The 71,222-nt window shown below is 38.7% G+C and overlaps 6 protein-coding genes across 7 annotated transcripts; 3 read left to right on the top strand and 3 right to left on the bottom strand.

The window, feature by feature from the left end:
* Positions 1–5,571: 5,571 nt before the first annotated feature.
* On the bottom strand, positions 5,572–10,442 carry LOC104414767 (serine/threonine-protein kinase STY13). Its single transcript, XM_010025932.3, has 6 exons — positions 9,185–10,442; positions 7,894–8,015; positions 7,442–7,650; positions 7,189–7,363; positions 6,661–6,795; positions 5,572–6,162 (listed from the first exon to the last, which is right to left on the bottom strand). Exons 1-6 carry the CDS (start codon positions 9,492–9,494, stop codon positions 5,956–5,958), a joined length of 1,158 nt encoding a protein of 385 aa, XP_010024234.1. The 5' UTR covers positions 9,495–10,442; the 3' UTR covers positions 5,572–5,955.
* A 3,927-nt stretch (positions 10,443–14,369) lies between these two features.
* Positions 14,370–15,239, top strand: LOC120287289 (uncharacterized protein At4g02000-like). Its single transcript, XM_039300037.1, has one exon. It carries the CDS (start codon positions 14,370–14,372, stop codon positions 15,237–15,239), a length of 870 nt encoding a protein of 289 aa, XP_039155971.1.
* Positions 15,240–25,734: 10,495 nt separating this feature from the next.
* On the top strand, positions 25,735–30,841 carry LOC104414766 (protein tesmin/TSO1-like CXC 3). Its single transcript, XM_010025931.3, has 10 exons — positions 25,735–25,963; positions 26,853–27,013; positions 27,111–27,816; positions 28,150–28,625; positions 28,727–28,798; positions 29,309–29,489; positions 29,560–29,655; positions 29,775–29,841; positions 29,962–30,100; positions 30,182–30,841. Exons 1-10 carry the CDS (start codon positions 25,910–25,912, stop codon positions 30,549–30,551), a joined length of 2,322 nt encoding a protein of 773 aa, XP_010024233.2. The 5' UTR covers positions 25,735–25,909; the 3' UTR covers positions 30,552–30,841.
* Positions 30,842–43,464: 12,623 nt separating this feature from the next.
* LOC104414765 (protein NETWORKED 1A) lies at positions 43,465–51,690 on the top strand. Of its 2 annotated transcripts, XM_039300543.1 has the most exons (6): positions 43,465–43,928; positions 44,135–44,171; positions 44,470–44,584; positions 44,697–44,955; positions 45,695–49,953; positions 50,220–51,690. In XM_039300543.1, exons 4-6 carry the CDS (start codon positions 44,853–44,855, stop codon positions 51,258–51,260), a joined length of 5,403 nt encoding a protein of 1,800 aa, XP_039156477.1. In that variant the 5' UTR covers positions 43,465–43,928; positions 44,135–44,171; positions 44,470–44,584; positions 44,697–44,852; the 3' UTR covers positions 51,261–51,690. The 2 variants fall into 2 exon arrangements, with proteins under 2 accessions (XP_039156477.1, XP_010024232.2); XM_010025930.3 differs by lacking the exon at positions 44,470–44,584.
* A 1,366-nt stretch (positions 51,691–53,056) lies between these two features.
* LOC104414764 (40S ribosomal protein S3a) lies at positions 53,057–56,040 on the bottom strand. The gene is made up of 7 exons (XM_010025928.3): positions 55,936–56,040; positions 55,776–55,823; positions 55,553–55,658; positions 54,487–54,624; positions 54,212–54,397; positions 53,693–53,893; positions 53,057–53,411 (listed from the first exon to the last, which is right to left on the bottom strand). Exons 1-7 carry the CDS (start codon positions 55,944–55,946, stop codon positions 53,316–53,318), a joined length of 786 nt encoding a protein of 261 aa, XP_010024230.2. The 5' UTR covers positions 55,947–56,040; the 3' UTR covers positions 53,057–53,315.
* Positions 56,041–66,278: 10,238 nt separating this feature from the next.
* LOC104414763 (leucine-rich repeat extensin-like protein 6) lies at positions 66,279–67,748 on the bottom strand. Its single transcript, XM_010025927.3, has one exon. It carries the CDS (start codon positions 67,654–67,656, stop codon positions 66,469–66,471), a length of 1,188 nt encoding a protein of 395 aa, XP_010024229.1. The 5' UTR covers positions 67,657–67,748; the 3' UTR covers positions 66,279–66,468.
* Between the last annotated feature and the right edge of the window lie 3,474 nt (positions 67,749–71,222).

Below are 71,222 nucleotides of genomic sequence, written 5' to 3'. Positions count from 1 at the left end.
ACACGAAAGTGAGAAGAAAAGCAAGATATTGATCAAAAGTTAGGTGATAAAAAATAATTATTTAGTGAATTATCTATTGTCCTTACATCAGGTGAATATTTATTGGATAGCTATTATAAAATAAAATAAAAAAGCAGCAGCATTATGCCTTGTCTTCTATTAAAAGATGTATCCCCTCCCCCTTCCTTGCATTATTAGCCGCTCTTGTCCATTCAATGTGGGCCTTGCGGAAGTGGAGAAAAGCACTAGGGAGAGAATAATCTCCTTTTAAAATTTTGTAAATCGTGTAATAGTAAATAATTAGAATGCGATGAATTATTGCGATGAACTATATGGGAGCTTAGAAAAACTATTACTAATGTAGTCGATATAATCAGAATTATGATTATTACAGATATTGTTTTTGTTAACAAAATATATGAGTTTGTTGTGATTAATGTCATAAAGAAAATTAATGCAAACAGAAAAAAAGGGTTAATATCATTTAAAAAAAACTCAAAACCGGTACATTCGTGATAAATGTATTACAAATTGATATTTTAAACATAAAAAATCATAAACTGATGCATCTTTGACAAAGTTATCTCAAACTAATTTTTTTGACCACAAAAACCTTAAATTAATACATCTTTGATAAATTTTCCTCAAACAATTTTTAACCACCAAAAATCCCAAACTAATACATTTTTGACCAATTTATTATTTTTTAGTTTTTAATAAATTGGATTAATACAACAAAAAAACACAAATTAGTACAAATGTAACAAACATAGGGTTAAACTCTAAATGTTAATTGACATGTGTCATCCAACTTAATTATTTGACAATAAAATTAAAGGGAAGCTTATGGTTGGTAAATTTGTCATATATGTACTAGTTTGAGGTTTTGAAGATGTTAATCCAACCAAAGCAAGTCACACAAGAATGAATCCATCAGTTTAGGATTTATTGAGCCCATAAACTCATAAAGAATGTAAAGATCTCATCCAGCAAGAACTTATTGAGCCCATAAACTCACAGTGGGCATGTGAAGCTTTGGATCAAGGATAGAACAGTCTACATTAGTGTCTATGAGTGCCATGAGGGGAATGGGTTTAGAGGGTTGGGATGGAATGAGCTGGATAGGAACATATGGCTTGAACGAAAGAGATTTTTCTTTAGTGACCTAGATGGATGAGAATTGGTCTTGGCTTGCTAGAGGGGATGATAGTTCATCAAAAAAGAACATGCCTTAATAGGCATAATCATCTCCTTCATCTTCACTGTTTTTTGAGAAAGTTTCTATGGCACAAATCGTTTTGTCGAAAGGTTTATCTTCAAGAGAGAAGTTTGACTCAAGATCATCTTCTGCTAGAGAGATACCAATTTTTTTTTCTTTGTTTTTTGTATGGCATCTACAAGATTCATACTTCTTTTGTGGGCTTATAAACATTTTTTGCCTTAATAGGCAACTACAAGAACTCCACACCTCAATCATCTTTCATAGGTCGTGAATGTTTCTTAGGCCAAGTGGAGATCTTCACCAAACTCTGGCAAAGTTTGGTGTCTCTACAAATTCTTGGAAGTGTGTTTAAAACTTAAGCCTGTTGGGCATAATCCTAAGATCCAAGATCTGAGTTAGGATATCCAAGCCAAAGATAATGTCTCAATTTATGAATGAGGATTCAATAATACGAGTAGTAATGGTGCACTTAGGAAAGAACTGGATTTTATGGGTTTACTCCTTATTTGGGTTGCATAAGTAAAATACCAGGTATGAGGTTCCCAATATTCTTTAGGAAGAAGTTTTGGATCAAGGATAGGGGAATATGTATTAGTTTAAGGTAAATTTGTCACAAGTGTATTAGTTTGGGATTTTTCGTGATATTAACTCTAGAAAAAAAAAACAATTACGTTGCATGATAGCTTTCATGAGTAAGAGCACTATGTAAATTAGCATGCATGTACAACATAAGATTTTTTTTTCTACATGCGTGAAAAATTGATATAAAGAAACATAACAGGAATTTTTATTAAGAGCTTTCAATTGATTGCACATAGGACAGGGGTTTGTAGTTGAGACGCCACTACTTTACTCGATGAGTGAAGACAACACGATGGGAATTTAAGTACTAAGGTCCGCATTATATAAATAAATTATTTCTACCAAATAAATATAAAAAAAAATCAATATTTGGATTCCTAAACTTTAGTGTGTCATCCTAGTACACAAGAAAGGGAAAGGAAAAGCAAAATATTGGTCAAACTCAAAAGTTAGGCAACAAAAATAATTATCTCTTGGATTATTATCACTAAAGAAAAAGCACATCAATCTATTGTCCTTATATCGGGTGATTATTTTGTGGATAGCCAATATTTAAAAAAAAAAAAAAGGCAACAGCATTATACTTTTGTATTTTATTCAAAGATGCATGCCCCCTTGCATTATTAGCCGCTCTTGTCCATTATGTGGAACTTGTGGAAGGGGAGAAAAGGACTAGGAAGAGAATAATTTCCTTTTAAAATTCTGTAAATCAGAGACTAATAAATAATTAGAGTGCAATGAATTATTGCAATGAAACATACGGTGGATTAGAAAAAAGGGAAAATTGTCCAAAAAGTCTTGAATTTATTATAGGGAAGTTAATTCAGTCATAAACCTTTTAATTGTACCAATTTAATCATAATCATTTTGATAATTTAACAATTTAGTCATAAAACATACCACTATGCTAGTTTAGTCCCAAGCTTTTGGATCATTTATCAATTTAGTCCTAAACTTTTTAATAATTCGTTACTGTAGCCCTTTTGGGCAAATATTCAAATAATATGTTTAAGACTAAATTGATACATCTTTAAAAGGTTTAGGATTATTTTGATACAATTGAAAATTTTGAAAATTTTTACCAAAAAAAAAAAGAAAGATTTAATACTAAATTGACAAATCGTCAAAATGTTTAAGACTAAATTGACATAATTAAATTTTTTATAATTTATTTTAATGTTGTATGATAGGTGTATGACTTTTTGGATAGTTATCCCTTTGGAAAAACTCTCGCTAATGTGGTTGATGTAATCAAAATTATAATAATCACATTTATTGGTTTTGTTACTAGAACTGTGAATTTGTTGTGGTTTTTAAAAATGTCATAAACATAATTAAGGAAAAAAGAAAAAATAAGTAAACAATTCGGTCGCTCGGTAGTTTTGATAATTAATTCCACTACGTAAATTATTGGCATTGCTGTAAGACAGAAACGACATGAAAAAAATTAGCATGCATGTAGAACATAAGATTTCTTTTTTCTACATGTGTAAAAAATTGATATAATGAAACATAACAGGAAATGTTAAGAGATCTTTACCAAAAAAAAAAAAAAAAAAAAACAGGAAATGTTAAGAGATAAATTTTGCATGGAAGGAGAAATTAACTTGAGATTTGACATTGTTATTAAGATAGAAAAAAATCAATATGGGACAAAAAATTACAATTAGATTTGTTAACATCATTAAAGAAATAGAAGAATAATTTACTTTGCCGATCAAATTAAGAACAACGTCTATTAATAATTAACATGTACGGCAGCTACAAATATAGGTGTAAATTTTAATATAAAATGATACCTTCCCATGCTCTTATCCTTTTGAAATTGACGAGAGCAAATAAATTCGGGTCAAAAGCTAATTTATCGAAATTTTGAATGTTTTACAAATTTAAATGAGTTTTTATAAGTTAAATGCAGAACAAATTATAAAGACTGTGGCTCATTAAAAAGAAAAAGAAAAAGAAAAACCTGCTCTCGCTCCACTTTGTACATTAGTATAAACGCACTCCTACTTTTGTAAATACTATTTTTCAAATATTCCATTATATTACGAAAATCGAACATGCAATCAATAATTTCTTCCTATCTTTCCCTGCAAAATTTAATAGCAACGGGTGCAATGATAAGGATAGGATGGAGGTTATGCGATACGTAATATTGGTATAATCAACTGAAGATTCGTAATTCACCAAGAAAAGTGATATTGTTTTCCTTTATCAAAGAAAAACTACATCAAAATTTAGAAATGTAGAACGTTTAACATTGTGATTTTGCTTTGACCAAAAAAAAAAAAAAACATTGTGATTTTGAAACCAAAAGATTTGAAAAGAGTGTTTCCAAAGGCCAGGATGGGAACATGTATATGTTGACCATATAAATGTAAATTTTTTAACATAACCCAAGAAACTATTAATTAAAACTTACGTAAATAGTACAACAATTTGGAGGTTATCTATTTTTAATAAAGATTGATAGGAGTTCAAGTCGAGTGATGCGACCGTGCATTTTCCATTGAAGCTCCTGAAGCTTTTCAATGGCAGAACATTGATGAACAATACAGTCACTTTGCCTCGTGACTTCAATCTCTTGACTGATATTTAGTTTATGAAGCTTGGGGATCTCCGTCCCAAAGCAAGTAAATAATTGGGAATATGACATGGATGATCCTTAAACTTTAATTCATAGTATAATGTTACCTTTGGATTTTTAGTTTGTTTAATGTAACTCTTGAATTTTAACCCAATGCGCAATACCATTTATAAACTTTTAATTTGTTCAATGTAATTTTTTAACTATTGATAAACGTTCAATCATTCAGGGACCTCATACAACAGCAAATTAAAAATTTAATGATGATTCACAAATTAAAAGTCAAAGAACGACATTATATATTAGATCAAAGTTCGATTGTTATTTATGTTATTATCCCCGAAAGATTTTGAAAACTCCTATAAGCCTCCACTAAAGTAGGCAACTTGCAAACTTTTGTAGTTTGAGTTTATTTTCCATCTCTTGATTCCATTTACTAATCTTTTGTGGGGAGGTGCCTCTCCACTTCTTTTTAATTCCAAAACAAACCCTTCTTCTAAAGATGGCAAACTTAGCTTGCACCATCTGCTCTTGTAGGATGGAACAGCATAAATTGAAATGTTACTATTTTCACTTGTACCATTTGGTCATGACGTCCTCGGCCTCACAGATCTGGGGAATGACACAGCAAGATCTCTGTCATCTAGCCGAGGATGTACTTCCCTGCCTCTAGTGAGGCTTGAAAGCATGATCATGGTGAAAAGCCATAAAATGGTCAGACGGACGGGAAGGCGCAGTGTCGATGGAGTGACCCGGAAGGGCGACATCTCCGTCGACCCGAGGGTGGGTCACCGGAGGTAAGTTCGAGTATCTCACAGCCCTTTTAAACTCCAAAATCAGGTCAACCTGGTGGGGACAGGTTCGGATGTAAAAACAAAAAGCTTGAGGAAATACTGGTGAGTGCATCTAGTACTTGATAGATCATTGAAGAGAAATGAAAATAAATTGGCATGTATTGCGGTAATGAAGCAGAAGTGAATGAGAGAGTTTCATTCTACAAAGGTCAAATGGTGCAAATACGGTATGCGATCTTTCAAGAAACTGGTAGTTTTGAATGAAATAAGGAGAGTTAGAGAAAGACTGGCTCTCTTTTTTTTTTTTTTTTTTGGTCGAAAAGACTGGCTCTCTTTAACAGTAGCAGAAGTGTAGCACAACTGGTTCGATTCAATCCCAGAAACTAGTTAAAGGCCGGGAGCATCTCATTCTATATTTGACCAAGAAAAGAAACACCATGAATGAACCAGAACCACATTGAAAAGGCTTTGTTTTGCTCTCCACTGTATCACTAGGGAATCCTTCCTCTTGCCTATCCTAATGAAGCTACACACGTTTCCTGTGCCCACTTTCTCTTTGACAAATCATCGAGACCTGCCAGATGGGCCGGAACTATACAGGCGAGACTTTCCAAGAATATAGCAGAATTCAAAGCATCATCAAGTACCAAAGTCACGCAATCGCACGCCCATTTGAGTACTCATCACAGATTTCTCAAGAAAAAAAAAATACATATCTTTACCCTTGCTCCAAAAGAGTGATTCAATTGTGGATCGCCAAACTGAAATCAAGGCCCTCGGGCAGGACCAAAACAGATACAACTCGGAGCCTGATCTTCAGGTATCATACCTCCTCCTTTGCTTGTATCAATCACTTCCAACATCCTAACCACCTCTGCCATTTCGGGACGCTTCTCTGCATTTCCGTCCCAGCACTTACGCATAATGTTGGCCAAAGAACTGGGACAGCATCTCGGCATTTCAGGTCGCAAGTTCTGTATAGAGGAAAAACAAAGGCGGGATGAAATTCTTAAAGTAACATCAAATCTACCCATTTATGCCAAATAGAGATATAATGTTGCCGTGGACCATTAGTAGGCATACATAGATGTTGGGCAAGTGAGATCCTTAAAAGTACACTCAACTATCTCCATCCATCTAAGTTGACTTCATTATTTATTAGGAGAAATCATTTGAATCAGAGTCTAAAATAAGCTAGGAAGAGTGGGGAAATGTAGTTGTCAACCATAGGGTTTCATCAGCAGCAATTTGGGAATCAAAGCAACATATTTGATTTTGTAGCGTGCAATGTAACATCAGGGCACGAGTCATGCTTTTATTTCTAAAGCTGCAAACAGAATATAAAACACTCCCAAGAAAGGCATATGAAGTGATGAAGTTAACAGGACAACATGAAAATTAAAGCACATTCAATTCGGAACAAAACAAACTTAAAAGGTCATGTAGAAGCAAAACTCACTAAGAAAACTGACCTGACGAACCACAGCAGATGACACATCAGCAAAACTTAGATCAGGATATGGCATATCGCAGCAATAAATTTCCCATAAGCATATGCCAAAGCTATAGACATCACATCTTCTGTTATATGGCTTACCATCAAGAACCTACAAGTGTCAGAAACTCGTCTTGAGAATGTAGAAAATACATCAATTATCAGTAATTTCCACCTTATGAACAAAAACATCGTTATAACAAATTTCTCGTGGTTGATGGAAATTTTTCAGTGGCATTAGCAGGAGCAGGAGCCTATCAAAGGAAAGCACAAAAGAAAATGTCTTTCCTAGAAAGGAACCAATGGAGTTGTTGAATATTGATGGCCAAAAGGAAATTTCTGAGAAAGAAAAACAAATGAAGGCAAATCACATTGTTCAATTTACTGTTCACGCATTTGTCCTTGTGAGTGCAAAAATTGCATGCAGCTGCCAATACGTTTTCCCCTTTCATCTTCCCAAAATATACTAACTTACTAAACTAAAATGAGATGGCTTAGTTAGTACCTCTGGAGCCATGTAACCAAGTGTACCAGTTTCACCAGTCATATCGCATGGATTTTGAGCTTCAACACGCGCTACGCCAAAATCAGCAATTTTTAAATTTCTTTGGCCATCCAACAGCATGTTTTCCGTTTTGACATCCCGATGTACAATCTTCTTCGAATGCAGATAGCTCAAACTGTAATCCAATAATTTTCATATGATTAAGAAATGCAACATGACAAGCTTCTAAGAAAGAACTTATTTCGGCACTCACCCTCTAGAAAGATCTAAAGCTAGCTGGATAACAATTTTGAAGGGAAGTTTCTTTCGCCTATTCCTTATCAGGTACTGTTTTAACGTCCCACCAGGAAGATACTCTACAACCACACAGCAAGCTCTAGCCGGAAGTGAATTCTGATGCTCGTTTGAAGGGGTTTTTGATGGAATCTTAAGATTGGAAGTCCCCATTGATGCTCCAACAAACTGCAATGGCATAAGACTTTAAAAGGCAGAAAATACGAGTGAAATTTGCTCACTAAGAGAATTGAATTTGACAGAAGGAATTTAAAAAAAAAATGGCACTTCTGAAAGGAAAAGCTATCATAAGTTCATACAGAAGAAAAAAGAGAACTGCTCATAGAGGCACATGCCTTCATCTTCCACATAGTGTGAAGACAAAATCTTTCATGAAATGCACATAACAAAGAAAAGAGAATGAGATTGTACTTTGGTAACATTAGGATGATCAAGCTTGTGCCACACGGCAACTTCTTGCCGAAACGATGCCCGCAAGGCAGCAGTTTCAGCCAATGTTGAGACACCATCATCGCCCCAGTCTAACAACTTCACTAAAATATGGAAAACAGAGAAGTAAGAAAGCCAAAAAAGACGCCATAATGATACCAAGCACAGAATGTAAGCTGAATTTTAAGTCATGAAAAAGTGCACAAATATACAAGTTACTGGAGTTCAGTAACCAATTTATGCCAAATAGGTTGCAACAAATGACAGGTTATATTTAAAGCACTGGATCACTGATTTGTCTCCTCCATCTCCAAGCAATCCATCTCAAAATATCGTATCTGAACATCATCAGGTAGTTCCAACCTGGCTGAAATTCTGGAAATTAAAATTGGCGCCTAGCTAACACGGGACTGGGAAAAGCAAAAAAAGTAAGAGCATATTTTGCCAACAATAAACCTCTTGGTGAAGATATTAGGAAGAAAAATCCACCTCCAAGATCACTAACCTCTGATTTGCATATGATTTGCATATATTCTATCCCTCAAGTGCCAATTGCAAAAGGCATTTTGAGATTATATTCGAATTTAGACTGTCTCCTCTCAATTATTTAGATAGTATTTTAACTTGCGAGCCACAATTTTATCTCAAGCATTGGGACATTTCCATGAATCACCAAATATTAGAGCATATATCACATTTGCTAAGACAGTGATTACTGCCTTTTGACTCAGGATCGGCGACAGTTATCTCCATTAATCTTCAATTAACTCTCTGAAGTCTGCCAGACCATCACCATCGGCCTTGGCGCTCTATAAACAACAACTTTTACCGTCGTTTGGTTGTACAAATGTTCAAATTCCATTACCAGAGATCAAGTCAAACTGACCTCCCCATTTAAACTGAGCCATAAATCCTATAACGTCTTTTTATATCTTTCATAAGCATATCACATCCAAGTGCAAGAAGATACAACACAAATGGAGCAAAGCAACCCTCCACTCAAAAAAGTCTGAGCTAAAGCTGGCGGGACATTTACAGACTCTTCATCAGAAGAGCTAGGTCCTCAGTAAGCATTTTGCAGAATTGGCAGTAGGTGAAGCAACAACTCATGACAAGGTTGTTGAGCTCCCCGGAGCTTTGACATGTAGCAAAAGCACACAAAGAATTTCCACATTCTGATTTACCTTTCACCTTACAAAGAAATGACTATGATAAATCTCTAGGAAAGACTAAATTTTGAAACAAGAATAAGAGAAGGTTAGGACTTAATTACCTGCAACATCCTGGTTATCATAGGTGCCTCTGTAGACCGTACCATAGGTACCCTGAGAAATGACATTTCTTATGTCCAACTTTACCAAATCAATTTCCCACTCTTCTTTAGGCTTCTGGTTCTCAATGCTTCTCGACCAAACCCTGCTTAGATGCTTCTCAAGCTGTATGTCCAAGCTTTTCAGATCAAACTTGTCGGCTCTCAGATACAGGTCTTTGCCGCTCAAACTCCCACTCCCCTTCCCCTTTGGAACCACAATTCCCTCTTCCTTCACGCCACCAACTCCCTCAGTTTTCTCCAAATCCATCATCAAACAGAGCAAATTCACAACTTCGAATCAGAATGAATACAAGAGAACTACAAAAACATCAAAACCCGTATATAATCATGAGTTGGTCCATTTCACAAACACAAGAAAGACAACTCTTTGGATCACGCATGACACCTATTCCAATGAAACTGGGCTAAACCCTTCAAAAGCGAACTCCGGATGGCCTCTCAATGATTTGACCAGACAGAAAGATAATTCTTCTCATCGTGAAAGTCCCACCAATGAGAAAGGAAAAAAATTGGAGCTTTACTATTCGGGACCCTCCAGCAATCACAACAATCACGACCCATCTTTCGTGCCTGAAAACATGACAAGATGACCAAGGTAAACCATTAAAATACGGCCTCTACGTGATTCTTCCCAAAGACCATTGACCCAGAATTGGGAACTTTTAGAAAAGATCAAATGAGGAGCCAGAAGGAGGAGGAAAAAAGACATGTATATGTAGCTGCAAGCGAGGCCCAGCGTTTGAACACCGCACCAGGGAGAGAGAAGAAAAACAGAGAATAGAAAAACAGAGTCAAAGAGAAAGACAGACACCGACGGAAAAGTTGACTTTAGAGGCTAATGAGGTGGAGGAGGATGACGGGAAAGGTTTAAAGCCCCAGTCGGCGGTGGTGGCGGTTGGTGCGGAGGCTTATTCAGATAAAAAAAGCCATGAGAGACGGGGGCTCTCATGACATCATTCTTATCATCAGCTTCCAAGACCACCAGACCAGACCAAACGACAGGAGGAAGGAGGAGGGGAAGAAATGGGGCGCAAAAGGAAGGGCGCAGTTAGATTCATAAAGCTGTCATTTTTGGCACCAGAGAAAGCCAGAGACGAGATCGTTTTGTGGATGAGGATTTTTCAAGAAGTGGGAATGTGAGCCACATGCCAACAGAGGCGAAAAAGAAGGAAAAGATCAGAGCTTGAGAAGGAGCCAGAGAGAGAGAGAGAGACAGATGCGTATGTTTGAGCTAGACAGCCTAAAATAAGGTCCCCACCACCACCAGAATCTGTAGAGAGAGAATGGGAAATCTTGACCCTGTTCAGTTCAGACAAATTCCTGTCTGCCCTTTTTATTATTGTCATCAGGTATGAATTCTTTTGTGGTTCCAGCTTCGCCCGTGAGTGGATGCACGAACCCGGATGTACCTTTTGCCGGCCGTGGTACCGCCCCTGTCCTTCCTCTTTTTTTTTGCTCTTTCTACTTTAGGTTTTTCTGGTACAGGAAAAACGGGGCCGGAGCCCAATTGTCCATTCTAGAGCATCTTTTCTTGAAGAATTATTCCATCATAGCTTAAAGGTACTCCTGGAACTCCCTGTCTTTCGGCCATTCCATCACCTTCGAAAGTGCAAGACAAGGCATGTTCCACATCAACTGGCAGGCCTAACAGACCCATCTTTGAACAGGTCCGTAGTTTGACAAAAAAAATAAAAATAAAAAACAACTGGTCCGAGGGAATGGAACATGGATATCAGCATGCATATTACATTGAAATGTGTAGGCCGGGCCAAAGTCGGGCGGACGGAGCTTTCCTAACATAAGTGTATTGCTTAAGTCCACGCACCTATCTTTTGAGCCTAGCTTTTTTGAGCCTAGGCAAGCTGCCACCTGTTTATTAATCCTATTTTGTTATAGTGGACGTATCGTTTTGTTTTACTTTGTTTTAAAATGTCAACATTATTTATTATACTTTTATGTAAAAAAAAAAAAATTAATGTCAGTTACAATAATCAATTTACGGGATTAGTCTAATAATGTGAGATATAAAGTTTCTTAATTAATTTAATATGAGACTAGTTAATGTGGGCCGAGTTGAGCTCGACCCATAATGAGAGGGTTTAATTGAAAATTTTATAAATAATACTTAAGTTTTTTCTCTAATCTTAACATACACAAATATTTTCACATAAATAGTGTTTACTAAGCGCTAAGGGTGAGGAGTTGTTTCATTAAGCTAGTGATATAAAGGATAATAAATGAGAAGCACTTATGTTTTGAATCATCGCTTTTCCACATCAAGAATGATAAACTTCAAAATAGACGCGTTATTCTTTTTATTTGATAACATGTGTTCTTATTCTAATCATAGAGATCATGGGATTGCATTTTTGTGACTAACATTTTTATCACAATAATGATGTCAGATAAATGCCAAACTTATAGCTCTGTAGATACTTGAGTTATGTGGTAACTTTCTGTCCTCACAATATTCAACCGTTCTTATATTACTCTTAGAGTTATAAGGCTATAAATTTAACAAATAACATTTATGACATTACTTCAAAAGTATTTGTGAACACACGTAAAGTGCGCATGTGAACTAATTATAAATCTAGAGAAAATTGTCCATACCCATCTCCAATCGAAAAGGTGTATTCTATTTCTATGTAAAATTTGAATGAGAGAACGAAGCGGACAGACCCTTATAAAGGGAAATTACTTACCCATGCCTACCGATTTTTCTCCTTAGGTCGTCCGCCTTGTGATGAGAACTACTTTTGAGAATGATAGCCGGTAAAAGGATATCATCTCTTCCACGAATCCACAAACTCGAAACCTCCAATCAGTTAGTGCCATTCTCATTCAATACGTAATGTATAAAGATTCTTGACTTTTTGAGGCAACGGCTAGTCAATCTCAAACGCCGGCAAATACGTGATATGTTTAGTTGTGACTCAAATCGAATATGCTAATTGCATCATTGAAGCACGTACATTCACGCTCCTTGCGACGACAGAACGAGCTCATCGTTCACGCCATGTTTGGGCAGGAGTTGAAAGCTTTTTCCTCTCTTGTTTTGGGAAGCTTGGAGAAGGTCGACGCATGGAAATGAAGGAAAATATGATGATGGGGGCGCGCATGCCACGGATTTGACAAGTATTATATTAAAAGCAACCAATTGGATGAGCTCAGCATGTTGAGTGGGTCATGACATTTTCAATTTCGAATTTACGCAATGTGGCACCAAATCTTGCGTGACGAAGGCTACATGATCACGCACTACATATTTGAATTTAATTATGTTTCGCCTTCAAGCTACGTAATTTCGAGACAATAATTGGACGTTGCCGTGCCCCACAATTCATTATCTTATCCTTCTTAGGCCTACATTGACCAATGAGCCATGGCTCATCTAAGGCCGATCTATGTTAGTACAGAACATATGATGGGAACGACAATGACCCAAAAACTGTGGCCATTTGGCTTGGTGAATTAGGAATTTTAGGCCTGAGATATCCATATTACCTATTGCCTTACGATATTGGATTACAAATCATCTTTGAAAAGAATATAAAAATCGCACCATCATTTTTAATAGGACCACGGCTTGTTTATGCATTGAAAAGCCGATTCCGCCAGTAAAGACTTTATCTTAGACTTCTAGCATCGATTCATAACACCAATTTCGTGAATCCAATTGTACTTTCTTTTGTGTGTTGTGCATCTCTCACGTTTTATTTCAGACATCCGATATCTTGCTACGATTTTTTCTTTTCTTTTTTTCAGTTAGTGAAACCTTGCTACGATACGAGAAGTGTACTTGACTAGAAGGCAGGAATAGAAAGTTTAGTGGGTACACCATTTACAAAGGAAACGTACTTCAAAATAATGATACCTTAGTTTGTTGATTTATTGACATTCACTGATCTTCTTCTCTAACTTAGTTCTCATAAAATTTATAGCGGCGCAAGCGCTTTTTAGGTTCACTTGATACAGTGCAAACGTCATGATTATTGAAACACTCAAAGATCTTGAAGATGAAGAACGTTGTTGAATCCGAGTCCATGTGATCAATTTATCATCAAACATGAAAGAGATCACCATAAAAGTACGGATATATGAATTTAACTATATATGTCGAGTATTCTATAATCTTGTTCACTATCTAAGATTGGTGGGGATTTATGTTTGGCCCATATCTTTAGAAGAGCTTAATTCGGTTTGTTCGATGTTCAGACAGACCAAGACCAATGTGGATTGGCCCAGGGCCCATGTTTTCCCCATACCCCATGTTTCTAAAGTCGAATTACATTGCCAGTTTCGTAAGACCTCCCTAAGATTGAATACTTGGTCCGTTATTGCATGGCATGTATAGGTTGCATGACCTTCGTGTCGAGAGAGATTGTTATGCAATCAAAGATCATGCCATCAGTAAGACATTTGACGTAACGAGTTAAAAGTGGTACTTACATACATGTATCGGGATACCGACATCAATTTAACTCCTCATATGTGCCTTTTGACGATGTCTGGATGCGAAATTGTTCGCTTATGTGAGGATAATGATGGAACTTACATTTAAAAGTAGAGTTACATCGACATTTTAATAGCTTGTTAAATCATGTCATCATTGAAATACTTGTCGGAGCTTTAATGTCCGGTCGTTCTATCCCTTATTCAATAACCAGTAAACCCTCTTCTCCGTAAGAGTCTCTCTCTCTCTCTCGGAAGAGCTCCATCTCTATCCATGGTGATAGTGTGTCCACAGCCCTAAATCCCCAAGCCCTAAATTTCCCAAAATCAATGAATCCCGAAACACAAGATGACAAAAAATTCCTCAACCCGCGCACCGACAAAAAAAATGGATGAACCTATCGTCACAAAGTAATCTCTCCTCACTTGTCATTATCTCGTTATCACTCATTACAACAGCCCCTTACGAGCATGGATGGAGACTGGAATTTATGGATTTTCTGGGCAAAGAACGGTGTGTGAAACAGAGATAGCAGCGGTATTCGAGCTCCCTTCATCCACGTTTTCTCGGCTCCACCACTCGGTATATGTAAGTTTTGACGTCTTTCCTGCTCCGGGTAAGTCTTGAAGGATGTCCTGAATTTGCACTGTAAAAAGTAAAGAGGTTGCAATGGAGAATGAATCGCTTAAAGAGCGTAGGTTGGCTGCACTATGTAAACGAATGGGGCAAATGTGGTCAGAGGATTTCGTAGCCAACGTGTTTGAAGAAATTCCTGAGGACAAATGGAAGGCTTGTAATCTCACATTGCTAGGGAAACTATTCTCCAGGCCTAATGTAAACTTTCCGGCTTTTTTATCCACAATGAAGAAGGCTTGGAAAACTGAAAATGTAGTGTGTGAGGTAGTGCAGTCGGGCCTATTTTCGTTCACTTTTAGAGAGGAAGCTGATTTGAAAAGAGTCTTGGATGCCAGCCCTTGGTGTTTCTCGGGGAACCTGCTTATTCTACAGAAATTACAACCAAAGGTACCTATCCACAAGCATGTCTTTACTCATTGTGCATTTTGGGTGCAAGTGTTGGGAATTCCGATAATTCGAATCACTGAAAAGACAATGCTGGAGGTGGTCGGGAAGATAGGCAAGGTGGTGGAATTGAAGATAGATGGCAAAGATGGCAGTCCGTGTAAAGTGGGCAGAGCGCGAGTAATGCTAGACCTATCACGCCCCCTATGGCCAGGAGCATTGGTGAATTTTGATGATGATCAAATATGGGTGGACTTTAAGTACGAGAGGCTTCCTTACTATTGCTATTCATGTGGCCGAATAGGTCATTATGCCACAACCTGTGAGGAAATCCCTTATGAGGAACCAAAGCCGGGGGAGGAAGTAGCTGGAAACTTCGGATTTTGGCCGAAAGCGGAAGCAAAGGAAAATAGCCCTTTCGGAAAATGTATTACGGATGAGATACCAAATGAGGAGCAGGAAATAGTTGAGGAAACTCCACCGCTAGCACTAAGAAGATCCCGACCAGTCGACCGATAATTATGAACAGCAATTGAACTATCCCTTGGAAGATCAATCTTGAATTACTAAAGTTAAAAGGGAAAGGTATAGCTAGTGAGCCCAAGGTCGTGAAAGGCAAAAGAGACACGGGCCCTCTACTCCTTCTCTCGGACTCATCATGGACGAAGCTTGAGTGTTGGACAGCAAAGAACAACATACAAAAAGAGCAAGAAGGGCCATATTCCTCCAACGACCAAGAAAATGAAGAGGGCGAAGAGTTATAATTTACAGGGGATGGATGCAAATACAATCGACGAGACTCTGCTTCTCGAAACACCTATCCAAGTAGATAAGGGAGCGCATGAATGGGCTTTGGTGGCTAGCCCTAATAAGCCACCAGGGGATAAATGAAAGTTTTGAGCCGGAACCGCGAGGGATTGGGGTCCGCCCGACGGTCCAAAGATCTCGAGCCCTTTGTGGCTCTTGATAGACCCGAATTGTTCCTAATGGAGACAAAGAATAGAAAAGCAGTGGTGGACAGAGTTAGGCAGCAACTTAAGTTCAAGGAGTCGTTTATTATCGATCCAATTGGCACGGCGGGGGACTAACAAAGAATGTGGAATGAGGACTTAAAGGTGGAGGTAAAGGAGCATTCAAACGAGCCGATCGATATTATATGTAGGGATCCTACTCCCGGTACCCGATGAGAATATCCTTTCTACACGCATCTACCGATTTCCGTAAGAGGATTTGTTTATGGCAGAAACTTCGAGCGATCCACCATAGTAACTCACTACCATGGATTTGCATGGGGGATTTTAACGAGGTTCTTAATTTCTGGGAAAAGGAAGGAGGCCAAGGGATGGATCATTATCGGATGGTGGCTTTTAGGGAAGTGCTGAATGACTGTGCATTAATGGATATTGAAAGTAAGGGGTGTGCCTATACATGGTCAAATAATAGAGGGGGGGAAAATATGGTAAGAGAAAGACTTGACAGGGTGTTATGCAACATAGAATGGAGAGTGGAGTTTCCAAATGCAGAGGCCGTTGCTTTTGCCAAAGATTAGGTTCTGACCATAGTCCTCTTATCCTCACTCTACACCCGAATATCCTCCGAAGGAAAAAAGAGTTTCGCTTTGAGGCATTTTGGTTAGAAAACCAAGAATGTAGAGATATAGTTAAAGAAGCATGGAATGATCACCATAACACACTGGGAGATGTAGTTCTAAAATCACAAAAGGTGGCTAGTGCATTAGGAGCATGGAGTAAACGGAAATTCTCGAACGCACATAAAACGGATAGATCTTTTAAAGAGAAGACTTACCGTGTCGACAAATAGCCTGTAAGGAGCCGAGTTCGGGAGGAAATCAAACAAATAAAAGAGCGGATTGAACAATTATGGAGGCAGGAAGAGATGTACATTGGAGTATGAGATCCCGCATAAATTGGCTAAGGTGGGGGATAGAAATTCCAAATACTTTCATGCTACTACGGTCCAAATGGAGGGTACGGAATAGAATCACAATGCTGAAAATGGATGATGATCATTGGTGTCGGAACCCTAAGCACTAAAGCGATACATTGGCCGTTTACCAATCCCTCTACACCACTGAAGGTCCTAGAAATTTTCAACCAGTCCTAGATCAATGCCCACAGCTTGTCAATGCAGAAATGAATGAGTCCTTGATGAAGAGGGTAACAATGGATGAAGTAAAAGAGGCGGTTTTTCAAATGGGAGCCACTAAGGCACTGACCCGATGGGCTTGGTGGGCAATTTTATCATCATTATTGGACTGACATTCAAAGAAGATGTATTCCGTATGGTTGATAGCTTTCTCACTACGGGTACTTTCGATCCCAAACTGAATGTGACACACATTGTTCTCATCCCAAAAGTAGCAACACCAGAACATATTTCTCAATACAGACCCATCATTTTATGTAATTTCAGTTATAAGGTCATTTCTAAAGTAATGGCAAACCGTCTTAAGCTGTGGCTTCCGGAAATCATTGCAATAGAACAGAGTGCCTTTGTGAGTGGAAGACAAATACAGGACAATATCTTGATAGTTCAGGAGGTGCTACATCAACTGCGCATTCGCAAGAGGAAAAGAAAGCTCGGGCGGTTCTTAAATTAGACATGCAAAAGGCATATGATCGAGTTGAATGGGATTTCTTATGTGAGTGTATGAAGAAAATGGGATTCTGCAAGGAATGGGTCCAGTGTGTGAAACAGTGCATTTGCACAGTATCATTTAGTGTGAAAATTAATGGAGAGTCGATGCAACAATTCCAGCCATCTCGAGGCATAAGACAGGGAGATCCACTTTCGCCTTACTTATTTATTCTTATGGCAAATGTGCTATCTATACTAATGAGCGGGGCAGATCGATGGAAGTCTCGAGGGAATCAAATTAAATAGGTGGTGTCCAACTCTATCTCATCTTTTATTTGCGGATGACGCCATATTTTTCTTGGATGGAACAATTATGGAATGTCAAAACCTGGCGAATATGCTAAACCAGTATTGTTATGCATCAGGGCAGGCCATCAACTTAAACAAGTCAGGTATTTTCTTTAGCCAGAATTGTCCACTAACTCTAAAGAGAAACCTGGCAAATCAACTACGAGTCCCTATTATAGACAAGACAGGCAAATACTTGGGAATTCCGTCGACTGGGGACAATCAAAAGCATATGTTTGCATGGATCCTAGCAAGGGTCAACTCGAAGCTAGAGGGTGGAAGGAGAAATTGTTGACTAAAGCGGGAAAGAGGTACTTATCAAAACAGTTGTACAAGCTCTTCCACAAATATGCAATGTCTATTTTCAAGATACCGATCTCTATTTGTAAAGCAATAGAAAAAGAATTGCGTGCTTTGGTGGAAACAAACTGTTGACCGAAAAGGAATTCATTGGAAGAGCTGGGAATCTTTGAGAACAAGGAAGGACACCGGAGGATTAGGGTTCAGAGATTTAGTGTCTTTCAACAAGGCTATGCTGGGGAGACAAGCGTGGCGACTTGTTCAGGATCCGAATTCCCTATGGACAAAAGTTGTTAAAGGTCTTTATTATCCACAAGGAGAGTTTTGGCGAGCTGGTAAGGGTAGTCGCCCCTCATGGGGCTGGCAAAGTTTGCTGATAGGAAGGGAAGCGATTGAATCGGAGACGAGATGGCTGGTGGGTGATGGTAAACAGATCAGAATAAGGGAAGATGTGTGGCTACCTAGAGGCCGGATCGGAGGAGGTGCAAATCTAAATGAACCAACGACTGTCGCGGAATTGATAGTACCAAGAAAAAGAATGGGATGTGGCGAAGCTAAAGGAAATGTTCGACGAGCAAGTTATCAACGAGATCCTATCAATACCACTCGGTTCAAACTCATCAATGGACGCAATAGCGTGGATGGGCAATAATGTGGGCTCTTATTCGGTCAAAAGTGGCTACAACAAAATATGCTCCCGAAAAAACAGCTGAAAAGAAAACCAACCATCATCGTCATATCGCCACCCCGAGGTCTATGGACAACAATTTGGCAAACCCCACACTACCCAAAAGTGAAATTTTTCCTATGGAGCGTACGTAATAATGCGTTGCCGACAAGAGAAAATCTCTACGGAGGAAAATGTTACCCGATCCACTTTGTCCCATTTGCCACGAAGCCCCAGAAACTCTCGAACATCTCCTCCTATTATGTCCCTGGACGAAATGGATATGGTTAGATCCCCGCATACAATTGAAAACAGCCATTGAGAAAGTCACAAGATTGGATAAATGGATCTCGGAGAACTTGTTTCACAAGAATGAGTGGAAATCAAACGCACTCCTTGCGGTATTTTATGGTCGATATGGAAAGCAAGAAATGCGTGGGTTTTCGAATCCAGTCAACTAAAACCACAACAAATTGTGGAGGACGCAAGCTATGATCTTGAACTCTACGAAAATGGAGCCCCAATACCACAAAGCGAACCGAAAGAACGAGCAAGGTGGGAGAGGGGAGGAGTGGATACCACCAACAAAAGGTGAGCTGAAATTGAACGTGGATGGGTCTTGGAGTTGCGCCTCAAAACGGTGCGGTTGCTGGGATTTGCGAGACCATCACGGGTGTCTTGTGGGTGGATTCGCCAAGAAAATCCTCGCTCAATCTGCCCTGATAGCAGAAACCCTAGCTCTAAAGGAAGGGCTGCACTTAGTGGAGAAGATGCGCACGAGTGCCCTTCAGTTCAACGAACAGGGGAGACCAACTAAAGTACTTCCTGTTCAGATCGTCACAGACAACTCAACAGCAGCAGAAGCCATTCTGGGCCAGACCGAAATACCTTGGGCTGTTCTATCGGTGGTGGAAGAGTGTAAACAAAAGCTGGGTTCATTACTGCGGTGTCCGTGGGCTTCAATCCGCGAGAAATGAACCGGGCAGCGGGTGGATTGCGAAGGCGTGCCGCGACGACTCCCTTGCGCCCGAACCGGTTGTCTCATCCTCCTCACCGTCTTACGTCTATCTTATGTTTGGATTTGGGTAAATGTCCTTGTTTTGTTCCCGTGGAAGTAATGAAAGAAACCTCTTTTGACCAAAAAAAAAAAAAAAATCCCTTATTCAATATAATCGCACTCTTTTTTAAGATCTCAAAAATGAAAATCACAACATTATTTTCAACGGCACGTTTTATTTAGTTGGACTTATACTCTTTAGTTCTTGTTTTTTTTTTCTAAGACTCATGCAGATTGAACATTCTTGCTCTTATTCAACATGGAATCCCTCAAAAACGTTTGAAATATCCAAAGGGAAAGGTACCAAAAAAATCATAAATCTATGACATTTGTACTGATTTAGTCTTAAAATTTTCAATTAGATCAATTTTTGGTACTAATTCAATCCATCTAATCAAATTTAGTTGATCGGCACTAACGTGGACGCCAAATGGCTAGCAAACGCTAATGTGGTAGTTTTTAAATAATTTTTATTAATTTTTTTTCTTATTTTTGCTTCTCCTTTTTCCTTTTCCTTTTCAATCCTCTTCTTCTTCTTCTTCCTCTTGGCCTTCTTCCCCGGCAGTGGCCAGCAAGCCTCCAGCGGCTCATCAACGTTCGCTGGCCAACCAATGTCCATGTTAGCACTAGCCGGATAAATTTGGCTGAATTGACTAAATTAGTATCAATGTAAAAATGTTTAGGCTAAATTGATCCAATTGAAAGATTTATGACTAAATTGGTACTAATGCCATAGGTTTATGATTTTTTTGGTACTTCTCCCAATATATAAATGTAGACAAGCAAATTATAAAAGTTCCTTTTTTTTTATCGCTTTTAATACTAAGAACATTAGTTTTCTATTGTAATGCAACGATGGGGAAGAAGGGCATAGCGGTGTGTTTGGGAGGGTGCCAGGGACGGAGCCGAAGAATTCTTTTAGCACATTCAAATATTGTTGTGTATTTGCGTGAGAGCCCAAATTTGTAACCATACAATACTTTTCATTTTTTTTTTTGCCAAAAATGAGTGAAAACTATTAATTCTCTCAAAATTTGTGTCGAATTTGAATCATACTATGATATCGTGCTGGCAAACCGTAAATGATAATGGAGGAAAAAGTGCAACGAATTCATTTCTTTTGTTAATTTAATATAGTTATCATCTTCTTTGTTGCATTTTGGTCTGTTCATAATTGATGGGGTCAATTTCACAGCATGATTTTCCTAGTAGGGTCAAAGGTACAAAAATAATTTAAAGAGAACTTACTATCAAATGTGAAAACCTGAGATGTAATTAGCAAGATGAAAGGAGGAGAAGGAATTGAGTTCATATCATTTTCTACCAATAGGTTATTAGATAGACCCATAACGCACATTAAACGATTGATTGGTTGGAGGCAGGAGAAGGGAATGAGAGGCGGTGATAGACACTTTGCTCCCCTATTAGGGTCCGTTTATTTCACGAAAATTAAATGATTTTTTGGAAAATATTTTCTTAAAAACGGTTGCTTATATCATTTACGAAAATGAATGAACGAATAATAATTTCGTTGTCTACGAAAATATATAAACATGATTAAAAAATTTCCCATTCATTAATTATTTCAAGCAATACAAACGATCATTTTTAAGAAAATATTTTTTAAATTATTTATTTTTTGCAAAATAAATAGAGTTTTAGTGAAAATATCTCAGCCGCCTCAGCACAAGTGCAAGAAATACTACCAAACCCCAAGTTAGATTAGCGAAGCGGGAAAGTAAAACTAATCCTTATTTATGCACATCGAGAAAAGAGCTAAAGAAAATATGAATACTGAGACTTTGGAGTAGACTATGCATCGTGCACCAACTCCCAGTTTCACATAATTTCGCTCCATGCAGCCACTCCAAAGTCAAAGTAAGTTTAGAGTACATCCTTCCATGCAACAGGTGCCGAGACCAATACAAATCACCCCTAGTCTTTCGAGAATAATTAGGCCCCATGTAAGTAATGATGCTTGGGAAGTGGAGTTGAGAAAATTGGAGGAATCGAATTCATATGGTGCGCCCAATCCACATCTCTTAATTTGCATGTAAGTAATGATGCTTGGGCGGTAGAGTTGAGAAAATTGGAGGAATCGAATTCATATGGTGCGCCTAACCCACATTTCTTAATTTGCATATTTAGAAATTAGTATTTTCATAAACGTTATGGTTTTCTAATTGCTTTTTTGATTGACAGGTCATGGATATGTATATCACCCATGTTCTTATTTAATCAAACTTGCATGTCGGTATTGTACGTGATCTATAACCCACCAACCATAAGTGTGATTGAAAAAAGTTTCTTTCGATCGAAGATAACAGAAAATTTAACCATTCGCTAAGGACGACACCAATCACGGTTCTTTGTTACCCAATTATTTCGTGATGTCCAAAAAAAAAAAAAAAAAACAATTGTCTAATCACTAGTCACTCCTAATCCCCCTTTAACTTTCACTTGTATCAATTTGACTTTCGTACATGGAGAACACCCATAAGAATATATTTTTCGTTGCACGTGAGCGCACATATAGAGAACATAAATGGACAAACGAAAAGGACTTCATCGGGAGCAAATAAGAGCTCGATAATGCAGCAACCCTCACTCCTAAACTCACCAAATCCATGCAAGAAATGGTTAAAACACCCAACCCTAGGTCAAAACAAGTTGCGTCATATCAATATAAAAGCATCCCCAGGTCTTCTGATAAACCTACCGACTCATCGGGACTTGGGGAAACTGAAGGAAAGAGAAAATTTTGCGGGGTTCAAATGGGCCACGGTTGCTCAAATTCAAATTATACCTAATGAGCTGGGCGTTTTGTGCCCTAGACAAGTAAGTTAGAACCCCCATAATCTTTTCTGGGAAATCCCAAATTGTCCTATGAAGTTATAATAATGAAGACCTCTGTGTCTTAGTGTGGTTGTCAACGACCGAGAAGAAGAAAAGATCCAGCAAAACTATGACAGCAATCGAGACAAGAAAGGAGAAGAAACCAAAACCCTAGCAAAATAAAGAATCGAGAAAATATTCGACTCCCATACGGGGGAGCAGCTGCAGGGCTGGCCATACCTCATCTGGAGCATTGAAGATGCTCTTCCCAATCATTACTTACTCTTTTGTAGCCTGTCCTGTCGTTTTCGCCGGAGGCTTGCGGTTAGAGGAGCATCGTTCATCAGGGTTCAAAAGTGATTAGAATAAGGTGGTGATGGACCTGCTGGTGATACCTGACAGACGCTAAAGTCGCTGGAGAGTTTGTGTGCCTTGCGGTTGTGTTCTTGTGGCAGAAATTTGATTATTTTAAAGTACCGTGATTATCTGGAGTGCCTTCCTGAACTTATGCTTTTGGACAGTGGGATTACCTAGGACTCCCCCCCGTATGTTTCGGTCGATCCTGGTAATGTCAACTGTGTCAGAGTGAGCTGACATTTGTTTCCGCTTTGTTCACGGAGAGAGAGAGAGAGAGAGAGAGCATTATTCTCTGGTTACCATCTTGTTTTCGGGCTATTACATTCAATTTTCCAACAAGTATTTGGTCGATTATATTTATTCTACTTTAATCAAATAAATAGTATAATTGACTCAATCTGATTATATTGATAGCAGCGTTGTGTTTACATGATGTGGGAATGATTGTTAAATGGTATCATATTTACTTACCATATAGTAGGATAGTTATAAAAGGTTTCGAATTCGTGTTGTAGAATGTTCTGCACTTATAATAAGGCAGTGATTTGTGCGCTTGGCTTAACTAATGTATTTCAGCCTAATTAAGCAAATGGAGCTGGAAGATAGAGAAGTAGGTGTAAATTTTTTTTGGAATTTCTCTTTTCCTAAAGGTTTTTAATTTTGCAGCATAAATTGCTAGTTTACTTGCATGTAAAAGTAGATTTTTTTAAAGGGTTGGTTGTACAAAAATTAGTTTTTACATATTTGAAAAAAACTGATTAATCCGCCTCTCTTTGCATATTTGGACCTAACACTCTTCGTACCATTGTATATGAGAATAGTATTTTGGACGGCCTCATTACGAATGTGATATGATCTTAATATATATAAAAAAAAATTGCTAAGATTTATGCCCTTCATTCTTTGGCTTCATGGTTCATTTTCAACTTGCTTATTGAAAAATGATAGCAAATTAGCCAAATTACGTGATAGCCATTCTTAGCCAATGAAGCTGGAACGGTCTCCTGCAACGAATTTTCCAATATTGTCAAATATACTAAAACAGTTTAGCAACATTTGGTTTTCCAAATCTATATAGCAACATTACTGCGCATTGAACATAACTAGCTTATTTAAATTCCCACTTAAAATTGGAAAAAAAAATCCCACTTAAAATTTATTACATCACTTATCATATCAACTTTTTGACTTGTTTTTCATGTACTAAAAAAAAGGAAGAAGGAATTTTAGAATATGCCAACTAAATCGATGGGACCATGCAGTAGGTAGTAGGCTCAGTAGAACTATGGAAATGTGGACCTCTCTTTTACTCCTGATGAAGCTCTGGGTACTTTATTATTATTATTATTATTATTATTATTATTATTATTATTATTATTATTATTGGTGATTAGAAGCTCTTGGTATTTATTTATATATAACATAAAGGTTTTATTTTTCCAGCTTATACTAAGACCCCCATCCTCACCGGTCAATCGTAAATCCTCCGATTTTTCCACGTCAATTTCCCTATGACCTCCACCCTTTTACAGGACATTAATTAATGTGTGATGTAGACCATAGTCACATGACCGAGAAAAGCCCAAATTGAACCGACGTGTGCATTGGCCTATCCTCCAGAAATGTTTTGGGCGCCAAAATTGCTGGTCGAATAGAATACCGCCCACATGAGGAATCTAGCCGTAGCATTTTGTTGCTTTGTGTGGAATATAATGAAAAATTGGCTATAGTGAGGAAAAATTATAATGTGATGTGAAAATAGCCCATTGGATGACAAAAGATCATCATTTGGAATTCGTCCTGAAAATTTTAGGGTTGAATTTCTTTACCAAGGATTAATAGTCGTTCAAAATCTAAGCCAAAAATCCGATCAAATTATTAATAATATAATTTCATCTTATTATTTACAATTTTTATCGTACAAATTGATCATCAATAATAATTGAACGGCTCCCAATTTTGAATGATCAATTTCAACTTCCCTTCCCTAGACGTCATCAAATGCGTTCAATCGTTCGGCTTGATAAGTAAACTCTTTAACAGACAAGTCAAACTCGATCCAAATCAATATATAAAGTCGCATCGACGGTTATATTTAGAATCCACTAAGACCATTCGATCATGGAAAAAGTTTCAATAACCAACCCATCGGAACAATCTCTTCATACTGATTAATGGGAAATTAACGAGGCAAGATGATCTTAGGGTGCGCGTGAAAAAAATTCTATTTCTCTATTTCTCTATTTCTTGGAACATGTTTGGAACAAAAATCCGTTCAGTAACGCAATTTGATTTTTCTATTTCTATAACAGATTTCTATTTCAAAAATAGATTTGAAGAAAAAATCAGAAGCTAAATTCTTTAATTTTTCAATTTTTATTTCAGAAATTTTGTCATGCACACCTTTAATTAATGAGGCAAAAATGATTTTTTTTTTTTTGGTCAGTCATACTCTATGCCTACTCTACACTCACTCTCGTCTTTTACCCGCCCCATCCCCATGAGAAGGTGGGGATTTGAATCCTTCACCTCCCCTTCCATATTGGAAGGGTGGCCACTAGGGCGAATCCCAGTGGTTGAGGCAAAAATGATTTGAATGGTAATTTTTCACAAGATGGGGCATCAATGATATAATCTGAGGATGATATGCATGATGAGTGCAAATTCAATTCAGAGCCGGTTTTTGTAGGGGGCGAAATTGAGGTCCCATCGCAGGGCCTATATATATATAGAGAGGGACAGGTGGCCGGAAAGGACAGGGTCGTGTGTGTGTGTGGGGACACTGCTTTTTCCTTTCCTGGTTCCGTCGCCGAAAAGTCATCAGTCTCTCCGAAGGGACCGCGACAAAAGAAAATCCTTCCCATCTCCCGCCTTCCCGCTTCGTCTTGAATCTCTCTCCTCCTCCTTCCCTCCCTCCCTTCTTCGCTTCCCTCCTTCACTTCACTTCACTTCGCCGCACACTTAGCACGCGCGCGCAGAGAGAGAGAGAGAGAGAGATGCGCAGCGGCGTTTGGTGGGTCTGTGGAGATGGACACGCCTGAGAAGACCCAGATCGCCGCTCCCCCCGTCTCTGCCCACGAGGTAGAATTCTCGTCGCGTTCCCGGTTCTAGGTTTTTCGTTTTGTGGGTTTTCTTTGCAGACCTCAATTTCGTGGTTGTCCTGTGAATTTCTTCCCCCCCCCCTTTTTTTTGTTTTTTTCTGGGTTCTTTTTCGTCTTCGTTCGTGTGGCGATGCCACTGCGCTCGGGGGTCTTTTCTTTTTAATGGGTTTTCTTTGTCGGTGTTTCGTTTTTTCTGGGTTCTTTTTGTTCTTCGTTTGTATGGCGATGCCGCTGCGCTCGGGGGTCTTTTCTTTTTGATGGGTTTTTCTCTGTGGGTGTTTTCGTGAGGAAAGGTTTGTCCTTTTCGGAGCAGAAACGGTTCGGCCTTCTGAAGTTTTCTTGGGTTTTGTCCGTGTGGTTTGATGACTTTGCTTATCGATCTGTTGTGCACTTTCGGAGATCACCCTGTTCACTTTGCTAGCAGTTCCTTCCGATGGTTTTGGTGGTAGGGATTGTTGAGATGATTTCGGGGGAGAGAATTGGTTTTTCTGCCCGGCCGATGCAACTTTATGTCTAGAAATAAGGGTTCTTTTTTTTTTTTTTTTTGTCAGTTCTCTTCTCTGATTATTTCAGGGGGAAAATGGTGATTTTGCTGAGTGCGTTCTACCAATAATTCATGCCAAGAGAAGATTTTTTTTGCACGCTCCCATGGTTTTCCTACAGAACTCTGCTGTTTTAAGCTATATTGTAGTTTAATTGGTTGGCGAAATCGTTTGCTTTTTCTGTGCAAATTTTTGGGCAGCCTTGTTTCGCTTCATTTTTTTTGTCTTGTCATTTAAGGTATTTCTTTTCAGCTATTGTTGCTCTTCCCTGTTAATAGTGACGTTTAATCTTCATATGGTCTAATGTTTTTGTCCTTCTATCGGCAGGACTCCCCAGTTTTTAACTTCATCAGAAGTCTCTCACCTATCAAGCCCGTGAAATCCACACACATAGCTCAGACTTTCACCTCACTTCCTTTCACAGCCCTTCCCTCAGTTTTCACTTCGCCTCATGCCAACTTTCACAAGGACCCGAGTTTTCTGCGGAGGTAATTGATGGCATTGCATATTTTCTTTGCAAAGCAAGTGCGTTGTATCATCAGTGGTAATCACTATACATCTCGTTCCTTGACTTTTTCTTTTCAGGCATCAAAGCTTAGATCCATCAAATCCCGATTGTTCTTCTGAAAACCACAATATAGTCTGCCGAAATGGGGATTTTATTAATGGCATTTCTCAGAGAAGCAAAAGCTCTGACAAAAAGGTTTCAGTTGAAGTTCATGCTGAACCATGCAAGGAACATTCAGATTTTGCAACTGAGTTTCCTCAGACCTCGAGGTGTGGCTTCTATAATCCGGAAGGTAACATGACAACTTGTTCTGCTGGTGCAGAAGCTGCAGTAGAGACTGCTGGTATGTCGACCCCCATTATACCGGTGGCTATGAAATCTTCTGGGAAACCACTTCCTGAAGGTGAAGGTCAACAACAGAAAGAATGGCCAATTGATGCTAGTGACTTGTTCATTTTTAGCTCTCCTAATGATGTTGAGGCATTTAGGGAGCTTGTTCAGAGATCACCTGATTTTGGAACAGCATGTTTAAGTTCTCTCATGTCAAGGTTCACACCAGATGATGTCAGTGGTTTTGAGAGATCGCAGCAGGTGGATTTACCGTCTAGGGAACAACAACAAATAGAACCCCCATATCCAACTGATGAAGCGTACGGGCAAAAGGAAGCAATTAAGAATCTTGATTACCATAATCTGGATAAATTTTTGGATAAGTATATGTCAATCCAGCTGGACAAGAATTCGCACAATGATGCAGGAACATGTGTGCCTTTTGATTACACGGTAATGATGCCACATTTCTGGTTAGTTGAATTCAATAGTCTACGTGTACATTATGTGGTGCTTATAGCAAATCCCTCATTTTCCACTGTGTCACAAGCATTAGTTATCACTTGAAAGGTATTTTCATAAGTCCAGTTATTACAAAGTAAAACTTTATTTGCTATAGGTGTCCAGTTGTTACATACTCAATCTGTTCTTATTAGATGCACACACTACTATATTAAGTGACACTCCTGATGTACTTTTGTAGTGTCTCCCTGGTCTAGCGTAGCTAATGGGCATCTTTGCTTGCACATCATTTAGTCGACAATCTTATGAATTAAATATTTGCAGCCTGTCCCTAATTTCCATCGGGGCTTGAGGAGGCGTTGTCTGGACTTTGAGATTGCTGAGCTTCGTAAGCTCTCTGGTGACGATTCGGATTATAGTCACATTGCATTATCTCAACATGATGAAAACACTCTTGTGAACGATGGGCAGCTGCCTGTTGAAAGTGAAGGTGATCCCTTGAGGTGCACGTTACCTGGAATTGGTCTGCACTTAAATGCTCTGGCGACCACTTCAAACGACTACCAAAGTGTAGAACATGGAAATTTGTTGAGTGAAAATCAGTTGATGAACACGCAAATCTCTTCTAGCTCATTGAATCTTCCCAATTCCCATCAATCTCTTCATGAATCTTTGACTTCAGTTGCTTCTGAGGACATAGGTTCTGCCGATAATGGAGTCCTAGTTGTACAAGATGGTTCGCAGTCATGTGCATATCCTGACAGTGAAGAGCTTGACCACAACAGTCCTCAGAAAAAGAGGCATGTCTACAACTATTAAACCTCGGTGTGAAAAGATTCATTATGATGCATACAATTGTTCAATTTACTTAACATTAAGAACACTACTTGTTGCTTGACAGGCGCAAAGCAGAGCATTCTGAAGATACGGCCTGCAAACGCTGCAACTGCAAGAAATCCAAATGTCTGAAGCTGTAAGTAATGTTTCCTTTTGAGACTGATGAATAAGTAAATGTCCCATGATAAATATGTCAAAAGAGTTAGTTTATATGTAACTGACATTTGGATTGACAAAGAGTAACTTCTCATATGAGTCTTAGTTAACCATGAACTACTCCCAGTCTCCATCTTTTATTATATGCTGGCTTATACGTGGGATGGTTATGTTGTGTTTTGGCCAGGTGGTCAATAAATGTGATGAGCACCAATCACTGTGTCAAGAAAATTGTCCACTTATCCTCTTTCTGTTTCTTGGGCTTCAAATTGTTCTATTGCCTGGATTGTCATGGTGCTGATTGCATTTCATTAGCCTCTTTCCATTAGCACGTGAAACTTAGTATTTTTTTTTGTTTTTGCTTAGGTAAACAGTAATCGGGTTCCTAGTTTTGTTTCTAAAGAATGTGAAGATGGTCTTACGGATTGCATATATATAAAACGAAACAAATGCATAAAATAGAAAGTCATCTTTTTCCCTGTTCTTGTAGTTACTGTGAATGCTTTGCTGCTGGTGTCTACTGCATCGAGCCGTGCGCATGCCTAGACTGCCTCAATAAGCCTATTCACGAAGATACTGTTCTTGCAACTCGCAAACAGATCGAGTCACGCAACCCACTTGCATTTGCTCCAAAAGTTATTAGAGCTTCCGACTCTTTTCCTGATACTGGGGTTAGACACATATTCCTTAAAGTCTATCAATGCAATCAGAACTGCTATCTCATAACAAATATTCATGCAGGATGATTCCAATAAAACCCCTGCTTCGGCACGGCATAAGAGGGGATGCAACTGCAAGAAATCTGGCTGCCTGAAGAAGTATTGTGAATGCTATCAGGTTCTTACTTTCTTCTCCTTCTTATTATTTATTTTTTCACATCGTATAATCCTATCTAAACACTTCATTCCCTTGAACAAAATAATCCTATCTAAATACTTCATTCCTTTGAACAAAAGGGCGGAGTTGGTTGCTCCTTCAACTGCAGATGTGAAGGTTGTAAAAATTCATTCGGTAGAAAAGACGGTGAGTGGATACGTCTCTCTGAATCTTTGCATCTTGCTTGTATTAATTTTTTCCATATGGACTCCTTTAGTTGCTATTTGTGATTCTTGTTGTTAAAATAGTTGTCGTAATGTACCCCAGGATCTACTCTAAATGGTGTGGAGGCCGAAATAATTGATGAAGGGAAGGAAAATATCGGAAAAAGCGTGGGGAACCAACGTTCTCTGGAAGTCGCAAAACAGAGGGATCCAATTCAAGCAACGCCATCTGCATATTACGGGTATCATCACGTAGCTTCTCTTTTGCTGATAAACTTTCACAATGATAGTAAAAACACTAAATGGTCCTCTGTGTGTACCAGACCATCAATTCAGACTACATATTCAGCAAAGAATGAACCGCCGCGATCCACATCTTTGGTCACCACCAGCTCCTCTTCAGTACTTCATGCGGGTCAAAATCAGGGGACACATAAACATGTTGCCCCGCAGCCTGAGTTTGAGAAGCATTACGACGATAATAATAATAATAACAATAGTAATGCTGGTGGCAAGATGCCAGAGGTGCTCCGAAGCAACGACACTCCCAATGCAGTAATCAAAACTGCTTCTCCCAATGGCAAGAGGGTTTCTTCACCGCATAGCGACTTTGGTTCCTCCCCTCCGCTAAGGAGCGGGCGGAGATTGATTTTGAAATCCATACCTTCTTTTCCTTCTCTCACCCAGCATTGAGACGGTGAGAGTGACTTGGAATAGTTGGCTTAGTGGCCTTGTTTGTGGTAGTTGTATGCTTTAGAGGCCCTATTGTTGTATCATAAAATGTTTTTCCTTTGCCCATAAAAACTACCTTGAGTAATTAGATAATTTTTCTTTTAATCGTTTCTTGCATGTATTTGCTTCTGCCCCTGTAACTATAGAGGTGTAGCTGTAGATTGTACAGTACCCGGTTGTCCCGTTAGTAACTGCTAAGGTTGTCTCATAGGCGCTATTTATCTGAGCTCATTTGATCTTTCCGTATTTAAGAGTTGGTGTCTGGTGATTGCTTGTATGGACAGAGCTAACAAAGATATAAACACTAGTGTAACTAAGCCACACGCAAGAACAGAGACTACCGTTTAACCAACGAGTTCGATTTGCAAATTTTAGTCCTCGATGCATTGGTACTAAGCTTGACTTTCTAAATGCTTAATGTTCGATGTGTTTGAACTTGATTTCATTTGACTCCGATGCTCCGCTGTTCAGTCTGGTTTCAAGTTTGGAACTCCATCTACGAGCGTCTTCGACGAAGTTAAAACCTGTAAACGGGATCATTTCCACACTTCTTATTCTTATGAACATATATAGTAATGTCTGCAGAGGTTCAACAGGCACATAAGGCTCGAAGATCATTTAGTTTGATGCTCCCATCACTAGAATTTGTCTCAAAATTGAGAACTGTTGCGACCGGCGCAGTTCACAAAAATCTCAACTACTGACAACTCATCTCCATAAAAGGAGCAGATGGTGGCAGGTTTTGCATTAAGGCCGTCCTCAGCTAACTGAGGCTAAAGTTCAGTGGTCCAGGACTTGGGAGACGGCTAAATTTGAGGCCCACTATCATTGTGAAGTAGATGGTGGATGAAGAGTAAAGAGATCAGAGGCCTCTTCTTCATGGAATGGTTGTCATTTATTTATTTTTTAATAATAAAAACACTATTTTTTTTTTTGAAAAGATTGTTTAAAAAGTCTTATGGCAAATTGAAATGTTTAGCACTAAATTGGTTGCCTTATAATAGGGTAAAGATCTTTTGGATAATTTTCCCACTTTTTTTGCTAGCACATATCCATCACCATGTTTATTTTATGCAATTACTCCTTTTCTTTATGGGAAAAGAGCGATAGCCTTTAATTATAATGCTTTTAATCAATGGTGGAAAGACAATTAGACAACCATCGTTTCGAAATGATTCATTTCCTTCCGATGAACACCTCGAAATCATACTAACAAATCGTGCCGACATCTATCCACCATTCTTCATCGAATCTCTTTTCACATGTGAAGCTGACATCGCGTGCTACGTCAGCAAATTTCAGAAATAGTAAAGTAAGAAAGAGAAGTTAGGGAGAGATTCTCCATGGGCTTCACGTCCACAGAGGTTATACGCAGGTCATAATCATCATCTTCCCATTCCAACACGAGCGCAAGTACTACCCTTATTTTTGTTTACCTTTTCTCTGTCCTCTCAAAACCTGCCATCAAGAATCGGCAAACACGATGGAACAGCACCGAACGAGTCTCGTGCATGCAAACCCTATCGATCATTAGTAACTTTCAGAATCTTGTGGGGGGTGTCGGAATGAAAACAAGTGGTGTCCTGGCTGGCTTCTCCGCTAGAACACGACAAACAAAGACACCCATGATTCCAGTCTTTTCTACATGCATCTGGGTCCCATGCACGTCGATTTTGCATTCCCATTTTCTTCATGATCTCCCTCTGTCTCTCCCTCTCTCTTACCTTTTCCTGGTGATTCTGAATGCAATAATGGAGGTAGGTGACGATGCGAGGGGAGCGTGGGTATGTGTTGGACTTGAATTTGTCATTTATGAGCGCAATCGAGGCCAATGTTTCATTTTTTCTTTCTTTCCCTTCCCTCGCTGACTATTGATCTCGTGGAAGAAAGAGGAAAAGGCGCCTTGTATGTGTCCGTACTGCTTTTTGGGTGTCGGTTGTCTTAAAAGCAGAGTCCTCCTCCTTTCTGTTTCGACCGTGGAGTAGACATCAATAAGCCCCTAGGCAGTGATTCAGCCCCGACAAGTACTACCGATCCATAAGATGGAAATAAGATGGAAATCGTCGCTCTTTAAGAATCAAAGAAAAGGGCCATTCTAGATCAAATGCTGAGAATATTTCACCTTTTGGATCAAGTGGGTTCTTTCTTCTTAGTTCTTTGTGACATGGTCGAGTGCATGTTCATTGACTCTCGAAAGAAGTACTTAATTCGGTAATATCTTCACTTGCAAATGCCATTGTTGGATACTTGTTGCAGGAATGTGAACTTTGTTTTGTGCTGAAATGACTCAAAACGATGGTAGGATTCTCGGTTACTCCTACCTGATTAGGATATTTTAGAGAGTTTTGACTTGATAAGTTTAAATCATGAATCATAAAAATGACACATCCTATTTCCTAACTCTTTTGAGTAAGATTAGTTTTTGACCGTGTCCTCCTGACATATGGCAACTTATCATTGGCCCATGTGCCCATGCCAGGGGGCAATTATCCACCGTTGATTCCCTACATTAGGACAACCACGTGGCAAGATCTTGTCAGCCAATCAGCTTATTCATCTCATTTGGGTATCCCAACAGTCCACTCGTTTGGGACGACTAGTGCATATTGGATGTTACAGGTTTCGAGTGTTTTTCTCAACTTTGACATCTTCAGACTTTGGACTTTGGCAGCATCATTGAGAAGAAACTCTCCGTTAAGCACCCATCGTTTCTTGTCTGCCACCTGATATTCTAGTCTACGAGAATTGTCTGCTTCTCCTGTCACACCCTCTGTATTTCATCTTGCTTCTAGTGTTATTTCTAAGAGATGCTAAGAATGCGTTTGGTAACGCTTCTGTTCCCGAAAATAATTTCTGATCAGAAATTATTTTTTTTTTTATTTTCGGTAATAATTTCTAAACATTTTAAGGCATTTGATAATTATTTAAAATTTTTATTCCCATAATAGAATTGCATTTGGTACCGTTATGAAAATTCTTAATCCAGATGAGGGTTAGCGACCTTATCGGAGCATCGCCGACCCTTGGCGAGGCCACGCTTCGACGGCCGTGCCTCATCGACAGTTGGGTGAGGCTCGGTCGAGCCTTGGTTGGGCGAACGGCCCTATCCAGTTGTCGGTAAGGCTCGACCTTGCTAGATCTATGAGGTCAAGTCTCGCCTAACTAGGCGAGGCTTGCCGATGGCTAGGGGAGGCCTGAGCAAGGCCCGCCTAGCCATCGATGAGCTCGCCAGGCCTCATCGGACCTCCGCCCAATTAGTTTTTGACAGTGTCCTTCTGACATATGGCAACTTATTGTTGGCCCATGTGCCCATGCCAAGGGGCAATTATCCACCGTTGATTCCCTACATTAGGACAACCACGTGGCAAGATCTTGTCAGCCAATCAGCTTATTCATCTCATTTGGGTATCCCAACAATCCACTCGTTTGAGACGACTGGTGCATATCGGATGTTACAGGTTTTGAGTGTTTTTCTCAACTTCAGACTTTGGACTTTGGCAGCATCATTGAGAAGAAACTCTCCATTAAGCACCCATCGTTTCTTGTCCGCCACCTGATATTCGAGTATACGAGAATTGTCCGCTTCTCCTGTCACACCCTATGTACTTCATCTTGCTTCTAGTGTTATTTTCTAAGAGACGCTAAGAACACATTTGATAACGCTTCTATTTCCGAAAATAATTTTTGATAAAAAATAATTTTTTTTTATTCTATTTCCGATAATAATTTTTAAGCATTTTAAGATATTTGGAATCGTCCAAAATTTTTATTTTCAGAATAGAATTGCGTTTGGTACTATTGTAATTTTTTTTTAATCCAAAACATTTTTTAATAATTTTTAAATAATTTAATTGCTTTTTTTTTCCTTTTTCTTATTTTCTTTTCTTTCTCTTCTTATTCTTCAACGTCTATCGATCGCTAGAGCGTCGCCTAGATCCGGCGAGGTCGAGCTCACCTAGTCGCCAACGGGCTTGACGTCGCCAGTGACGCCGATCTCACCCAACCATGAATGGGCTAGCCTTGCCCGGCCAAGCGAGGCTTGTCGATGGCCGGGGGAGGCTCGGGGGAGGCTTGCTTGGCCACCGGTGAGCTCGCCGGGCCTCGCCGGGCCTCGCCTAATTGGTCATTGGTGATCGGCGGTGAAGGGCCGCAGCAGTGGCAGACGACAATGGCGGTGGCAGCATTAGTTGAAAAAGAAGATAGAGGGAAGAAGAATAAGAAGAAAGAAGAGAAAAAAAGAAAAAAAATAGATTGGCTTGATTTTAGAATTGTTCCCTAAATAAAGAATTAATCTTTTCTACTTCGATTATGTTCAAATCTACTTTCGAAAAAAAAAATAGAAATTTGTTCCTAGAAACAAAAATTTACCAAATGGAATTATGTTCCAAACTTATTCTTTGGAACAAAAGAATATGAATTCTCGTTGTTTGGCCGATTGCTAAATGCACCATAAGACTTCCACAACGCTAAAGAAACCTCGAGTTCAAACCTTCTCTACAATATCTATACTGCGTAAGCAAACACAAATCACGAGTGTACAACTAACTATTAGAAAACCACGATCCCCCCTATCTAGAAAGACACTCGTAGAATTTTGGAAAGAACTTTCTACAAATAAATAATCTCAACAACGTATGTAACTTTTTTCCATACCCGAGTTAACACCAAAACAATGGGTCAAGTTCAAAAACAGAAAAGTATTCCATTAGCTTTCTTAGAGGCTGAGCCTTTTTCTCCGTCAATTCTAGGTGCGACGGTCTAGCTGACAAAAATGTTAGGTTACATCGATTGAATTTAATATGAAATAAATGGAGCTGATATCTTTCAAAATCGATCGACTTTGTAACCCAAAAAAATATCTAAAGAAAACTTTGCTTTGCAGTATGCCTAAAGCCGCTGTAAGTCACCTACCACGCTAGGAGTAGAATAAGATGTGTCGAATGGCTCTTCTCACCTGTTCATTTTCCCCAACCAAAACGATGTAGACGCTTCGCGAATTGACAGAATACCGTAAACTCGGGCAAAAGGAGAAAAACAAAAAAAAATCAAGAAGTGATCTGGCGATATTTCTATTATTCGGAAAGAAGAAGGAAAAAACAAAAAGTAAAAATTGTCGTGAGGGTCCTTTTCGTGGGGACAAAAATTGGGGTATCCAATATGCGTGAGAGTGTTGTCTGATCCCCGGCATGATGTCTCCATGATTGGTTTTATTGTGATGATAAATCACGTCAATCATTTTAGGAAAACTGACTAATCATTTGTAAATTTATTTATAGATATTATTTAATTTTGAAAATTTTCAGTTTTACTAATTTAATCTTAAATTTTTACGCGAAATTCAAATGTAATTCTTTTGAACCATACTGAAATTTCATGCAAATCTCTAGCACTAAATTAGTAACATTGAAAAATTTATGAATAAATTCGAATCGATGCAATGGTATAAAATTGAATTGATATCTTTACAATAAATTCAAAATTGATCGAACAATGTCCTCACATTGTTTGTGATCTATCATATCTCCCATTCTTTGAAATGTGGGTTGATTATATTTTCAAATATGTCCAAACAGACTTTGGATTCAGAGGAGCTAGCTACATGTGATTATTAGAAAATTACCCAAACAATTTTAAATCTATTGCAATGTGCTAATTGAATTATAAATCGTTTGTATTTGTGCCATCCATTCGACTAATTTTGATGGGTTTTCTTTGCTGTTTTTTTTTTTTTCCTTCCCTACATCTTCATCCTCCAATAAGTCACTACAACTAGGCAATTGGCAAAGGTGAGGGCCGTTGAGGGTTTTTTTAGTAATTCTCCCTACAATTACCCTTTATTCACTCATCTATGTTGTGGATTGATAGAGGAAAACACTTGTGTACATTGCACAAAATTGGGTGCTATGGTGAACCCATGAATTGTATCGAACGGGAATGTTGATCTTTACGGCTTTTGATGAGTTCCAAGGTTACTCTAATTCCATATCGAGATTGTGTCTCTTTTTCGACATATATTGATTATTTTCTTTGCATGTGAATTCGAATTCCTTTTGTAACACGGAAGATTGTCATGGTACTTTATGAGAACAATTATAAATCGTATTTTGCTATTTCTTATTTAGGTGAAAGATCGTGCCTTTTCGTCGGACATGCTTGGACACTGCTTATACACAAGTATCATTTTCTTTTTCAAAGAGATGGTTGTTGATTATTTTTCGTGCGTTTCATTCTCTTATTCATTGTTTTATTCTATGATATCAAGTAGATTCAAATTGAAATTTTCTTTCTATACAATTTGCTGATCTTCCCTATTTCTGTTCGAGTCCCATCAACAAAGGTAACCTTAGATAGTTATGCACCGGACCTAGGAAGTGTCCTACTAATCTAATGGAGTGGGTAAAAGACAGACCAAAACTTGGATGAGTGGCCCAAAAATAGAACCACTTGTGCATACAATATTGGGAACAAAACCTGTGTCGTGTACCTAATCCACTTTTTACAAACAAGTTCGTTCCTTAACCACTTAATTAACCAAGTGAGATTAAAGACAAGGATACCTTGTTCGGCGCTAATTAAAGCAAGGATTGGGGTACCATGACGGGGATCGGCCTAGTGACGTGAGGAGTCACTCACATATAGTATGAACCTCATCATCGCATATTCAAATGCTCTAATGCTCCTTGGTCTCATAAGATAATGGTTCATTCACGGGTGCAGTGTTGGCTTCGCTTGTGGCAGACTCAAATTAACTATAGCCCTACTTCCACTAGCACTGATAGTGGGGCAACTGCGAGAAGTTCGCTCTAAGAAATGGAAACCATGGCTTCCCACGGACATAATACAATATTGTTTCTTTGTAAACTTAAACACAGATATTAATTATGAGAAAGCGATGACATATACCAAACATGGATTTACTTAGTTGCTATAAAATTATAAAAAAAATTAAACAAGAGGTAAGTTACAAATTACCAAATCTTCATAAGACAATTAGTTCTTATCAAGAGTGCCTAGTAGATTTATAAATTATGCTTTCCAAAATACAACACCTTGAACTTGCTTATTTAGAACTACATAAACATGATTCAATCGAACTTCTCCAGGAACTAACACAATGTTGTGTATACTAGAGTAGTTGATTTCAATTTACAAAAGATTGAAATGGTGTGATCTAAGAAGATATCTTCTTCCTGATAGGTTTATTAATGATAAAGAAAACTACTGCAGAAAATGAAAGAGATATGTGTCACAGGCCGATTGATCCTATGTTCCCTTGCCTGTGCAGCCTAGAATTTCTCCCAAGTAGCTCCCAAGTAGCCTTAGTCACACTCAACTCAGAATGATCTTTAGAGAGAGAAACTTTAGAGAGAGAAGCTTTGGATTGTATTTACTTGTAAATGAGATGATTACAATGAGGGAGATGAGACTCTTATATATACTAATACAAAGCAAACCGTATCCGTATATTTCTCATCGATTTAACGGTAGAGATCACATCTCCCCAGCTATCAACTACCCGCATTTATTATATACGAATACAATTACCATATTGCTCGCCCCTAGGAGTATTCTAAAACACTCGAGAAGGACTCGGATACAAGCCGATGGTTGCTTGATCCACGGATGTGTCATGACCGTCCCTTAGAACCCTTTTGGATCGACTTTCTTTCGCGCCATGACACATGTCTATTAAAGAAGGAAAACTGTTGTTGAAAATATCTAGAGATACATACGGAGCCATTACCCCATAATTACAACAAGTAGAACTAATTGCACATCCATCCGAACGGGTTGTATTCCCGTGGGTTGATGGATGTCCCATCGTCCAACGGCATCTTGTTCCACCAGACAAGCATTGCCTTCCTTGAATCCTCCGAGCGAATTCAAGCATCAGGACCATCGGACTCCATCATGTTCTGAGGCTCTGCATGCGTCCTCCTCCAATCAACCCACGTGGTCGCAGGACCCACGGTGTTTCCCCAAAACGACCCATGGTCTGAACTCCTAGCGCCGAGTCATCACGTGCCTGATCATAACGGCAAATGGCGCTGTCGCGGTCGGTAGTGGTCACCGGCCACGACTTTCGTACGTCGTGCGTTTGCTGCAATTCATTGCCGTTAGGTAGTCGTCGAGGGATGTGAAGATCGTCGGCGAGTCCTGTGTTATGGTGATCTTCAATGCGGAAGTTCCGTGTGTACTCTTCAGTCGGATATGTGGCAAAACAATAGGATGAGGACGATTTTTGTGTCGACGAGTATCAACGAATTCTACGGAAGAGTACTTCGCTTGTCGGTGTAAAACGACGGCAAAAGTTGTGTTGCACGTAATACCGTCTTTCGGGAGGGCACAAAAACGCATTGAGGATGATTCTCTCTTCGTGTGCTGAGCGTTGTTTTCATGGTATTATTCGTATGATCGTTTCAACTACTTAAACTGATGAGATAGGTTAGCATTTTCATTGAGATTTTCGACCATCATTTTTTCTTGGAAAGAATTACAAAAAAAAATTCTAAACCTATTGCAATTATTCTAATTTAGTCCCCAATTTTTTTTTTTAACCAATTGAGCTTTAAATCTTTTAATTTGTACTAATTCAATTCATCTTGCTAATTTCAGCCGATTGGTGCTATCATGGATATCCACTGTCCTACGTGGTACCATCGACGTCAATATGAACAATTTTTTTTTTTTCCTTCTTCTCTTTCTTTTCTTCACATCCTTCTTCCTCCGGTCGGTCGCCAGGCTCTCACTGGCCTCAAGCAATCTTGGCCATGGCTGTGTGAGGCTCAACCTCGCCAGTTGAGGCTCACCCAACCTCTGGCCTCATGAGAGGCTATATGGGTAGCCTTGCCCAGGCCCTTCCTTGGCTGGCGAGAGTTGAGCATCGCTGGCCATGGGCAAGGCCAAACTTTGCCAAATCCAGCAGGGTCATGCCTCGCCCAACAGTAGTAAGGGTCAAGCCTTCATTCTCTCTCCTTTTAGGCTCTCACCTGGATAGACTGATGAAGTGATCTTTGCCTTCCACTCCAAGAACATAAGAACCGTGTTGGTTGAAGTACATTACTTTTGAAATGGTGAGAATGTTTATAGATAATAAAGTTGAAGGTAGGTGCAATGACCTAGGTGGTTGAGTGTTAGATCATATGCCTAGTATTCCTATAATTTCACCCGGGTACGTAACGCGCGTTGGCTTCGTCTTGACTCTTGATGATGACAAATTGACATATCCAAATAGTGGATATTCACATTGCTCCGATCCGAGTGAGAAGAGTTGAATTTTATGATCGATGGATTTCGGTGTGAGAGTTTTGCTTCTCTTGCATGCAGGGTGGGACGGGGATGAATATGATCGTTCCTGCTCGTCACCCCTTTGAGTAGCCCTAGCCCATTATACCTTAATTATAAATCCTCTCTAGTTTGTACATTGATTTATTCATTCCGACCATATTAATATGCATATGTGCTTATTTTATTTATCACATCCATCTATCCTAAACCGATCATCTATCTTTCTTAAGCTAGAGATTAAGACATTCTAATAATGAACTCTATAATATGCATAAATAATATAAGTTTAGGAAAAAGTGTTAGAAAAGTCATAAATCTATTATGTTTGTGTCAGTTTAGTCCTTTTTTTTTGTTTTTGTTTTTTTTTTTAATTTTACCAATTTAGTCTTAAACTTTTTGACCTAGTGTCAATTTAATCATTTTAGCAGTTTTGGCTTGATATTACTAACGTAGACACTAGTTGGCCTACGTGACACTGCAGGCGTTAATGTGGAAATTGTTTTAATAATTTTCTCTTTTTTTCCTCCTCTTTCCTCTAGTGTTGATGCTCGGCGTGGCCAACTCTCAACTAAATGACGCTTGGCCTTGCCAAATATGGTAAGGGCAGCCTTATCGATGCTTATCCTCTCCCACTTGTGGCAGCGAGGGCTACCCTTGCTTAGGCAAGGCTAGCACTTGCCAACCTTAGAGAAAAAAACAAGAAAGAAAGAGAGGAAAAAATCGAAAATTATTAAAATATTATTAAAAATGTTCATGTTAGCGTCGGTCGTGTCATGTAGGATGACCAGCATCCATGATAGTAATATCTGGCCAAAATTGTTCGGAAGGACTAAATTGGTTCTAAGTCAAAATGTTTAAAACAAAATTGGCACAATAAAAGAGTTTTTGATTGAATTGACACATACGTAATGGATTTGAGATTTCTCCAACACTTTTCCGTACAATTTTACTGCTGATATAATAAGATCGACCTTATATTTAAGGAAAGGCGATTTTAGATGTTAGCATTTCACTGCTACTCCAAGCAAAAATCAAGCTCAAGGTGGTGAGACTGTCGCTATTGCTATTGGATGACTCCTTCCTTTCATTAATTTCTTCTTCCCTCCAGTTTTTTCTTTTGTTATTTTTCCCCCGAGGGCCTGAGGTTGCTTCTCTTTGCGTAGATATGAGCATCGAAAGGAGCTTCAAACGATAAAAAAAAAACACACCTGAAATTCCACCGAGAACGATATCTGGTCGCTAAAAGGTCCAATAGCTCCACGATGGCCTCAATAAAATTTATGTCCTCATCCTCAAGATTTAGTTGCACCATCCCCACCCCCACCCCCCACCCCCACCTATACGAAAAGAGAACCGTCGCTATAAAGATATGAATCTCTTCGATTCGAGGCCTTTTGGAGAGATGACAAAAAGGAATGGAACCACCACCGTCCCTAGAAGCCCCCACCTTCAGAAAGGGCGACGCCCCACCTTAAAAAAGGTGACGATTATTAGCCAGAATCTAAATCCTCCATCGATTTCGTGTGCGCCCATCTTCTTCAAAGAGGAAACACTGATCGGAATGGCTCGGTAAAGAACCTTTTCACCATGTTGAATCTACCGATCAATCTCGAGAGAGACGAAGATGAGCAGTTTATGATCTACGTAGGAGATTTCGGGTAGATGATAAACCTCTTTTTTTGTAGAATGCCTAAATTGAGAATTGAACTCGAGATGGGTAAGACGGAACCCCCCTTTTTTTTTTATCCATATTTTGATTCTTTGTGTTTTGATTGTCATATTCTATGCAACGTGGCTAAGGTTGCATGTGCATCTCTTGCTTAATGACTTACTTGTATAGGATCATCATAATATATGTTGCCATCTTAAGAGTATTTTAATGACTTTTATGTATAAACAGGAATCAAGTGATAATAATTTTGTGGAAAGGAAATCCATGTTTAATTGCCTTGATAGACCAACCGTTCATGCTTTTCAATTACATATGTCCTTTGCCTATATCATCAGCTATATTGAAATTTGTGACAGTTTTAAAGTGATTTGGCTAATCTAATGGGGGCAAGAAGTCAAAATGCCAACAGCAACTTGCTTCGTTGGAATTATGGTGAATCAGTGCACGCATTTGACTTATAGGGATCACCTACTGACTTCAAAAACTGATAAGAGAGCTGTATTTTGTTTTTTCCCCTTGAATTTAAATATATTTTTTTGGGCTGGATGGACTTTGGAACTTGGATGTCAATCAATCGATCCATTACAGCATGACCATTGCTGAGAAAATATATTATTATGTTGTTCGTTATAACTCTCCGAGGAACACTTCGTAAGGCCCTTAAAAACAGTAAGAAAACTTTTCTATGCAAAGTGAAAATCAATGAATATTGACAACACATATATCGTATGGCATTTTAAGGATATCTAAAGTATAACCGGCTGGTGCTTCTTATCAAACGTCGCAAGACTACTAACCAGTGTTCAAAAGCCATCGCAGTCTTGTAAGTATGAACCTTTGTATTACATAAAAAGGCGACGTCTTAAATTTGAAAAAACAAAACTTTCTATTGGTAAAACTAAATTAAAAGAGTAATATTAAAGTCACTCTAAACGAACATATCATTTTTTTTGTTTTTTGCAAGTTAAGAAGTGTCTAGGTAATTGACATGCACCTCATAAAGGTCCATATCGGTGAAATGATTTCCAATCCTCAACCTCTCGAGTTGTACTTCCTCTAAAATAAGCTGTGGTTAGCCTATGCAAATCAGTAATTAGTCACTAATCCCATTCATTAGTAGCTCACATAGCCTTGTAGGTGAAAGTGACCCTCTGCATCTTCACTGCCCATTCAAAGAGAGATTCAAAAAGAGAGAGAGAGAGAGAGAGAGAAGAAAAAGCAAAGTGGGAAAAGGTAAGCTGTTACCCGTGTGCAATGTGAACAGCCACCTGAAGCAAGAAAAGCACCTTGTTGAGATCTGAAGCTAGGGGCAGTTTAGTCACCAAAAAAATCTGTCACAAGGCACAAGAAACCCTTTTGCACATGTGACGAAAGTGGCGACAAGGGACAGCAAAATCTGGGATTCACGGTTTCTTTAAATTTTTTATCTCCTCGAAACCCAATGAAAAGCTGAATCATTACCACATTTTAGCAGAGCAAAATCATTTGGATCTTAATGCCAAGTGCAAAAACCTTAGGCTCCACCCCCCGCTGATCATCCCCCTAAGACAGTCCAATCCCACCTTTAAAAAAAAAAAAAAAAAACAAGAGAAGACACAGTGTAAATAACTGTAGGTAAAGCTTCGGGCTTTTTCAATTACTAAGTGGTGATGGGTCAATTGAGGTGCAAGTTAAAGCTCGACTATAAAATTATTTTTACTCAATAATACGAGTAATCACGTCTATATCATGTAAAAGAGAAATTAATTTAAATTTATTCTATAGCTAGCTATATAGGAATCTGTGTATTTTTTTTTTAAATCATCACGAATTTCATAAATTTTCAAAATGTGGTTGAGCTGATTTAGTAGAATTAGTATTAATATGTTGGCAAGTCAAGCCCCCCTAATCAGATTCTACTATTCACTCCCATTAATTACTTACCAAAAAGTCCAACTGCCAAATTAAAAGAGGGGAAGACAATCTGAACATTTTCATAGTCTTTCTCCATGGTTAAACTGGACTGCCATTTCACCTTACCATTCTTTGCCTGTTTCAGTCTCTCTCTCTCTCTCTCTCTCTGTCTCTCTCTCTTCTGTGAACGGGCAGTACACACCACCCAATCTTGAAATATAATGCAAGAGTGACCCATCAATGAGAGAAACAGAAAAGTTATTCCAGTGAGAGAAAGGAGAGAGTGGAAATGGGGTAAGGTGAGAGGTGTAGCAGCTGGAAGCCTAGTATCACAGCTGCTGACTCCGGTGATTGGCGCATCTCCTGGTTATACATTTTCACTCTTTCTGTTCGTGCTTGATCTGAGAGCTTCAAGCTCGTCCGAAAAATCTCTTTCTGGGTGATTGTAATGCTTCCTGATCCGCAAGTTGAAGTCGGTTCATTTGGTGAGTACTGATCTTTTCTGGACGAAGCCTTTGGTGGGTTTAGGTGAAAATTTTGGTTTTGGGCTTAACTTTCTCTTCCTTGACTTGGGTTTTGGCTTGCGGATCCTAAAAGAAACGAGCTATTCTGAACTTGGTAGCTTTTGATCTTCTGTTTGGTAAAAACTGATTGTAATACAGTTCTTGTTTGTGTTCTGGCTCGCTTGCAGGAAAATTCAAAGCTTCAAGTTCCTTTTATTTTACTCGGTAAGTTTTATTGCTTGATGTTTGGAGTAAACTCCTTCTGCTGCACCATGAAGCATTCTGGATTTACTTTCTCATTTTGGATTTCTTTTGCTATGTGTCTACTGATTGATCTATGTGCATAAAGTTTAAAACTTTTTTTAATACGTCAAAAATGTTTTGTTTTGGACAAATCATTCATTCACTGATTTTTTCACCTACCGCGTTATTAACTTCCACTTTTTATTTTCCGGATTTCGTTGTCTGAATTTGAGCTTATCCTTGGTATAAACAATTTATGACCCTTCACTCTTACCCCCAGATTAAGCAGCACCCGGTTTTGGATGAGGCATTGCCATTTCTTCTTCCTATTCTTTCCATACGTGCTTTGATTTCCCTATTGGTAGAAAGGAGTCTAGAGCGACAAACGCAAATTGGTTTGGAAATCTCCAGTTCATCAAAAATCCTCAGTGTTTTCTTGTGGTTGACAGTCAAAATTCCATACGCTATCTCTGTTATGCTCACATTTGCTTACGTCTTATTTCTCAGTTCACAGATAAAGACTCATATGAAAAAGGCTGCTAAGTTGGAGACTTAGGTATTTTTACTCTGGCCTGGATCTACAAACTAGGCCTTTGTCACTGGTCCAAGGACGAGGCTTTTGCTAAGCCGAAACCAGTTGCGGCACTGTTTTTTGCTGTGGTGATGGCAGCTCTGTTACATTCCGAGTCACGACGCTTGTATTCTTGGTGGTGGAGTAGCCACATTAGGCCAAAGAATTCAAAATGGCTTCAGGACAATCTCACCGGTAATGTTCTGCATTCATGAAAAGTCTTCCTAACTGCATTTTAAGAGGATCCTCTTCAAATGGCTTTTCAATCTACGAGATGCTAGCTTGTTCTTGGGTCAATAATAATGAGTCATGGAAGCACCTTTGCTGCTATTGCACTCTCATTGACTGATTGTCAGGAAGAACTATTTTCAAAGGAAGAACGATTCTTTTTGAAAGCTTCCCTACTTGAAGAGGAAAAAGATGGGCTTATTGTCCCTGCAAGAAGCTACAAGTTACAAACCCTAAAAACTTCTCGATCGTGTGCCCCTATACAGACCTGAAGATTTTGCATTTACTAGAGTCTTGCTCGCGAGCTGAGTTACTATGTCTACTACTTAAGTTGTGTATTGTTTTTGCCCGACAAAAAAGGGTTTGAAATGATTTTGCTGAGCTTGTCACAATAGATTGCTCATTATTTTCTGATCCTAGAGTATATATGTATTGGTTATTCGACATTGGATTGGAGGTCTTCTTCATATTTCATCTGCAGTAAGGAAATGTCAATTGTTTTTTCTCAACTCTCGTTGCATCCAAGTTCTACTGTTTCACGGATCAGTTCCAGCATACCCCAAATAAATTGCAGACCTTGCGATTACTATACCCTCAATGCCAGAGCAGCTTAAAAATGCATTTTCTTGAATACGTGTGTGACATGCACATTTAACTACATTCATGACCACACTTTTGCTTAGCTTTTCTTTTTTTCTGCAACCAGATATGGATGCCAAAGTCAAAGCAATGATCAAACTTATCGAAGAAGATGCGGACTCTTTTGCGAGGAGGGCAGAAATGTACTACAAGAGACGCCCAGAGCTGATGAAATTGGTCGAGGAGTTCTACCGTGCTTATCGTGCGCTCGCGGAGAGGTACAACCATGCCACAGTGGAGCTTCGCCAAGCCCATCGAACTATGGCAGAAGCATTTCCTGATCAAGTACCTGATGAACTGGCGGAAGATTCAGCATCCACTTCATCAGGAGGTGAGGTTGATCCGCATACACCAGAAAGTTCTCATCCTCGCCGGGCATCGTTTGAAATGTATGATTCAAATAGAGATGCTTCATCTCTCTCTTCAAACAATGCATCTGGTGTAAAAAGACATGGAGCATACTCAGAAAGCTCAGGTTCCACCTCTTGTATAAGTAAGAAAGGTCTGAAACAGGTGCATGAGATATTTGAGTCTGATGAAGTGACTTCTCAATATAGGCCTGCTGATGGAATAACCAGCAGAGGGTTGAACCTTCCTGAAATTTTGCAAAATGGGTTGTCACAGTTATCTAGCGAGAATCAAAATCTCAAAATCCAAGTCGCTTCAGAGTCTGAACGTGCAAGTAGGGCAGAAATTGAGGTTCAAACCTTGAAGAAGATCTTGGCTGAGATCCAAGCTGAAAAGGATTCTATGCTGTCACAATACGAGCAAATTCTGGAACAGATATCTAACCTGAAGAGAGATCTAGACCATGCTCAGGAGAATGCAAGAGGTCTGGACGATCGAGCAAGCAAAGCAGACATTGAGATAAAAATATTGAAGGAAGCGCTTGAGAAACTTGAAGCTGAAAGGGATGCTAGCCTTGCTCAGTACAATCAGAGTCTAAGAAAGATATCCAGCCTCGAGATGCAGCTCTCTCGAGCTGAAGAGGATTCGAAAGGTCTTAGTGAGCGAGCTATTTCTGCAGAAACTGAAACGCAGAATCTCAAGCATGAACTTTCCAGACTAGAAGCTGAAAAAGAAGCTGGCCTACTTCAGTATCGACAATGCCTGGAGACAATATCTGTTCTAGAAAGTAAAATTTCGCTTGCAGAGATGGATGCTGGAAAGCTATCTGAGCAAGTTGCGAACGCAGAAGCAGAAATTCAAAAGCTAGAGCATGCTGTTGTTAAATCAAATGAAGAGAAAGAAGCAGTCGCATTCCTGTACAAGCAGTGTCTTGAAACTTTGGCTAGGATGGAAAGTGAGCTTTCTCGTGCTCAAGATGATGCCAGAAGGCTAAATAGTGAAGTTGCAATAGGTGCCGAAAAGTTGAAGAATGCTGAAGAGCAGCGTCTTTTATTGGAGAAGTCAAACCAGTCTCTGCAGTCTGATGCAGAGAACCTATCACAGAAGGTTGCAATGAAGGACCAGGAACTTTCTAGGAAGCATGAAGAGTTGCGCAAGATTCAAGAACAAATGCAAGATGATCGCCTTCAATTTGTCCATGTTCAAGCAAGTTTGGAGACTTTACAGAAGCTGCACTACGAGTCTCACAAAGAGCAGAGAGATCTGGCTCTGGAAATAAAAAGCGGGCTTCAGATGTTGAAGGATTTGGAGACATGCAAATATGGTTTGGAGGAAGAGATCACTAAGGTCAAGGAAGAAAACCGAAGCCTCACTGAACTCAACACATCCTCCACCATCTCGGAGAAGAATATGAAGAATGAATTATATAGCTTGAAGGAGATGAAAGAGAAGCTTGAGCAGGATTTCACAACACAATTAGCACAAAGTACCGCTCTCCAGCAAGAGATTTTTCAATTGCGAGAAGAAATTAAGGGCTTAAATGGGTGCTATAAAGCACTTCTCTCCCAAGTGGAGTTGGCAGGTCTCGACCCTCTATGTTTTGGACAAACAGTGAAGGAGTTGCAAAGCAAGAACTCTGAGTTGGAAGAGATCCAGAAAAGGGATAGAGATGAGAGAGAAGTTCTTTATGAAAAGTTAAAGAACATGGACAAAATTTCAGAGAAAAATGTGGTGCTTGAAATATCCCTGTCCCAGTTAAACAGTGCATTAGAAGAATCCAAAGAGAAGATCAAGCTGTTACAGGAAAATTGCCAATCATTGCAGGGAGAAAAATACAGTCTTGTTGCTGATAAAGCTGCTTTGCTTTCTCAGCTACAGATTATTACTGAGAACATGCAGAAGCTCTTGGAGAAAAACTCATCATTGGAGAGTTCGATATCTGCTGCAAGATCTGAGGCTGAGAGCTTGAGAGAGAAATCGAAGAGGATAGATGAATTCTGCCAGTTGCTTATTAATGAGAAATCCAGCCTCGTAAATGAAAGAAGCAACCTTGCCTTGCACTTGGATAATGTGGAGCAGAGGCTCGGAAGTCTTGAAAGGAGGTTTGACAACTTGGAAAAAAAATGTGATAGACTGGAGAAGGAGAAAGAAACCACTCTTTGTCAAGTCGAAGAATTGAAGGGCTACCTTGGTGTGGAGAAACAAGAACGTGCAACTCATGTACAATCAAGTGAGGCACGTTTGGCAGGTTTGGAAAACCATGTACACTTTTTGCAAGACGAAATTCAACTGAGGAAGAAGGAATTTGAGGAAGAAGTGGAGAAAGCCGTAAATGCGCAAGTTGAGATATTCATCTTGCAGAAGTTTGTAGAAGATCTGGAAGCAAAGAATTTATCCCTCTTGTTAGAATGTCAGAAACACGCTGAAGCTTCGAAATTATCCAATAAGTTGATTAATGAACTGGAGAGTGAAAATCTCGAGCAGCAGGTAGAAGGGGAAATGCTGGCAGATGAAATTGGAAGGCTGAAGACCGAAATTTATCAGGTGTTCAAGGCTCTTCAAATTGATGCAGAAGTAGGGCGTGAAGGTGAGATCGTGAAACAGCAAATACCTTCCCAACTTGACCGACTGCCTTTTGTGCATATAATGGACAGAATAGGGCAATTAAAGAAATCGCTGACAAGGAGCAAGGATGAAGAGCAAAAGTTGCTGGTTGAGAACACTGTGTTAGTTGCTTTTCTCAGAGGACTCGGATTAGAGTGTAATGAGCTAGAGTCAAGTAAAGACTTCCTCAAGCAGGAGCTCGGAATCATGACTGAGCAATGTATGATGCAGGAAAAAGATAAGCATGAGCTTCTAGAGATGAAAAACCTCTTGAAATTGGATCTAGGCAAGGCAGAACAACAGCAGGAGGCACTAGAGACTGATTTAAAAGTGATGCACAAGAAATTGGTCGATGTGCAGATGGCTTACCAGCTTTTGCAGGAAGATAACTCCAACAGACAAGTTGAAAACCAAGCTTTGCTGGAGAAGATTACAGATTCGGAAGCACAGAAGCATGCCCTTGAAGAGGAAAACTCTCTGATAATCCAAGAACTGAATTCTCTTGGTAACCTCTCTCTAGTTTTCCAGAGCTTTGGAAAGGAGAAAGCTGAAGAACTAAAAGCTCTTGCTGCTGATCTTTGTGGCCTCCAAACAATTAACAACGATCTAAGGGAGGAGATTGAGGTGTTGAGGAAGAAACTAGAGACAGAAAGGGCAGAAAAGTCACTCCTGGTTGACTCGATTGAGAAGTTGGACAGAGAGTTCAATGAAGTGAGAGACTTCAATGATCAAATAAACCACCAAATTTTGATTGGCAACGATTTTCTGAGAGAGAAGGCAAAGGAACTTTCGGAAGTAGACCAAAAACTGGAGCTTTCACGGTTCTCGGCGATTGAATTGTCGAGAACTGTCGAGGAACTAAAAAGGAAGCATGAAGAGTCAAGAGTGGGTAGAGAAATTGTCGAAAAGCAGATTCATGAGTTATCTGAAATAAGGAAAAGACAGGAGGAGCAAATTGAAAGTCTTCTGGAGGTCAAACAGAATCTGGAGCTCAAAGTGAACACATTACAGAATGAAATCGAGGAACGCAGGATTCGAGAAGAGAATTTGAGTTCAGAGCTGCAAGAGAGGAGCAATGAGTTTGAACTTTGGGAGGCTGAGGCTGCAACTTTTTACTTTGATCTCCAAATTTCTTCCATTCGAGAAGTTCTACTTGAAAATAAGGTTCAGGAGCTAAGTCAAGTCTGTCAAAGCCTAAGGGATGAAAGTGCTATGAAGAATGGGGATATTGAACAGATGAAAGAAAAACTTGGGTTCTTAGAGAGTGAAGTTGGTGGACTAAAGAATGAGCTATCTGCATATGTTCCCATCCTATCGTCTCTTAGAGATGGGATGACATCTCTCAAGCCACAATCCAATTTCTGGAAGCACCAGGTATTGTTCATCATCGAGAAGTTTGCATTTCAAAACTAGCTGAGTAGATAAACCAAAAAGTAATGACTGAATGAGAAAGTCTCTTCTTTTTCTGCTACAACCTAATATTGAATTTTATGAAAAACCAGAGAGTAAAGGTAAATAGTAAAGACATGCAACTCGTTCTTTTTCCATGCCTTTTAGATGCATCATATGGTATAATGCCATTTGAGCAACGAGCTAGTTCAGCTGAAGATAATATATTGTTCTGTTATAATTCTCTCCAGCATGCAGAAAAGGCATATCCATTTCCTGAAAATGGACATGCCAAGTTCCTAGAAGAACAAAGCTTTACAGTACCAGCAGTCTCAGATTTGCAGAAGATGCAAGATAGGATTGAAGCTGTTGAAAAGGCTGTCAGGGAAGAAATGGGAAGAGTTGGGATGGAGAAAAGTCAAGATGCGCTTGTGAATCTCGAAAATGACTCGCCAGAGAGGGAGGAGTTCCACAGAGAGAAAATAGTAGTTGGAAATGATATCAGCGATGACCAGAAGCCAACCGAGTCCAAATGCGAAATTCCTCCTTCGCAGACAGGGCAATTGATGAAAGATATTCCACTTGATCAAGCTTCAGATTCTTTGCTTAATGAAATAAGCAGTAGAGATGAAGAAAGACCAAACAATCAGATGCTTGAAGATGCATGGAAGAATAGTCTAAACCCTTCGTCAGAGCTAGAAATTGAGAAAGAATTGGGCATTGACAGGGTCTCGGCAAGTAGAGAACTTGGTAAAGAGAGAAGCAAGAAAAAGATCTTGGACAGACTTGCTTCTGATGCTCAGAAGTTGACTGGTCTCCAGGCAAGTGTGCAAGACATGAGAAGGAAAGCGGAACTGAAGAAGAGCAAGAGGTCACACAAGGTCAAGTACGAGACAGTGAAGAGGCAGCTAGAAGAAGTGCAGGAGTCAGTCATGCACCTGATGGTCATGAATGATCATCTGGTGAAAGATATCGACGTGAACTTATCCTCATTGGATCAGACGGATGAAGTTGAGATGGAGGACATTGAGAGCGTCCGGGAGCAGAAAATAAGGGAGCAGGCGAAGAAAGAGAGTGAGAAGATCGGCCGCTTGCAGTTCGAGGTGCAGAATATCAACTACATCTTGCTGAAGATGGAGGACGAGAAAAAAGGCAAAGGGAAGAGCAGGTTCTCGAGGAGCAGCACGGGCATCATTCTGAAGGATTTCATTTACATCGGATCGAGGAATGGCGAAAGGCAAAAGAAGAAGGCCTGCTTTTGTGGCTGCAGGAGGCCTAATGCTGATGAGTGATTGGAGCAAGCGAGGTGCTGATGTAAGAGTCACAAAAGTTGCCTGTTTCTAGGGGCTGCATTTTGCCTTCTGTTTCATGTACTAGTAATATGTTCTCGTTAGGTGTGAAACAGTTGGTCCTTTGTGTTCACCGGGACCAGAATAATTAGGAGCAATGGGCGCTATCAGGAGAGAGTTATGTTTGCGATTCTGTTTAGTCGTAATGTACATCCTTGCAGTAGACCATTTGCTTGTAGATGGTGATCGGCAGATTTTAACGGCATTATCTAGGAAGACTCTCTCGGCTCAAGCTACCTGGTGCCATTTTTCGTTGTAATACAGAATTTGTGGTATCTGGAATCGATGTACACAGCTTAAGCTTTGTAACTAAGGGCAGAAGATGGTCATTGAGTAGCTTGGATTTGGATGTGATGTGATTTCCAGTTTTCCACGTCTCTTATGTTTTTGACTCTACTTGGATTCCAACTATGGCAGTGTAATCCCACCACAGAAGCAGCAGAACAGAGAATCCATCGTATAAAGTTAGCAGGTAACCGAGTTTTATTCGTACGGGAATGTTCTAATCCAACAATACCCTCCTGTTGTAAGAAATACCAGTGGCATTTCTCCCTTTGAACGTGATAATTGCTTTGTAGATTTTCGCAGTACAAAAGAACTGCCATGAACTAGACAGAAAATTCACAAGAAATATAAAACAAATGACAATGAGGGACATTTAATCATTTAATCAAGAATGCTATCCTTGATCAAATGCCAGGAGCACCATCATGAGGAGCTTGCTCGTTGTAGCCAAAGTCCCCTATGTTTTTAAAAAAGTAATTTTTTTTGGAAAACAATTATATTTTCCATTATTTGACTGAAACTTGAAAATAAACTAAAAGATATTTTCTATTGTTTGATAAGGAAATTAGATTTTTCAGAGAAAAATGACCAAAAAATCAAAATTTAATTATCTCCCTTTTTCCTGTTTCTTATTTTAATTTTCCTTCTTTCTTTGCTAATGGCCCGTCACAGTGACAGGCAATAGGAGAGGGACGAGCTTGTTGGTCTTTGGTGAGGCTCTCGAGCCTTGCTTAGTGGCTAGTCACAGACCAAAGTAGGAGGAAAAAAAGAAAAAGAAAAATAAAAAAAATAGAGAATAAAAATTCATTTTTAAAATTTTTTTTTTATAGGAACTAACATTTTATAATTAAGGACTCAGACTTGAGTGCCAAGGATCAATGGATAGCTGTTGTGGACTTCAGTTTAAGCATTGATGACCCGAGTATGTTCTTTATGGACCTGAGCTTAGGTCCGGAGGAATTGTGTACGAGCACAAGGGGCTTGAGCTCGACCTCGATGGACTCAAGCACGGCCATCAAGGCCCAACTATCAGAAATTTCATCCTAAATGCCAAGACTCAAGAACCAACTTCATCCAAAACATTGAGACTCAAGAACCAACCCTAAAATTTCGAATCCGAATGTCAATACTTATTTGTATTTAAAATAATGTTCTCCGGCTTTTCAAAAAGATTTAGAGAGAAATCATTTTACTGACTTTAAGCATATGTTTTTCCTTTAATTAGAAAAGCATTTTTCAATGGCTCATTTACCTAAATGAACCAAAAATCCAAACATGAGGAAAATTATTTTCCAAAAAATATGTTCTGCAAAACGGAGCGTTAATTTTTTGTGGTAATATACGGAACAAGGGAGATGTTAAAGGATCACAAATTGGCTAATACTGGGATACCGGGTTGCAAACAATTTAAGACCAAATATCTGAAAGATCCCATGCAAGTATCCCACGAAAGAGGCTCCACAAAATCTGGCACAACTTAGACTCGTAGTAACGGCTTAAACAAACAACCAATTACCCATAATTTAGATGGCTGTCGACAAAATCTAAGGGTGTCTACAAAATTAAGGAACAAAATTGTCTTCTCTTCCTTGATGAAACAGTCAAAAGGTGCATAAAAGAAATTTTTCGGCAGGTTCACAAACAGAACCTCCCTTCAAATGGAATGTAACTCTCACAAAAGGACACATTCTCAGCATCTCAGTCACTCTACATTCAAGCTCCAATAACCTCGGTAGGCGCCTCTGCCACTGTTTCATCAGCTGGCCTGTCCAGCTTCACACCAATATCTTCCGAATAATCTCCATGAACCTGCAGAAAGACCAACAGAATGATCATTAGCATGGCTCTGACATTGCCGAAGATATCGGGCCAAGCAAGGATCCTTTACGGCGGGGGTATGTTATAAATGATTTTAATCTTATTTTTGAGAAAGATCCAGATACCCAAATGCTGAAATGGAACATCATGAACTTTTACATGCTGCACATATCATCAAAGATGGCAAAAGTAAAAAGATTTTTCCGTCATTCGAGATTCACGCATACTTCAACATTTGACATTTTTTATAGGTGATCCAACAAGGAACATACCTCCATCAACTTCCCAAGGTCAAACTTAGGAGCTTTCAAGATCTTCACTTTCCGGATGAACACATTCTGTAGGGGATAGATGCTTGATGTTGCCTTTTCAATCTCCTTTCCAATTGATTCTGGAATGAACTTGCGGACCAACTCTTTCAAATCACAAGATGTTGCCTGGTTTACCATGATTTCCCTCATCTTCCTACGTATCTGAAAAGGGAGAAACAAATAAAAGTTACTGTTTAGTTAATCAAATGAAATAGTATACATTCTGCTGCAGGAACTTTTCAAACAAAAAATTTACATGACAGGACTAAAATAACTTTTGCCAAGTTGAAGATATGCTATCTATGGGAAGGCACAGATAAATCACCCACATCCTAATTTTTCAAAATTTTAACAACATAATATGATCCCAATATTGAAGAATAATGTCGACGAAGTCATGAAATATCCCAAAGCTGCATGAATTACAACTTAAGCTATGTAATTCAACTAGTCAGTTATGGCTCACGACTAGAAAATAACCTGTCTAATCTGGCTAGACTGAGCATAGCAGGTCCTCTTGGCTTGGTTAGGACGTCTCTTAGTGAAACCAATGCAAAACATCCTCAATGTGTAATTATCTGTTGTCTTGACATCAACATGGGCTTCAATCAAAGTTTGCCATTTCCTCACCAAGGACCTCAGCTTATCAGTTGTAAAGTTCATGCCCTAATTTACCAAAGGAGAACAGTGAGTCAAGAGAGTCAACATGCAAATAAAAAAGTACAGAATTAAGCAACAGTGAACGTAGACATTACCCAGAAATTAGTCAGGACATTTCTACCCTGGACATCTTCACATCTCAAACGGATCTTCCTGTAGGAGTGGTCCTCATCACCTTGAAGGTCAGCAAGCGATGTCTCAAACACTCTATGCTTGAGACCTTCTGAAGCAATCTGCAGAATAGGCCCCATTAGTCTTGCATGTAGAAACCCTTTTTAAACTCAATATGGACATGCATAGGTATTCAAATTCATAAAAGGCATTTACAAGGAGACAGAGTGAATGGGGCCAATAATAAGAAAACAATGTCGCTTAACCATCACCTATGTGCACATCCTGATTAACAAGTAATTTTTACTCCAAGAGCCAGGTCATTATCACCATGGCTTATGTGAATGTTGACAGCAAATTCAAATCTATAAGGCTCATTGGTTTCACAGGATATCATGCATGATACATGTGTTCTCATGCAAACACCATTTGATGTCAAACTATCAATCATGGAAGCTCCACAGAGAGTTCCCAAAAACTAAGACCTCTTCCATTTTGGTAAGGATATAATATCAGTTGATCAAGCCATCAACAAGTCCAAAACTAAACAGCTAAAAAAACACCTTGATGCTTCTTCGGAGGGAAGTAGTCAGGGGAATACAACCTAAACCCAAGTTCCCAGCTCATGGACAAAAAAACTTCACAGGAACGAACTTCAAATGAGAATACATCGATCTGATGCATAAATTAAAAAAACCAACAAAATCCCAGTCCACATCCAGAGCAGATTTTCTCCGGGAAAGAGTCCAATCCATCAATAAGTTGTCCCTTCCACCCATTTTTTTTAATGTCAAAAAAATATAATCACGGTCCATCGCCTACTTATCAAAAGGCCCCAAATGAAAACAAAAGAACAGAACAAAGCAGATAAACTTTTCCTACGTTATTTTCACAAAGTCTAATGAGAAATATCCAGTGGCATTGAGCGAACTTAACTAAACTTCACACAGTACCATTCACAACATCTTCAAACGATTTTCGTACGCAAATACAAGAACCCAGCCAAGCACCAGCTCACAGATTCACGCCAAGACACGATAAAAATCGCACCTTTGTACCCTGAGTACGAGAAACGAGTGTCTTGCCCACGTTCTTGACGGTGAACACGGACGGCGCCTTGATATCGTACCAGTCCTTCTTCGCGAACGGATCGACCCTGCACCCGCCAGACCAGACAAGAAAAAAGGATCAAACAACAGCAGAATCATCACCCCAGAACAGGCACAAGAACCGAATCAATTTCCACAAATTCGAGGCGGGATTGAGCACTCACGCCTTCTTCTTCCCACCCTTCTTCCCCTTCGAGATCCTCTTGTTCTTCCTGCATCCAACACAGACAGAGAGGGGACAAACGTCAGCCCATTTTCAGGGAGGAGACGAACAGGGTAAGGCCGCGACATGGGCAGGAACGGCGAAGAGAGGAGAGGGAGTACCCGACGGCCATGGCTGGAGGAGACGAGGGTTCCCTGGTGGTGGCGCAGAGAGGCGGCTCCTACGGCGGATATTTGCAAACCCTCTTGGACGCTCAAAAAACCCTAGTCTTGCCAACTTACAAGTGTATATATATACTCTAGTGTCAATGGACCAAAAAAATTCTAAGCCCAATAGATCAAAGAATTGGCCCAACAGCCCAAACAAAAGCCCTTGACAATTCTAGAAGCCCATAACTTTAGGTATTTCTAAGGGTAAAATGTGCATGTCTAAATATTTATAGGGATAATAGGTATTTGTAAGGGTAATGTAGAAAATGTATTCTAGATGCTTCTTAGGGTTAGATCACCACTGTCAAATCAATGGGAGATCTAACGGTTGTAGTTAGAAGGGCTCAAGTATAAATAAGAGTCTCCAGCCCTCTTGGGAATTTAAGAGAGTTGATAAATAGGAAATATTGTTAAAAACTCATCTTTATAATTATGATATTTTCTTTCTCATCAAGAGGAAATATCTTTCAGAACTATAAATTTGTCAAAATAACAATTCACGAAGGTGCTTCCTATTCAGAGGGAAGAAAATTTAGAAATTATTTTTTAGAACGAATTAACTAAGGACAATTTTGTAGCCGAAAGCATGGTGAGAAAGAACAATTGCACCCAACTTCATTACAAAGCACATTGACAAACTTTATTTACCTTGAACCACACAAATAAGCGGGTGAAAAATACTACTAGCTTCAAAAACCCATATTTGAAAATAGAGATAAAATATATTTGTACCTTAAATACTACTAGCTTCAAAAACTTAGATTTGAAAAATTGAGATAAAATATATTTATAACTTTGCACTAACGTACGAGAGATTCAAAGAGAACGTTAGGGAGGATAACCTTCACATCACATTCGCGGCGATAGATGACTAGAGAGTTTATTGGCAAGGTCGGTGCTGATCATGCAAGCACATAACCAATATGGGTGGCGGAGCTTAAAGTAGATTCCAAGAGTTTGTTGTGTTGACTTTGTGGGGGAAGAAGTAGTGATGGATTTTTATATTTTTAGAGCTTCTTAATTTAAGGACGATTTAATACTTTCATGGTTTGGTTTGGTTAACGAAATTGATAAAATGCAAATCCGCACAAAAATGTGGTTTTTTTAATTATCCAAATTGAAAATTGGACTAAACTTAAAATGTATGAAATTTTGGTTCGATTCCGTTTAGTTTGGTTCTGACACCCCCACATACATCCCCTCCCCATAAAGAGTTAGAGGTTGTCTCCACCACGTGAGGCTCACATGGAATTAATCTTTTTCCCCTTTAGACTCATGTCCTTCATGACAAATTACTTCAGTCAATAATACATGTGTCAAGATGGATCTTGATTGACCGATTTGATTAAACCCACATGGAACTCATCAGTTTCAACCATGTAGAATTAGTTTAAAACAAATATTAAACTAATGTAATATTTTTTTCTTCCTTCTTTAGAAAAGAAAGGGTTTTATCTTTTTCTTGGATTACTGTTTACTTCATAAAAAGATACCTTACAGATTTAACCACATGGAACTTATCATATTCGTAGATTTAGTTTAAGACATGTTAACCTAATGTAATATTTTCTCTTCCTTTATTCAAAAGAAAAAGCTTTATATTTTTTCTTGAATCATTAATTGCTTCACAAAGTTTCATTATTCTACCAAATAAAAACGAAAGGATGAATTTGGGTATTATCATGTTCATATCTTAATTATGGTCATCTGTGCAACTTTTGCTAAGATGAATGGACTTTGGTTTTATTCATTCGATCCATCTATAAATTTGTAGAAAACAGATGCATTTAGCGGTCCCTCAGCAATTCAAGACAAGTACTGGGAGGCCTCTCATGGTGCTACATAGGATATAGAATATGCAAATAGTGCCCCTAATTTTGTAACATGTTTTGTTGCAGTTAAACTTATTTTCTATTACCTAATTTAAAATTTTGATTTATATCCATACACATAACTATAGTGAAGAAATATATGGTTCAATGGTGCAAAGAATGGTGATTGATTTCAAATCTATGTTTTTTCATAGTGTATTGACATAGACTGTATTTGGTTGTCTGGATTTATAATCAAGATGAAAACTTGATACTTTAAAATAAGAAGTCTAGAGATTTTATCATATCCTATCTATACTTGATGAATTGTAGATTTAAAGATGGATATTTTTATATTTTAACCTATCCATTGTTTGGTAGAAGCTAAATATTAATATAAAGAAAGTATATGCTAATACGTAGTACCCATGAAATAATATGAATCTATCATCAAGAAAAAATCATTCTCATGCATAGTACTTGAAAACCTTCACAATTAATTACACTTACAACCCTCAATGCAAAAAAAAAAAAATGATTTACATAGTATAATTTTTTCATTGGCCACAATTGCTTAGCATAAGTAATCCTTATAATGTAATCAGCACGTTTAGCCTTTTTAGTTTCCACAAGATGCACTAAGCAAACTCCACACCAACTAAAAATTAAATGCCATAACTAAAAAGCAAGTTGCCAGACAATTAACTTTATTCCACACGACTAAGAATCAGCACATATTTGGCCATAAAGTTGATATCTCAACAAGCTTTTAACGAGCCCAAATCCACTACAACTCATCACTATAATTCTACTTAATTCTTCGAATATCACAACAACTATGAACAATGCCCCGAACTTCATAAGAAATAGCACATTTAGAAAAAATATGATTCCAAGAAATAGCAAAAAGAACATTGTTCAATATTGCTTAATGTCATAAAACAACAAAGGGACTACACAATAGACCTATTATTTATAGACAAAATTAGGTACAACTTTTTCCTTCCAATTCACACAAATTTACTGTGACTCATCACTCTAACTCTACCTAATTCATTGAGTACTTGAAAAATCATAAACCAAACTCTTCAGTCATTCTTATCTCTTTGAGAAGTATTTCCACAAATATCTTATTGTTCTAATCTTGAAATCCAATAAATAGATGAATGTTCTCTAGATCCTCCACATTTTCTTTTTTGCATACTTTTGTTCTACCCATAGTACTTAGAAACATTTGAGGAAGCTCCTCATGTATTTTTCTTTTATCATTGCCCAAATCTTTAGCACGTCCAATGCGGCTAGCAATTATCTCTATCCTCTCGTTAGTATTTTTCCAAGAAAGAGCCAAAAGTGCCTACAATCTTAACTAACCTAGCAACCCACTTTGTTTGTTTTACCCATTTTTCTTCTTAAAATATCAGAATTATTTGTATATGAGAAGATGATAGTAGCGATAAGTTTTGACTTGCACCATTAGTTGTCTCATCATCATGATTCTCACCTTACTCATGTTCAACAGACACAGAGCTTTTGAAAGGTCTTTCTCGAGATTTCCCTTAACATGGTTTTTTTTAGAATATGGTTGCTAGTCGACCATATTGCAGGAAGGACTTTCTTCTCAAAGAAGAAGTGCCTAGCTAGGTCTACAAATAAAATATATTATGTTATTAAAAAACCAAGTAGTAAAGAATAAACAATGAGAAAAAATGACACAAACCTTGCAATATTTTTGTCAACTATCTTTTGAATGAATATCAACAGAATACTTCTCATGATCCCACCTAAAGCCACTTTGACCCTTCAAGTTATATATTTGATTGTACATTTTTTCAAGTTTTTTCATCTTCGACTCCATATGAGGATTACCCCTGATGCCAAAATTATGGAACTTTTCTTCAATCTACTTCTCTAATATTATCATGTAACCACTCTTAAGTTGTTATTAGTTTTCATTCCTAGCGCAACTAGTTCTTCAAGACCATCCGGAAATGCATTTTCCTCTATTTTCATACATGTTGGTCTCTTTTTGTTTTCTTTCCTTGAGTATGACTAAAATCGCTACCTTCTGTTCCTAATAATGTGTGATCGTTGTTTGAAATTAACATGGATTCCTCACCTCAACTAATATAACCAAGACAACACATAAACAAGCCTTAATGATTGTTGTTTAAACAACAAAAGGATATGGACAACGGGCTAAGTCGCAAACAACATATTAAAAACATACACAACATTCATAGCCAAGAATCCAACATGTTCTTAACTTGTACAACATTCATGCCGAAAAATCAACATATTTTTAAACATGTACAGCAAGAATAATAATGAATCCACTAAATTTGAGCCATGTATAATAAGAATCGTATTTCCGCGAGCCTATAATGTGGTGGGTGTACAAATCCCACAAATATCACATTTTGAAATGAATATTTTGCAAGCTAATAGTGATAACCACAATAAACCACAATGTACTTGCACATACATTGTGAGCACGATGCAAATGATGCCCCAACTTGAGGGAGATGCTACTTTAAAAATATGGATATATTGATGTCACACTTACAAGTTATGCTAATACCCAATTAATAACAAATATGGGAGTGTGGCCTAGTCTAAGTATGCTCAGATTATTAGGAGTTTGATGCATTTAATGAACTGCCTCAACCTAATATAGCTTATGTTGTGTGTAGATTGAGCCAATAGATATACATAAAATCCCAACTGTGATTATTGAACTACCTTGATTATAGTAAAGAAATAAATGAGAACTATAAAATACAACATTTTATATAATAGATTTCTCACTTTATTAGAAGGACGCAATAATGCTAATTGCATCTTGGATTTAAATAAGACAAAATTCATTTGTGAATGTGTTTATCCTTGGTGGAGTTATTGTAATTTGTAAATTAGCCAATAGCAGATACTTCTTCGGGAATGAAACGGACACTATGGGCGCGTTTGGTAATGATTATGTTCCCGGGAACTGATTCTGAGTAAAAGAACGCATCTGGTAACTATACAAAATTTCTGATTCTAGAATAGAAAAAGAATAGAAATGCGTTTGGTAACTGCATAAATTTTTTATTTAAATTATTTTTTAATTACCTTTTTAGATGAATGTAAATTTGATATTAAATTCTCATAAATCACTCATTGGTTAATTATATTTATACAAAGTAATAAAATTATTAAATAATCAATTTTTATTAAATAGTAAATAATAAACCATAGTATAAACTATACTAATATACCTAAAATATGTAATAAATATAAATACTAAATTATAATGCAAAATTAAATATGTATTCTATATATAGCAAATATATATTTCAGAATAGGAAGAAATTAAAATAAAATATAGAAATAAAAAATAGATAAAAATAAAAACAAAAATTGTTGTTATTTTAAATTTTGTTTTCTTATTAGAATTTCAATATTATTTATATTTAAATAAGAGTAGTCTTTTTTTATCATGGTGATTTCTCATTTTCAATAAATATTTACTTTTCTATGATTAAATATTTAATCCACCCTTCTATCTTTGAATAAGTGTTTTGGCCTACTACTGAAGTGATCATATGGCCGTTCGTTTTTGTGCCCCATTTGTGTTTTTCCTTGCATTAAAGATGCTCGTGGGTCGCCCTCTCTTCCCCCTTGCTTGGGAGGTTCTCTACCTCATTTTTCCTTGGGTCTTTCGCCGATGTTGCTGGTTCCGGTTCACTCGATTTCTTTCGGTTTGGTTGTAACCTGGTTTTGTTGGGTTGTATTTCTGCCCTCCATTTTCATTTGTTCTTGTCTTTCTTTTTGCCCTGCCTACGCTATTCGCTAGCTTTCTTCTAGCTGCTTGTTTTCCCGTTTCTTGTATTTTTCTCTGTAGCTTGGGTTGGCACCCTTCCACTTGATTGGTATTTCTTTGACCCTCTGAGTGCAAGTTTTTTGGTGTTGGCTCTTCTTTGTTGTACTATGTATAGCTTCCTGGTTCACAATAGAAGAAAAGAATTTCAGTATTAACTATGAGAATAACTTTTTCAAAGAAAGAAGTCTAGTCAATGGGCAAAAAAAAAAAAAAAAGGAGAACACCACATCTAATCAAGAAAGAAGTCACCAAAGGGAAGGAGATCCGATACAAACCAAAGAATCCCTGGGCCCGAATCGGCGGGCGTTGGCATCGAGCTAGCTGAGGGGTTGCTCGTGAACATTTTTTGTTGGATGTCTAAGAGATAAGAGAGGACATTGAAAAATCTCTAGAATATATAGAACATTTTCTGTTGGATATCAACGATCTAGACATTAGCTCAATAATGAGTGTGTGGCATTCCGTAAGTTACATACAGATGCAACTTTTGCACAAATGCATATTTAAAACTTGTTACCAACTTTCAGGATACCATGTCAAACATAATTGCTAATTTTGGTAAATAATGGAAGATTCCATTTTCCTATTTTTGAAAGTAAAACCTTATTCTAGAAGACAAGAAAAGCTAGGAGAAACAAATTAGTAATAGACTCAACATTAGGGAATCATTTGAACAAAATATGAAGAAGAATGCATCTGCTAATTAATCACTGCAATAGACCTCCCTCTCCCCAAATCTTTTGATTGAAAGTAAAGCATCATTAATTACATAAAGCAAAATCTGTCTTTGGTAATTGGTGTTTAGGGAGCCTCACCTCAGTATCGGTAGGCTTAAAAATAATACATGAACTAGCAGAGGCATTTCCCAATCGATCACATGTTTTCTACAAGAACTTCAAACCATTTATATCTCATTCTCTTAAATGTGTAGTCTGCACTCGCTATATATAGACATAATTTAAAACTGGTTTTTGTCCTTTAACTCCTACAGATATAGCTCCAGCTCTCCAGAGTGTTAAATACACAGCTTAATGTGTCTCCAGTGCTTCAGGTTAAAAGGCTATTCAAAGACAATTTAATGCATGCAAACACCTTGGCTATAGAGTCAAAAGAATGCAGACTACTCCTTCCATTTCCATAGTGCACATTTCGCGACAAGACAGCCAGCTTAATTCAGTCTTAGGCCACAATTCTACCCATGGGTATACATGTGACCCCATCATTTCCCAAAGCCAACACGAGTATCGGGCTTTTAGCATGCAGCAAGTAGCAACCAATAGATAACACCATCATAATAGCCAAAGGAAGCATTGAATTTACAAACACTGCATTCCAGCCACATGCAGATCAAAATGTGTCAAACTTCCAAAACCCAAGCCGCACTTAAGAACTTCACGAAACCAACCGAAACAGCTCGACCACATTCGCCGTGTTCCACGAAGCCTAAGAGCTTGAAATGTAGGTAAAAGAAAGGATCACACTTGTCACGGCGAGAGCCACAGGGAGCAAGATAAGACGAAACTGAAACATCGGCAGCTGGGTTAGCTCGGATGCACCACTAAAATGGAGGGAAATCGAAACACATTGGAATGACAACGACCGAAGAGGAACCACGAAGCACCCACAATTGGGCAAAATGAGCGACGTTCTCTACACAATCGTGACCCCTTGGCTAGCTCGGTGCTGGCGCCCGCCGATTTGGGCCTAGGGGTTGCTCGGCAAGTGACCCCTCGGCCAGATTGGCGTGGGCGCCCACCGACTCGAATCCGATGGTGCTCCCACCAACCGTTGCAAATGACAAATGACGGCGATGGTGAATGAGCCGTCACCTAGATCAACTAACAACCACACTAGCTATGAGTGAAAGGAACTCACCTTGAACGAGCAACTTCAACGATGAAGAAGTAGCAGTCGTCGTCGCCGTTCTTGAGGAGAGAATGAACCTGTATGGGATGGGAGAGAATGTCGAGCGGAGGAGAGAAGAAAAAGAAAGGGTTTGAGTAGAGGGGAGAATGTTTGGGATGGGAGAGAACGTGGAGCAGGAGGGTACGTCGAGCATAGGAGAGAGAGCCACTTTTTTTTATTCTTTTTTTATGATTTTGGAACATGAATCATATTTTTTTATTCTAAATTCTATTCCAAATTTGTTCCCGGGAACAAAAATTTTACTAAATGTGATTCTGGGCCCAAACTGATTCTGGAAATAAAAAATTAGAATTTAGTTTTGTTTGGATGGTTATCAAACATGGCCTATATATATTTATGCATTATGATTGCCAAGTGACAATAGCCATTTCAAAAAATAAAACTAGGCATATAAGGTAAAACCGATACTTTATGTGAAGATGGGATATGTTGATTGATTATGTGAAGTTAGAGGCAAATATGGCCAATCCTCCTTTGGGAATGAAATTTAATTAATGATACATTGTGGGGAATGTGACTTAAGCCAGTTGAGAAAAATCAATAACGATGATAACGGAACCTATGTGATTGGAGATCCCATGGATTAGGTTCATATGAGTAATAGCAAATCACTTAGTGATCTAGTGATGCACAATAATAAATTATTGTCCCTCTTAAGGTGATAATAAAGCAAGATTGCAATGAAAGAGAGCTTGAGTTAAGCTCGTAAAAAATTTGTATCCATTATTTTTGGTGTATTAAATTGTAGTATACATTTGATGGAATCACTTATATTAGTATGGAGCAAGGCTTCTCATACGAGAACTTTGGGAAAATCTTTAAAATTTTCATGGATAAACCAAGAATGCACATGGCCTATTAGTGCAAAATTGTGTTGAACAACTAAGGACTTGTGGGGGTGTATTGAAATTGTGAAAATTGATAATTCACAAAAGAAATTCTTAGTTCATAGAAGTTTCAAACTTCACCACTAATTTTGTGATTTATATTTCATTCTTTCTAAGTCTAATTCATAGCCCAATTGGCACCAATTTCGATGCATTCCGTTCAATTGAGTTTAAGCCAACATAATGATTTCCTTTCTTTTCAAAACCTTATCAAATATGTGGGGATTGTTGATATTTCAATAATTTTGAAAGTTTGAAAGCCATTGATTTGTAACGGTTTTGAGAACCATCGATTTGATGAAAAGTGGCTTGATTTTTAAGCTTGTGAATAATGGACAAACAATTGATTTAATTTGTTTCTCACCAACCCTATTTCATTGACTAACCTTTAAACCAAACTCCAAATATACACACCTCAACTAAAAAATTCTCTTGTCTCCTTCCACTTTTCTTCCTATATTTACTAGGTTTTACATATAATTTCTCTCTAGTACTTTATGTAAAATAAAGATAAAGGTCTACTATAACTTGGGAGGATAACCACTAGCGCCCATTGCACCGAGTTTCATTTTCCGAAGAGCATAATTATTGTTAAGGATAGTGTGCACGTGTTTCAAACAATTAATTTTATTCTCTAATTTTGTTTTTTTCAGTAAAGGCCGATTATGGCTTCACTGGTCTAGCATTTTTTTTAGTGCGGTATGGAATTGACACATGGCGAGTCACATTTTTCTTTACGCTATTTTTTTGGAGGCACGAGAGACTGGAAAATGCAAAGAAATTCTCTAAAATCTAAAAATTTTCCTTCCTCTTCATACTCACAAAATTTTTATCCTATTTCTTAATGAACTTTTTTTTTTCTCCCCACTTTCCAGGTTAGTTTCCCCAATAGAGCCCTGGGTGCTAGAAGATGGGTATAGTCGGGGGAAAACAGCGGGTGGAGAGGACTTCACCCCCACCAGCCAGCGACTTCTCCACCTCCACCTCCACCTCCCCCTTCTCTATTCAATGGTTCGTCTCTTTTGGAAAGAAGAGGTCTGTTTTTCGATGTCTATTGAGGCTGACGTGGCATCACCTAGACGAGACTTCGCCTTCACATATTTGTCTCCATCATATGTTTTGCCACATAAACGAAGACATCAATTGTTCATCGAAACATTAGGTAGGTAATTACTAATGTACATCAATTGGAAGTCAAGGGCTTTTCCATGCATTTGATGGACGGAATTGAACTTTGGTAAATTTCTATAGTCACGCTTATGGTATAAATTACCATATGCCCGTTGTCGATTTGGCAAGCATGCATCATCATGATAAAGGAAAAGCTAAAGTTTCAGGCTTTGTTCAGATATGCAGAGGAAGGAAATTTCGAATTTTTCTCCCACCTCTTCTAGCAAAAATTAAAAAATTAGGAGGCTTTGCTTTCTTCCGCATAGGGTAACTGACCCAAATAAAGCCTCAAGTCAATTAAATTCTTACTATATGGCCACCAAATTGGATTACAATAAGTTCCTAGTACCTGCAGGAATATAGTATGAATATAGATTGGCCAGATGAACAAGAGAATTTTGCCTTTATTGAATGATAATTGCGGTAGGTGTGTGCAAGGCAAAGAGTGTTGCACACAAGTCCTTCTCGAAGCGGGCAAATTCAAATAGGAGCAAACAGGCAACGGCGCTTTTTATAATCTGGCTTTATTATTTGACCGAGAGGACAAATTACAACGACCTTTATTCGTCTAAAAAAAAAAAAAAAATAGCGCCAGCACATACCTTGCATTGCGGGAAACCTTGTATATATAAAATACAGAAATCAAAGTAAATTAAAATTTTCACTTTCTTTTCACATGCAAACAACGGGAGTCCAAACTCAAACACTGCTCTACAAGCAACACAATAATAGGCTAAGAAATTAAAGCTATAAAGGGTAGTTAGGACAAGTCTTTTTCTTTCTTTTTGTTTTCTTGGAGGAAAAAAATTCTGCCTGTGTCCGGCTGTCATGATTAATAGTGAAAGTTGGCGGGCAGCGACGGAGCAGGAGATGGCGATTGCAGAGGCGGCGACGATGACCGGCTTCGGGGCCAGCAGCCATAGGCTCCACAGTCAACAGGGTGTGAATAGAAGGCGTCACATTCTTCGGCTGACCTTTGGAGTGGCCGATCAGGAATGCAGTTCTCTCTATCATCCTCATTTTGCAACTTGAGACATATCTCTGGCTCTCCACAAAAATAATTATCTGAATAAGTGAAGTTTTGCAACTTAGGCAAAGAGCATATGCTTTTTGGGATATCACCGGATAGCTTGTTGTGAGCCACATTCAATTGTTCCAAGGCCCTCATGTGCCCGATCGTGTCTGGCAACTTCCCGACCAGGTCGTTGCCGCTTACATCGAAGACCGTGACGTTCTTCAGCGCTCCGATGTCTGGCGGCAAGCACCCAGTCAGCCCTGAGTTGGTGATGATGATCTGGTTGAGGGTCTTCGACATGTTTGATATGCTCGAAGGGAGGCAGCTGTTGAGGTTGTTGTTCGCGATGACGATCACGGAGACCGGGGAGTTACCGATGTTCGGCGGGAGGCTGAAGCTGAAGTTGTTGTTGTTGATGAACAAAGCGTCTAGCTTCAAGTCGAACACCCTAGCTGGCACTTTGCCACGGTATCTATTGAAGCGTATGTCAAGGAACTTGAGGGAAGGGAGGTCAAATACCACGGTGGGGAACTTGCCGGAGAGGAGGTTGTTGCTCACATCAAGCTCGAAGAGGAGGCGGAGTTTGCGGAAGCTCTCAGGGAGAGTCCCGTGGAAGCGGTTCGAGTTGATGTGGAACAGTGCAAGGTCGGCGAGGAGGCCAAGGTCCTCCGGGAGCGACCCCGAGATGTTGCCATGGTTGAGGTCGATGCCGGCCACTGTGGTGAGGTTGTGCGGGTCACCGGGGGCCGGGGCACAAAAGACCCGGGTGTAGTTGCACACCTCGGGGCCACACCAGTTTCCGGTGATGTTCTTCGGGTCCGAGGTGATGGCATGCTTCCAGGCTTGGAGGGCAATGTAAGCATTGAAAAGCCTAGGGTTTGGGAAGCTTGGAGGGAAACTCAATGGAGGCTGTTGGGCATGGGAACGAGTTAGGGAGGAGAACGTGATGGAGAGGACGATAGCCAAGAGGGCTAGAGAGAGACGATCACGAGGGTTTCTCCCCATTCTGGTGAAAATGATCAGAGATCAGATTGACGTGAACAGTTGACAGATGAAGACAGAGGCTTGATTGGTGTTATTTGGAATTTAGGGAGCGTGAGTTGGCATTTATAGGAAACGTGGGGATTGACATATCTTCGAAGAAGGCAAGATGGCGCAATTTTCGAAATTATTTTATGGAATATATAAATCGGACTACAACCCTTGACTATAATCTCAGTTGAAATCTTTTCTCAGCTATTTGCAAAAGAAAAATCTAAACAGTGAGGTCATGTGTGCTTATATATGTTAATGTTATGTTGGAGTACAGAGGGGTTTTACGCTGTGATTTTGACTACTCAATGAATGAAGGAAGCGGGATGGAAACTTCTTTGGCACTCTCTAATCAACCATTATATTTATTTAATTCGGATGGGCCTTTGTTTAGTAATTCTTCATGCAAATGGTTGAGGAGGCAAACGTAGGTGAAGTCAGGTAGTATTGGTTGCGTTGAATTTATGAAGCGATTCGACCAAACACGCGGTTCTTTGCATTTTTTTTGCAACCCCCTCCCCTCCCCCACAAAAAAAGAAAGAAAGAAAAACTAAATAATTAGATGTTATAGTAGTTACCCTAAAGTGGGACATACTAGTTTAAGAGCTAATTTGGCAACTTTAGCCTATTTTGTAGCATTTACTAACTTCAATGTTGGCTGCTCCAACAAGGACAAGTTTAAGACAACTAGGATCATGATGAACTAATTCTTGGCATCTTCATCTTATACTCACGTCAACAATAAGTTCATTTATCATTAGTAACGAGTTCCTTTCGAAAAATATCAACAAAAGAAAGTGACATAAGACATGTTAAGTTGTGTCGGGCTTCGACTCTCCTAGAATATTTTTTTTTTCATTAAAGAACTGGTTGGTGATCTACAAGGCTTTCAAGTTCGATCATAGAAAATCATGGTGGTTGTAGGGTTTTAATAAGATAATCACCCGCAATCTCCAGTTGCAAGGGACTGACCATCCGTCACATAATTCGGCACCTGGATTTTATTAGGGAGAGGACACGTTCAGTAGCATTGAATAGGTAAAACGGCACGACATTTGCATTAAAGTAATTGGCTTGCCCAAGTAAATAGGTTTGGTTTGATGAAGATGTGTTTGTGAATGAAATTTAGCTTCTGTTGTGTGCCTGTATGTATTTTAATTCCATTGATTAATCATGGTCAGTGCCTGTGAAGGACAACGTAACCTTGACTCATTCCTACAATAATAAGACAAAAAGAGAAAAGAAAAGGAAGACTTTTAGAAATGGATAAAGTTCCAGGAGATTATCCTAATGCATTTTCTTTAAAAGAAGGAAAAAAAACCATTTAAATTGGAAAAAAAAAATACTAATTGCACTACTCACAATGGATCTCAATACCTATGTTTATCCTTTGTTTAGAAACGCTACTTTCCATCCTCGGGATAAATCCCATTTGCCGAGATGACCAGATTTCCGTCCTTTTGGAAAGCACAATCCCAACAGTCGACTCACCCAACACAAACCCTAGCATTCATTTCCAACTTTCCAAGCCACCGCATCCCCTATAGCTCCCAGCTTCCTCCATCCATCATGAGCCGCCATTGTCGGACCGCGGCCATCGTCGTTGGAGGCAACCCTCATTCAGCTCTCATTCATCGATGCCGCGTCTCTTTATCTTTTCTGTTGGTTGTCCACCCTCCCTCTCTCTCTCTTTCTCACACACATACACAAAACCATCAAGATTGCGAGTCACCACGGGCGACTTTCATTTGAGGAAGACGCGTTCCGACCACTTCAGCGACCGACCCCGAGATTTCGGAGAAATTTTACGAAGAATGGTTGACATCCACCACTTCAGGGAAATGTCTCATCGTGTGAAATATGTTCAAGTAGAAAATTTATTCTAATAATGAAAAGTAATGTGAAACCACCTTCAAGTAGACGTAGTCATTGGGAGGGTTCGAGCCGAGCTATACTTTGAAATTACGCCTAAGTTTTTGCCCAATCTTGGTCATTGTAAAAGTTTCATATCTAAATTTTGAGTGCATGCGGGGCTTAACTTTGGTATAACCGAGCTGAGTTTTAGACCAGAGTCTTCTTACTAAATGCCCTTGCTCAAGCCTGTCTAAAAGTATCATTATGCCCTTATGGCTCGTGCTTGCAAACTACCAAGCCTGTGATTAGACGTATTGTCAATACAAATAGTAACTTAATGTGGCAAATACCGATTTTGTTATCATTGGAACAACTTAACAACTTTAAGTTGTAAGACGGGCATTATAGTATACCAAGGACGAAATTGAAGTTAAAAGTTCATAGAGTAACAAACCAAGTTATTGCTCGAGGTGGCCAAACGATTGGGACTTTGCACTTCAATAAGTGAGAGGTTTTAGTTTCAATTCTTGTTCGATATAATCCTCGGTTCTCGCATGAATGTCTTGTCTTTGACCGAATCAGGAGTACAAGCTTAGTTGATTGCCTAAAAGCTATCCCAAATTGTATATATATATATACATCTATACCACCCGGCAGAGCAGGTAGGACTTTTTGAAGGGGCCTGGGACTCATTAAGCCTGCATTATCGATTTAAAGGCATGCAGGCTTTTGCTTTACGAAAAAGTAATAATAAAAATAATATATTTTGCTTAAAATTCTACTTTTCCTCATTAGAAATAACTGTCTTTAATCGGGATGTCAATTTGAGATATATATTAACTCCTACTTGCCAGTAGAAGCTTCTCTTGCTCTTGTCTGTGCACGTGTGAAAAAGATGAAGCTGGGAAGAAAGGAGGGCCGAGTCAAGCACTCCTGAGTTTGGTTGGTAGGAGGGAAAAAAAATATTGCTCGAATTAGAGAAAATAAGGGGGAAAATGTAAAATCAAACGGAGCAAGTAATCATTACTAAATAAATTAAATTTAAAGACACAGAGAAGGAGGAAGAGGTGCAGTTTCCGTTGACCTGGAGCTCATGATCAATCCAATCATGGAAGTTCCAGAAATCAGAACCCTAATTGGACAATTCTTCCGTTGTTGACTTGGGCAGATTAGGGTAGCTGAAGATGACGGTGCAAAGTCATGAAAATCAATTACAAATGATAATTAATAATTAGAGAATATGAGGAGGGTAGGACAATAAATTTCAATTTAAGATGATGCCAATGTAACTACTAAGATTGGCTACGTGAATGAGTGAGGGAAAATTATTCAAAAAGTCATAGACCTATTATATGGAGGTCATTTCAATCTTTTACCTCTTAATTATGCCATTTACTCTTAAACGTTTCGACTATACCAATTTAGTACTAAACATTGTGATTATTTGTCAATTTAGTCTTAAATATTTTGATAATATGCCAATATAGTCATTTTAGCCAAATATCCAGATTGCATGTTTGGGACTAAATTGGCAAATCTTCAAAAGGTCTAGGACTAAATTGACACAAATAAATGTTTGTAGCTAAATTGACCAATTGCTGTCATACAACGGATTTAAGACTTTTTAGACAATTATCTTGAATGAATGATATGATGTCAAAGGCTATGACTAGTTAAGAGACCTA

The sequence above is a fragment of the Eucalyptus grandis genome, chromosome 8 (genome assembly GCF_016545825.1).
Source record: "Eucalyptus grandis isolate ANBG69807.140 chromosome 8, ASM1654582v1, whole genome shotgun sequence".
In the NCBI taxonomy this organism is placed as follows: Eukaryota; Viridiplantae; Streptophyta; class Magnoliopsida; order Myrtales; family Myrtaceae; genus Eucalyptus; species Eucalyptus grandis.
Note: the sequence above shows the minus strand (reverse complement) of the source record. Positions and strands in the feature narration are given on the sequence as shown.

Coding starts and splice junctions, on each gene's coding strand:
- LOC104414764 (XM_010025928.3), bottom strand. Junction 53,894..54,211: donor AGTCTAGCCAGATTAGACAG/GTTATTTTCTAG, acceptor CTCCCTTTTCAG/ATACGTAGGAAGATGAGGGA. Junction 53,412..53,692: donor ACCTTGGGAAGTTGATGGAG/GTATGTTCCTTG, acceptor GTCTTTCTGCAG/GTTCATGGAGATTATTCGGA.
- LOC104414765 (XM_010025930.3), top strand. CDS start 44,853: ATGGCAGCTCTGTTACATTCCGAGTCACGACGCTTGTATTCTTGGTGG. Junction 44,956..45,694: donor GCTTCAGGACAATCTCACCG/GTAATGTTCTGC, acceptor TTCTGCAACCAG/ATATGGATGCCAAAGTCAAA. Junction 49,954..50,219: donor CCAATTTCTGGAAGCACCAG/GTATTGTTCATC, acceptor AATTCTCTCCAG/CATGCAGAAAAGGCATATCC.
- LOC120287289 (XM_039300037.1), top strand. CDS start 14,370: ATGGAGAATGAATCGCTTAAAGAGCGTAGGTTGGCTGCACTATGTAAA.
- LOC104414766 (XM_010025931.3), top strand. CDS start 25,910: ATGGACACGCCTGAGAAGACCCAGATCGCCGCTCCCCCCGTCTCTGCC. Junction 29,490..29,559: donor ACTCTTTTCCTGATACTGGG/GTTAGACACATA, acceptor ATATTCATGCAG/GATGATTCCAATAAAACCCC. Junction 30,101..30,181: donor ACGCCATCTGCATATTACGG/GTATCATCACGT, acceptor TGTGTGTACCAG/ACCATCAATTCAGACTACAT.
- LOC104414767 (XM_010025932.3), bottom strand. CDS start 9,494: ATGATGGATTTGGAGAAAACTGAGGGAGTTGGTGGCGTGAAGGAAGAG. Junction 6,796..7,188: donor TTGGTTACATGGCTCCAGAG/GTACTAACTAAG, acceptor TGACACTTGTAG/GTTCTTGATGGTAAGCCATA. Junction 6,163..6,660: donor CATCTGCTGTGGTTCGTCAG/GTCAGTTTTCTT, acceptor TCCTCTATACAG/AACTTGCGACCTGAAATGCC.
- LOC104414763 (XM_010025927.3), bottom strand. CDS start 67,656: ATGGGGAGAAACCCTCGTGATCGTCTCTCTCTAGCCCTCTTGGCTATC.